At 42.4% G+C, this 71,936-nt stretch overlaps 1 protein-coding gene across 1 annotated transcript; it reads left to right on the plus strand.

Annotated features, from left to right (window-relative positions):
• The first annotated feature begins 15,465 nt into the window (after nt 1–15,465).
• On the plus strand, nt 15,466–55,250 carry FNDC1 (fibronectin type III domain containing 1). Its single transcript, XM_059469204.1, has 19 exons — nt 15,466–15,667; nt 16,056–16,154; nt 17,962–18,076; nt 19,162–19,349; nt 20,000–20,107; nt 22,296–22,484; nt 23,261–25,621; nt 27,371–27,504; nt 29,295–29,406; nt 30,371–30,760; nt 35,385–35,450; nt 37,227–37,388; nt 39,350–39,580; nt 39,965–40,073; nt 47,588–47,667; nt 49,417–49,446; nt 51,130–51,291; nt 51,989–52,111; nt 53,533–55,250. Exons 1-19 carry the CDS (start codon nt 15,466–15,468, stop codon nt 53,646–53,648), a joined length of 4,977 nt encoding a protein of 1,658 aa, XP_059325187.1. The 3' UTR covers nt 53,649–55,250.
• Nucleotides 55,251–71,936: the final 16,686 nt, after the last annotated feature.

Consider the following 71,936-nt stretch of genomic DNA (forward strand, 5'->3'; position numbering starts at 1 on the left):
AGTCTGAGACAGACTTTGAAAGTGACATCTCACCTTTCCTGAACTCCACTGGCCCTGTTTTAAAAATGAGTTGAATGCTTTTTCCATGCTATGCTGTGCTGAAGAACTGCCCAAGCTAAGACCCTACTCCCTTCTACTTGAAATTTTCCAAACAAGAAGTAATGACTGATGTCTTGTGAATTGCCCAGTTGCCCAAAGCTGAATGTATGCAGAAGCAAAATTGTTGTCTGTACAAAGAAACAAAGTCAAAAGAATGAAATTAACCAGAAAAGCTTTTCTGTGATAGCACAGCAACAGTATTGAAAACCTATAAAGTCTAAACCTTAAACAGCAATATTAGCAAGCCAAATTTCCATGCTAGATGTGTACAGTGATGTATTATTTTGTTTGCAATGTGGTGATTGCTCTGCCAGGGCGCTGAGCTCCTTTTCTTCACTCGTAATGACTACTGTAAGTCAAGCCAGTCCTCCAATAGCCTGAGTACATGCTTAAATGGCAGTCAGGGGACTGAATGCTCAGTGAGCATGTACATGTTTTCATGAAAGCCCTTCCCAGTCAGATCAGAGCTGCTGGGTTTCAGCTGCTGAGCACAAATTTATTACCACAAGATGTCTCAGACCATATGTGCTCCTCATCTGCCCTCCCAGCAAGTCAGCCCCCAGTTCAGGATGTGCCGTGCCCCTTGGAAGTGCTGATTGCTGAGGGCCAGACACCTCTGCAAACACACTTTCTTTCCTCTGCAAAAACACCTGTTTAAATTACCCTCAGGGAGGGATGATGAGTGGTATGAGACATTGTGGGATTCTGGTTGTGTTTGGGATCACATGGGGCTGGAAACCTGATGATGTGACGTGAGAATGGGAACAAGTGTGAAACCTTGGAGGGATGGAAACTGATTTCAAACTGCTACTTAAGTGAAATGAAAAGAGAAATGGCTTTGAACTGGCTTAAGTCTTTCCTTGTGGTGGTGACAAGGCAGCTGTCCCGTGTTATGCTAGCACAGGGCAGTCACAGGCAGCATGGTGTGGGCACAGTGGGAGTGTGTCTGGGAGAGGATGGTGTCCACATTCCCACTGGGAGTGGAGGGAAGGAACCATCCATGTCTGTGTCAACAGAGGGAAGGGAGAAGGAAATACAAGAAAAAACAAGTTTGGTTTTTTTTCCCTAACACTAGCAGGGAGAGATGAAGGATTCAGCCCAGTGGAGAGAGCTGAAGTCAGAGCTCAGGTAACTGATGGACCTCAGGGTCTGGTGGCTGTAAGCATCAAAGTATCTGATGAGTTAGTGTGGATGTTTCTGAAAGAAGGTGGTGTGTTTGAAGATGGGAGAGTGATTTTTAGCGTATTCCTACTGTTCAACCTGTTGCTTTCCTTTGGGAGAAGCAAGATTTTTCTTAGGACTGGACACTTACAGAACAAGCTGCTAGTAATTGTAGTGAGAGTGGCAGAAGCAGACCCTATGAATCCAAACATAAGAGCCTCATAAAATTAGACACAGAGTTTGCAAGATTTTTGGCAATATGAAATGAACCATTTGGCTTTTTCAGCAGTTGGACCTTTTGCAAATATATTTTTTCTCTGCTTATGTTGTATAAATATATTTTTAAACCCCCCAAACTTTTATGCTTGCAAGTAGTCCCCATAAAAACCAAGAAGGCAAATAGTGAAACTTCAAAATGCTTGTAGTAATTTGGGGCCTCTTTGTATGGAAGGAAATCACTGTGTTTCAGGAAGCTTTGCAGCTTCAGCAAAATGTTTGTGCTACTGAATGGTAGCAGATGGCCAACCCGCAAAAGGTTAGCAAGTTGCTTAAGTTACTTGTAAAATAGCGCAAATTTCCTTGCCTTGCTCTTAGCAGCCAGCCTTGGTTTGAGGGATCCAAGCTTGGGCCTTGTTTCTGCTGTTGCTGCAGGGCTGCTTCCCCAGCACTGGCCACACAGAACACCCAGGTTCAGGCTGCCCATAACCCTGTTTGATAACCTGTCCTTGCCATGCAGATCTAGTCAAAGCCCTGAGACAGCAGAGATTGCCACTGCCACAGAAGTAAGAATTGGCTTTCATCAGTAGCTCAGGTTTGAAGAGAGAGGGAATTATTGTTCATCACCACATCATTATAGGTCACCAGCATTGGTGATGGGTGGGTCAGAGCTCACAAGCAAAGCAGGCAGTGCTGGGCAGGTGTTTTGGTGTTAGAAAGCTTCATTCCTCTGAGCTGCGCCAGTGCCAGCTTGGTGTCACAGGTCACCTCGCAGCAGTCACAGTGGCCTGATCAATGCACCCTTCCACTGCATCCTTCCTTCCAAGTCTCCTACTTTGGGTGTTCAAACACCAAGCATGAATAGCATAAAATAGGAGTGCGCGTACATTGTACATAGCTCTAACAGCCTGCCAGCTATGGCATGTTAAAGACTCTGGGAGTCCTTCCTGAGACTTGTTCTCCTGATTTTTGCAGAGGCTTTGTTAACAGGAAGGATTGATTTTCTTCTTCCCCAGAGGCTCCACTTGCTGTACATCCCACTGGTCAGGGATATTCTGTGCTTTGTGGGGAGAAGCTGCAAGTCTTGAACCTCAACATTGGAGGCAAAATCAATGTAGATATGTGAATTTTCAGTTCTAAATATCCCTGGGCTAACCCAAGGAAGATGGCATAGATTCTCTTTTACAAACCTGCCGAGCTGTGACTGCATCTTTTTTATATGTTCAGATGCTTTTCAAGGTTATTAATTGGGTAAAATCTTGGCCAGCTGTCTCTCAGTACTTGACAAATCATGATGAGGTGAATCCAAGTGGCTGCTGCCGTGTGTCTCAGTTGTGTCTGCTCAGCTATGATAGAACTGCTTATAACTTGTGAAACAGCCCAGGGCTTTGCATGAAGACATTGCTTTGAATATGACTGCAGAAAGTTGCTCTTTGGAAAAGAAATCAAACAAGGAAGTAATTTATCAGTAACGAAGATCTGTGCCTATCTGAGCCCAACCTAATACAGACCTCCAAAGAATAGCAATCATAGTATTCTGTGCGTTTCCCTGGCATGCACTTTTTCTGGGGTCTATGAGTTTTGCACTTTGGGAGCCTTGGAGGGTGTGCCACTAGCTTCCCTTTTAGGGTAGAAAGCTATATGTGTGCTTTCTGAAAGAACTTCTGCAATAAATAATGTGGAATAAAGTTAGAAGAATCAGAGCAGGTATTACTTCAAGACATGAACCGTGAGCCGTTTTGTATTAGAGATAGATAAATAATATTTTAGTGGGTTTTATTTGCATTTTATATTAAGAGGAAGCAGGAAAGGCTATGTTATTTTAAGATTTATGTTTTCCAGTCTCTGTAAAGAAACTTAATCTCTGACTGCTGCTAATGAAAGAGCAGAGACTAATGTTGAGCCCGAGTTTTATTCTTAGTAAACCTGCACCTTGGTAAACTAACTCTTCTGATTTATAAAAGGCTTTGAAATGTGAAATAAAAATGAAGAGTTTTAAATTTTATTTTCCTTCAATGCATGATGAAGCTTGAATTCCTACTCCCTGACTTTGTGAGTCTGAGGCATTTTTGGCAGTTTCGAATGGAAAATTGAACATGCACTTCAACTAGAGATGGAATGGAAAGACTTTACATAAACATATGAATCTCCAGTAGATTAAAAAATCTGTGCTATTTCACTGGGTAAGGGAACAAATTTATCTATATTTGAAGTGGTTTTGGAGAGAAGTGTAAATCAACTGTCCCAAATGTAAGTAGGATGCTTGAGGATGATTTGGTGACATCTGTGGTATGCATAAAGGAATGAACTAAATGCAGAGCCACAGCATCCAGACTGCCAATGCTTTGGATTCAAACCCAGTCTTCATTTCAGAAGTATCCTACTGATCATCTTTTCTTTTTTTTTTTTTATAAGTGAAAATCAGTTTTCTGAAATTTTCAAAATCCTAGATTTCTGAATAACAATTGAAGCCATGAGGTTTTTTTACTAGTTGAGGCTTGGTTAACACTTGTTGCTGTGTCCACAAATGACAGATGTAATCCATTTGCTGAGTGTTAAAGTAGCCAAAATTAACAGGTTTTTCAGGGGATGTGAAGGTGACTGAGAGTTGTCACTTTCCTCCACAGCCTGTCACAAAACAGTACAGTTTGGTTTGTAGGCTGTAGGCTCCCATTTGTCTCCTGCTTTGAGGATGGGCCATGAAACATCCCAGCAACCAATAGCTGGGAGAAATTTGGAAGGAAATTGGGTGTTTGGATAGAAGTATTTAATTGAAAATAAAATTAACAGATAAAGTGTATAATATGAATGAAGCATGCAAAGCTTTGTGCTTTATGGATGTTGCTAACCACTGTCTGATGAGGTTGGAGTGAAAGTTGGTGCAGAGAGCTGTGCTTCCTCCTGTGACTTCCCCTAAGCCTAGTCCATATCCTCCTCCAGGATAATTACATACAATGTTTTCTTCAGCCTTTAAGTGAGCAGGGCCTCATTCTTCACTTGAGTGCTTCTACAGCATGCCAGTGTTTTTAATGAGATTGCATGGATGTGAAAGGAGAGCAGATTTAGGTTCATAAGAAATGATCCAGGTGCACAGCATAAAGATGCTGCCACAGTTTAGTTAGCCTCCTAATGAGCAGTGCAATTTTAATGGGTGTGTTTTCCTTTCTGGAGATCTGTGGCCATGGCTGTGGGGAGAGAACAGAGCTTGGCTCACAGAAGCGCATGCTCTGGCTCTGACTTGTGTCCCTGCCAACCCACTTCAAAGCTGCCTGCCTCAGGCTGAGGGCACAGGGGAGGGAGCAGTGGTGGAGGGGATGCCTGACAGCCTAGAAACAATGCTCTCTTTTTTTACTACCTCACCTGTGGGCATCCTTTGAGGTCCAGCTAGAGGGAAATAAGCTGTCTCATCTGCAAGCCTATGTGGGGGTGACAGTAAATGTCCTGGGTAAGCTGCAGTGCAGTAACTCACACACCCAGGGCCCATGTCCAGTGTGGGCAGAGCAGCATCGTGCAAGCTCTATGCTGGTGTCAGTGCTGGAGAGAAGGGCGTTTGTGGGCTTGTAATCCTGTCATCCTTCCCATATAGTCATACCTGCGTGGCCATCAGCTGTGGTTGGAGTTTCACCTTCAACTTAAAGAAAGCTCTGCATATATTTCCTCATGTGGCAATGAAACATCTTCTCGGTGGCAGCTTCACAGAATGTGAGAATGCCACTTAGACTAAGTCAGTCTGAGCAAATATTCTGTCTTATTCCAGATTTTCATCAATAAGAGTGTTGCTGCTCATCATGGGTTGTGCAGCCGAAATCCTGCTTGAGTTCCAAGTGGCACTTGAAATATCCCCAAAGGGATATTCTCCTTTGGGATATTCCCAAAGGCTGCCTCTGACAGCCTTTGAAATGTTTGAGGGACAAGCAGTAGACTGGAGTAGTGGTGAGCAAAAGGGAGCCCTGCACTCCAGGAACTTGCATGAAAGAGCCTGTTGAAATCCCTAAGTTCGCCACAGGTATTAGTGACAGATGGATACATGAGTGCCCTTGCAGTGCCCTCAGGAGCCATGGAGCTGCTCAGGGGGATCCTGCTGCCTTGGAATCTCTCAAGGATTTCTTCTCCTATCTTCTCCTGAAGTCCAGGAGAGCAATGTGAGCTGTGCTTAAAACCCACTTCTCCCCACTAAGGAGAGTGTTGTCACTCGTGATACCAATGGGCTTCTCTAACACTGATTAAGCTGTTCCCAGGGCCAGTGCTGTTAAAGGCCCCAGCCTTTGTGGCTGTGAGAAGAGTGTGAGGATGGTACATGAGTGCAGGTGGAAGTCAGGGATGTCCCAGGGAAGATGTGGCTTCCAGGTATTCAGGACCATGTTGTGGGTTTCTCTTCTGTGCTGTCCACTTCTCTTCAATGAACAGTGTGTTTTCAATACCTTCTTCGACAACAAAAATACACATTAAAATGTAGTATGAGTCAAGTGTCCCTAATTTTAAAGAGGAAACTAACCAAAACTGTAGGTCTGTTAGCTTTGTGGCAATGTTTTGTTTGCTCTTAACTTTCCTGACATGGTTTTGATGTATTGTGTGCTTCATCTTAGACTGTTAGAAACAAAGAAGTTACCACAGTAATAGTTTATAGTAAATGAAGAACATGAATATGAAAACAACAACAAAGTGTAGGTGAAAACAATGTGGTGACTACAGTCATGAACATGGTGTGGAAAGACAGACTTTGAAGGGGGGTGTTTTATTGTGACAATGTCTTGCCATGGTATGAGTTGCTTGATGTGGGTTCATGTTCTAATTTTCTCGGGCAGGTTTCCTTCCTGTCACTGAACTTCTGACTAGGGCTAGAGCACAGCCTGTAAAAGGATTATCTGTGGGAAAACAAGCTCTGTTCTAACTTTGTCCTGTGCTGTTGTCATGTTTGTGGTTGCAGTCAGTTTAAATTCAGACTGCACCATTTGAGGCACCCTCAGGCTCTGATTTATCTCAGAAATAGGGCTTAAGATGTTGTAAGTTGATATTTGTGCTATTTCTACAACTGAATGTCCAGTAAAGCCAAGAAATGTGAGTTTCTTGCACACTAGGAAAAATCTGAGTGTCACAGGAGCTGCTAGTGGAGACAGCCAGGAGTCTCGTGAGGCAGTGTGGTGTCAGCACTGGGAAACCTCAGGTGCATTTCAGAGGAGAAGCACTAATATTCCCTTTATCCTGCAGATAAGGAGTTGAAGGGGCGCATATGGAATCATTTGGGGTCAATGGCTTTATCAGATCTATTGACACCTTAAGCTCTTCCTCTTTGTTGATTTAAAATAAATGGGTGAGCTTTGCTATAAATCTCTTTTTCTGTAAAATCACTGAGTCTCCCTTCTTGCAAATCAAATTTCCAGTGACAGGCCCGATGAAGTAGAGGTTTCCACTGAAGCCAGGGAGCTTCAGGTCAAACTGGAGTACCACAGGCATCCAGTCCCTCCTTACAGTGTTCCATTTTTAAGTTTAGAAAAGGTCAGATTTGAAGTCAGTAAACAAAGATTGAAAGGATACCTGTATTAACATTTGAAACTTAATCAAATAGTATAGATCTGATTTTTATTTGTTATCAAAAACTAAAAGGCTGTAAGCCTAAATCTGCTGATGGTACCACCTAATCCTCAGGCTGTTTTCTGGATTCTCAAGGAACAGCTGGAGTCACAATTATGCCTCTGTCCTGCATAGGAAGAAAAGTCCTTATGTTGTCAGTCATTTTGGCAGTACCTCTGGCTGATATGGTTAAGCCGTGTAAAAGGGAACAATCCACCGGAAACAAAATTATTTTCACCAGATGAAGAACTTCAAAGACTTCAAATGTAAGCAAACTAATATTATCAGGACCTTGAAAGATGCATTGGCAAGAATCCAAAAGAAAAATAGATTAATATCAGTGTGAATTGGTATTAGACAGCCAGGTGGAGGAAATGTATCTACACAAAGGGATAGTTTGAGTGATAGGTTTATAAGCCACCTTTCAGTGCTGGTTTTGGAGTAGCTGGTTTCAAAAACTCTTCCAAAATGGGTCTGCCAAATGTTCAACTTCTTCTGTATTTTACTTATTAGGGAATTGGGAATAATTATAGTTTTTATGACATACAAAGTACATTCTTCATAAATGCTGCTCCCATTTCTGTTAGCGATTGAGGATTTTATTTTAGAAGGGTCACACCACTACATACTGTTCTTGATTTACAGAGTATGCTATATCCATCCATATCCATCTCACTGCCTGATGTTTGGAAGCTTTCAGGAGGCCTGCTGCTGGAATAGGTTTCATGTTTTGCACTCCCAGAAGTAGCTGCTGAGTTGAGCAGTGGGCTGTAGTTCTGCAGGAGCTGAAACAGTGGCCTGATGTAAACCATGTGTTTTGGAGCTCAGGCCATGCATATTAGTGTGGGTGGCAACAAGGAGCCCCAGGGCCAGAGCTGTGCAGCCAGGAGAGCTTGAAAACCACCTGTTCAGTTCTTCTGGACTGTCAGGGGTTTCTGTCCTCCCATTGGACCTAAAGGAGCAATGACTTGGTGCCTCTAGCTCTGGAGCAGGGGTGGATTTCAAAATAAGTTGGAGACAAAGTGTGCTACCAAGGCTTCAGCTGGGAACTCGGAAGGTTTAAGCTGTGAGAGTAGTGAAGAGCTTTGAATGCAGTCTTGAATCAAAGAACTCGAATGTGGTGAGGGACATATTTAAGTGCTCATGAGACTGATATCATTCTCCAGGTGACAATTACAAGTGAAAAATGTATGCTGTAGTGGCACAGCTATGTTAAATAAAGCAAGGGGGCTTTTTTTAAGGCATAGCTGTCCACAGCATCTCTTGAGAAGAATGTGGAAAGAGAAAGATGGAAAATGCAAGTTTTAAAATTTTAACAGTGGGGTTCTGAGAGCTGTATGGCTCAGAATGGATGGCTTTTGCTGTTGCAGCTCTGGGTCCAGTTGGAGGACCTGTTTCCATAAGTTTTTGTTGCTTGGTTAGAGCATGCAGCAAAGCACATCTTCCTGAGTCTCAGTTCTTCCTTGCTAAGTGCCATGATTCTACCCCCTTGTCATGCTGGCTGAAGACACTATCCATGCCTTTGTAGCTATCATTTTAGAGGGAACCTCAGGTGGGCCCTAATCCATCCCTGCATTTCTCTGTGGCAAACCCTTGCCCAGCTATATGCTGTGAATGGTTGCACTGATACAAATGATGCTTTTCTGTCACCTGTGATGCCTGTTCAAGCCAACCAGTCACACCTGCAAGGCAGCAGGGTGAGAAGGCAGCTCTGTCCTCCTGGTGACTGGCAAGAGGAGGATGTCTTGCAAAGGAATGTGCACAGCCACATACCTGTTGTCCATACCTCACCTGTGGTTGCAGCGACTGTGCACTTCATCTGTTCTGGTGCTGGAGTTCTCTGTAGTGCCCATACCTGCCTGGTGAGCAACATGGTCACTGATGATGTGCATTGTAAAGGTTTTGGCTGTATAAATATGCTAGCAGATGTAGATGAGCAACATCATGATTAGAGCAAGATACCAAGGGTGCAGTCTCCAGGGAGAGCAGAAAATTATAGCCCAGTAAGTTAATGGAAAGAGACCCCCAGCTCAGTCTGTGAGTGAAGCCAGTAATGGTGAGGGCAACCCATGCCTTTGCCAGCTGGTTTCACCTGTTCTGTCCCCTCAAGGAACCCCCTAAGCTGTTGTCACTCCAGTACTACCTTTCCTCCAACTCAGTGAACAGGCAGGTGTTGGACAACACCCTGAATGGGCACTGCAGACCAGGGCCATGGCTGCAGTGTGCTCTGACAGCCTTTGTGAAGTTCCTGGGAGTCTTTGCACAGTGGTTTGATCACTGGAGAAGCCCAGATCTGAGGCCTCCAAAACCAGTGGGTGTGAGAGGCGGACACAGCCCAGCCTCAGAGGGCTCCCTTCAAAGGTCACTGATGCAGAAGGAAGCCTGTGCATTGATGTCAGTGGGAGAACGTGAAGCCTTTGATAACTCACTGTTGGTTTTTCCTAAGTTCGTAATACACGTGTTAATTGTGTAGAATTACATTCCTGAGTTTGGAAAGTGCCCTGGTCCACTGTGCTCAGCATTCAGAGGGCTCTTCAAAGGGAGCACTGGAAACTTCTGTTGACGCTGTCAATTTAAAGAATGTCCTCCGGATGCCAGGTAACTCCTCTACAGATGTATAATGGATCGCTTTCCTTAAATCAGACATTACCGCTGGATGCTGGTCCTCTGCCCGAAACTCCTGACCGGAGCCCAGTGAATTATGGCACAGATTCCATTGTGCTTTGCAGGAACTGAAGCGTTCCAGTCCCTGCTTTTTGCACCAAGCAGAAGTGTGTGGAAATGTGCTAAATGATTTTTTCTTTTTTTCTGCAAGAAACAAAGGATGTTTATGTCACTCGCCTCTGCTGCTTTAACTGATTAGCTTATTTCCAGGAGGAGATCTGATGCTGAGTGTATAAATTAGTGACATTACAAGAGTTGGTCAGCCCACACAGGGGAAATTTAACAGTGTGTTTTAAAATGTGAGGGGACCCACTGATCCTGTAAGCCTCAGGGTGGATTTGTTTTTCCATTTCAGTCCTACTTTTTCTTAGGTCATATACTTAGGCTTTTACACGTGTTAACTGCTGCAGTACTCTGAAGATCCCCACTAGAGCTTGTGTTCTGCTCTGTGCCAGGGCAGGTCTGAGGGAAATCACTGATCCCAGAGTCTTGTGCATTTAGAGCAATCAGCACATTGCAGTTCGGAGGGCCACATCAGCACTGTTTGAGCTGGCTCACCCACTGCAGGAAATATCTTTGCAGAGTGAACTCTTCTTGGGATGGCCCCAGTCCAGCCCTCATTGAAGCTGGTGAATTGCTGACATTTTCTTAACTGAGCTTGGGTCATCAACTTAAAAAAACCCCATCAACTTAAAAAAAATCCAGTAACACTTAGACAAAGTGGGGCATTAATTTTTTGGTGGAAAACAGCTATCTTCCTGTAATATTGTGTTTGTGCTCTTTCTTATTTTCTTTTCTGCTGATGTGTCTTGGGGGTAGCTGTATGGTGACAGGTAACAGTCAGAGTATGTGAAGGTGAGGAGGAGAGCAGCCACCCCTGTGTGGGTTGCTGGATGAGAAATGTGAGATATTTTCTTTCCCCTTTGCTTTTCAGTTATGGTAAAATGACATTTTTCTTTTCCTGTTAATGAGTAATCAGCAAAGGTTGAAAGCCTTAAGTTGTACAAAGGACTGCAAAGCTTAGATGCCTGGCTTTGCTGGTAAAGCTCTGCTTTCACCTTGTCAAATACACTCTGTTTCATAATCTATTTCAAATCAGGTGAAAAAATAAGATGGTGTATCTAAATTGCTCCAACCCTTAAAGCCAATACAAAAGTGATTTATCTGTTGGAAGATAGGATGTGAGAAACATCCTGTTTGGGGGAAACCTGTTGGGGACATGAAGAAGAAAGAAGTGATCATATTGCAAAGTATTTTTGAAAAAAAAAATTTTCCTGGTGAAGGTCTGGCCATGATACAGCCAGTACATGAACACTGCCACATGGATGTGGGGGTTTGCTCTCTGACTTTCCTCACAAGCAGCCCAAAAAGGGCACCTGTAGAGTTGCCCTAGGATGTGTTTGTCATGTGTGCCCTGATCTTGAGTGTCACAGCTCAAGCTGTTGCATTTAGGAGTGGCCAATACAATAGGTTTTATGAGTATGAATGTTTTACAAAGAGTCTTACCTCACAAACGGAATTAAATTTAGAATTGCCCACTAAGGAATTGAAAGATAGTGTCACTTTTTTTCTTGTTCATTAATTAACTAACATTTTTTGCTACAAATACTGTTGACATCTTCATGAGGTAGGGCTTGGACACTTATGGAAATGCATATTATACAGAGTGTTGTTTCCCACAGAAATGGCTCAGAGATCTGGGAACTGCATCTGGCTGGGGTATTTTGTAGTCCTGATGGTGGTTTTGAGTGGAAAAGTGCAGGGTGTCTGTAAACTGAGTTGCTCAGCTCTGAAATTGGACTGCAGATTGCCAGTGGTACAAGGTTCTTATCTCAAAGGACAGTTAGTTGAGCTTAGGGAGCAGTTAAAGTCTTTTTAAGACAGGAGTCTGCTTTTTGAGAAGGATAAATGAACTGAGCAGTTCTTTTCTTCTGAACTGCTCTTCTGAGCAGTACTTTTTCTTTAATCTTTCATACTGTTTTATCTGGTAAAGCAGCAGTAGTCTCAAGTACAGGGTTCAGAATCAGTAAGTCTCATTTTATGCTTAGAACTTAATTTAAAATAGTAATAAAAACCAAAACACCACATTTCCCCTAAAAAAAGCTGCAAAAATCCTGACAGTTTGCTGTTGCAATGCAAATTCTGATGATTTTTGGTCAAGTTGTCCATTGCAAAATTTCATTTACCAGCTACCATTTTTGGTCTTTTCTGATGACTTGTTATCTCTTAGCAGCTACAATTTCTGCCTCCAAGCTGTTACTTTGGTCATGGCTGGGTCACTGTACTCAGTCTCCCAGGCTTCTGCCTGTAAAAGAGAGATTGATAGTTGCTTATAAATTATATGGATGTTGTCTACTGGCTGTGCCAAATTATATGCCATCTCTGCAGCAGAACACATTTTTATAGGTCCAGTTTTCCAGTCCTGAAGTTATGGTGCACAAAGTGTAGAAAAGTTTTTGTTGACTATGGAAGGCAAAAGGAAAAATCTGTACCTGGACTTGCGGTGGTAAATTGAAGTGCCTGATTTTTTGTGGCCTCAAATTTCAATGACTTTTTGTACCTTAATAGGTTTGAGATGTCTTGTATGTTTTCCCCTGCAGTTATAGATTGATTGCTAGGGGTCAGTACTTCCCTTTTATTCTGGAACTATTTTGTGTTTTCCTTTGCTAGATAATTGATGAGACCCTCTGAAGAATCTGTATGATTTGGCAAATGCAAGCTGCCTCCTTGTGTGGTTGTTCAGAGATGTTTTACCCTCAGCTTAGACCTTGTGCTTTGGGCTTACATAATTTGTAAAATGCTTTCCTACAGTACAGAGACATTTTGGCAATACTAGTGGACGTTTCATCTGTGAGAAGTCAGTCTCAAGGCTTTAATCAGCCCTAAATTTTTAGGGCCAAGATACTGTACAGTTTTAGGGCCAAGATTCCTGCAGTTCTAAGTAATGTTGGATTTCTAGACTGAAGAGAGTGAAAGGGAGTGACTCTTTCTCATTTTCGAGACTATAGGAAAGCATTTTATTTTAATGTAATTGCAGGTAGATCTTTAGATGAGTTCTGAAGATGATTGCCAGTTGATTTAGTTTGACCAGAGTGGAAGTTCAGAAAGCTGTTAAATCAGTTTTGGAACAAAAGAGAAAATGCTTACAGGGGTAAATAATGGGCAGATGAGGAAGACCCAACCTTAAGGTCAGTCAAGTACTTGGTTACTTGGTAGCTAATTATTTTAAGACTGTTTAAGACTATTGTTCCTGGGGAGTTCAGTATCCCCACAGGAAGGGGCATCATTGGGAGATGAATGACTTAAATTAAGCATTGGATTTATTATTTACTCCTCCAATCCCTTCTCTAGTGAGTGTAGCTTGTTTAGGATAGTTCTGATTTTTTGGTGTGATTTTTGTTGGTGGTGGTGGTTCTGAGGGATTTTTTTGAACATGAATAAGCCTGGCTAGGAGGACAAAACTCTGGTCTTTGGGATACAATGAGTTTCTCTTGTTGCACACTGTCTACAGTCCCAGGGTTATCCTCCTTGTGGAAATTCATATTTTTTTCCCCAGAACTAAGATGAGAGCAGGAGACCAGGACAAGGGGATGCTGAGGGGCTGTAACTGCAGAAGACAGTGACTCTCTTGGGGACTTAAGGAGTCTGAAATGTCCTGACTGGGAAGTGCCAACTCTTTGGCATGGCTAAACCTTGCGGGACAGCAACTTTGTAGGTACTTCTGTGGGGAGGTGTGAACCCAGCTTCATCTTCCCCTGTGTGGCTGAGGTCAGGGCCTTCAGCCTTATCCCAGACCAGACTGATGGCTCCTAGGCTGTGATAAGCTCCTGCTGCTGCTCTTCATTTTTAATGAGAAGTCCCTTTCTTATAAAGCCTGGAACAGACTTCACACAAAAGCATTGGTTTTGATGGATCAGCAGTTATCAACAATGCTATTTTAACCATTGCTGATAACTCCATCTTGGGTTTTAACTCCTGCCGGTCAAACTGTGATGAGAAATGATAAATAGAAACTGGAGCTAACTAGTGGAATGGGAACAATGGTAGTAGAGTGTGGTGCTACCATGAGGAAAGTAATTGAATCCTTGGAAAGCCCTGGTTTTAAAATCTCAGCTGATCGCCTGCATTCAGCCTTAGGCTCGGTACAATTCTCTTTGCCTAAAACCACATTTTCAGATTGAATACTTTCCATATGGCTTTCTGGCTGGGCTGGTTCCTTTTGTATCCTTCATCCCTTGCAACTCTCTATTTTAATTGCAGATGAAAGCTGCAGCTTTGACTGGGGAAGCAGTGTTCTTCCCAAAACATACAGGGCTTCTGAGAGAAAACCAGCACAGTGTGTTTCCACTGCAGCCTGGAAAAACTTCAGGCACCTGGGAGAGCATGGCTTGTTGAGGAGAGGTGTTATTTCCCTCAGCCAGGGCTGGGATGCTCAGGAGAAATGTTGGGATCTGGGGATGTGGTGGCTACCAATGGCACATGGGCTCCAGTGAGAGCCTAAGGGAATGGGACTGGCTCAATCTGACAAACAGGAGGATAGGGAAACATCTCTCAGCAGCCAGCTGCTCCTTGATGGGAGGCTGCAAAAAGTCACTTCTTGGTGGGAGCAAGGCACATGAAGCCCTGTAATGCTGGGCAGCAGCTGCAGGTAGCTGTTTGGGAGGTTTGGGTTGGACATGAGGAAAATGTATGTGAAATAGCATGGCAGCAGGACCAGGAAAGGGATCATACCCCTGCACTTGGACTGATGATACTCAACTACTTTGAGTTCTGTGTCTAGTTTTGGGCCCCTCACTACAAGAAAGTCATTGAGGTGCTGGGGGAAGTCCAGAGAATGGCAGCAAGGCTGGGAAAGCTCTGGAGCACAGGTCTTATAAAGAAACATTGTGGGAGCTGGAGTTGTTAAGAATAGGTGAGAAAAGGTCTCAGGGGTGACCTTGTTAATCTTTACAACTGCTTGAAAGGAAGTTTAACATGGTGGGAGTCAATCTCTTCTCCCAAGTTGTAAGTGACAGAACAAGAGGAAATGGTCTCAAGGAGGTTTAGATTGGATACTAGGAAAGTTTTTTTTTCACTAGAAGAGCTGTTAAGCCTTGAACCAGTGTGACTTCTTAAAAGAACGCTGCCAACTTGTCAGCAAATGTTAAAAAATACCCAACTTGCATGAGATACCTTTTACAGTGCTGAAGGGATCATATAATGGGAGTTTGGGAAGTCAGGAATGAAGGCATGTGCAGAACAGATATTTTAGATATGCCTCTGTTGGAGAACAGAACAATTAGAGATGGGTTTACGAGAAAAGAACCTGCTTTTAATAGTAAAACTGTTCTGTGCTTCATTTTACACTGAACTTTAGCTCTTCCCAAAAAAATAAGGTACCGGTGTGCCTGAAGTGGGGAAAGAGGGTTTAAAAAAAGAAAAAGGAAAAGATTTAAACAGGAAAGCTACAAGACATCCCCAGTTTCTGGCAGGAGTCCTTGTATTATGATGTGTTTTCACTTTCAAGGTCTTGCACCAGTCTGTCTGAAGGGCCTGGGAAAAGGCACTGTTAAGTATTGTACATCCCACTTGGAAATCTTCTTGTTATTCCAATTTGGTTTTACAGAAACAATTAAAAGCTGTAAAATTATGCCCTTTGTTCTGATCTTTATAGATGTGCTTCCAACAGACATATGTGGAATGTGATATCATGCGCTCCATAGTAACTCTCACGGGGTTTGTGTGTGTGTTTGCTTATTTTGTGAAGAGAGAGGCATGCCAAGCAGACCTCTGAGAGCGCGAGCCCAGTCTCCAGATGGCAAGTTACCTTTTCGGTGGAGACCCCCTTATGGAGCAGGCTTCAGGGGTCCACACAGCAGATCCCAAGGCTATCCCCGTGGATATGGAGAGAGCAACCGAAGGATGAGCTACACCCCGATGCCGCAAGAGCGACAAAACCAGGAAGCAAGAAAACTGGGTGAGTGAAATTTCCCTGATAGCACCTGGCTTAGCTAGCACGCTTCTGTAGTCCCCTGCAGCTGCCAGGTGAGCACAGATAATGTGCTGTTCTAGGTATCAAAACCCCTTCTTCCTATAAATGAAAACACTTGTTATAATTGTGTCCTGTATCTTAGCAGAGTGAGGGCATTATGTAGAGAATTGTGTAGAAATTATAGGAGAACTTGATGCTATGTTAAAGAGACACCATGTGCAAGTTTGTTGTATTAACACCAGAGGGAAAGGGTGGAGAGAAGAGCCATAGCTCAGATTGTGCTTGCATGTGGTAGGACCACTCTGAAATCCATTCTTTCTTATAAATGAAAAAGGTTACAGGAAACCTTCTGTTTTTTTCCCTGCATGCACAGCCTCTGAATCAGTTCATGTGGTTTCACTACCATCAAGGGGCTCACAAGGAAGGAGCCAACCTGTCTATAGGTCATCTTTAACTAAAAGAAAAGTCACAGGTATGTTTCTTTCACATCTACTGTCAATGAGTGGAGACAATTGGATGCAAAGAGATAGCTTTGTGATTTTTACATGGAAAGTCTTTTGGTGCTAGAGCTACTATGTTTTTCTCTTTGTGGTAAAGACCTGGATGTATGTCTCTAATTCAAGCAGGATTAATAAAATAATATAATTTTGTAACATGGTTGGTTGAGTTTCTGAAGTCCTGTTTATTTTTTTTTCTTTAATCTTCTCCTCTCTGTCTACTGACAAATGTTACGCATTGCAGTAACTGCATGAGAAGACTTGATTAAATCAAAGCCAGGCCCCCCAAAATGATATGCCTTCTTTCTCTCAGATCCATAACCCCTTTTTTGAGGTGTTGATTACCAGAAGCATCAACCCAGCAAAAGTTTTCACTTCTATTGGAAAGAAGTGATTGCATGCTGCATTGCATGCCACGGTTAAAAAGGATGACTGAGATTCTGAACCATCTCCATACCAGTGTGCTTTTTCACCCCCTCACACTGTGATGTGAATGGCATGGGAATGGCAAAGTGTTTAGAAGGTTTTGATGGTGACAAACACCTATGCCAGAACTGAGAATTGTGGTTGAACTGTATTGAAATCCCATCTCACACCTTTTCCTTTCTCATGCTCACTTTCTTTCTTCAGGTGCTCCCATTGCAAAACTTTGTCAACAGGCCCCCTAAGCTACTTGTGGGTAGTAGATGGGTCGTCTTGGCCATTTTGTATGGTAGCTGTTTGGCATTGAAAACCTGGAACTGTATGAAAACCCTGTGCATTAAAAACCTGATGGAAGAGGGGCAACGTGGCTCCCTGCTGCCTGCCATTTGTGCAGGCAGTGCTGGGTTTTGGGCTAATGCCCTTCTCTTGCTGAAGAGAAGGGCAATCTCTCCCTGAATTTCAGTCATATATGAGTAAGATCTCTAGAGACTGAGATCATCCTCCAGAGTTTACTGGCTCCTTTCCTTTCCTGAGACATCGATATTTTTTCCAATGTTACTTGTCTATAAAACTCTGTCTGGAAGGTCGTGCCTTGTACATTCTGTGCCTTTCGGAGCCTTGGAAATAGTTGTCATTACACTGGTAAGGAAAAATATTCAATCTCTCATTAGCCAGTAGATAGACTAGACTAAAACAACTGTGATGGACAGATAGAAAAGGGAACCTCATCAAAATTAAAAATCTCAAAATATCAAATTAGTTTCACCTAATTTTAAAATTTTGTAAATTATTTGTGAAAGGTACTCTGATATGTCAAAACAGCCCACTTGAATTATTTTTAAATTTCTTTTCTTGTACACCATAAATAAATTAAAGCTGAATTCAAACAACCTGTTTGAAGCACTCAAAAACATTAAATAGACACTAATTATCCCTTGTAAAAAAATTTTTGAAGAAGGTGTTATTGCTCTTCAAAATGAAACCCGATTTTAAAATCTCAGAATTTTCTTTAAGACAAAATTTCTGCTCTCCAGGTACCTCTAGCAGTGCATTTGCTGCAGATGGTGAATATCAGTATGTTAGAAAACATTTGCTGTGGGTAACAGTTTGGGGACAAATAGAGTATTGAAGGACTGTAGAATGTATTAGTACTGTAGTCTTGCTGACACACAACTAACAAAAGAAATTATTTTTCCATGAAATACCATCAGTAATCAATGCAATTAGTTTTCTACTCCCACCTGTATTTCTAAATCAACTGTGCTGTGTGAATATTATTGCATCAGTTGAAGACATTTGCTGTTTTTTATGAGAACTCCAGTGTTGTTAATGATATGCTGTTCTGTTTTGCCTTTTCAGAGGAGGAAGAAGTGGAGGTGGCACAAGACATAACTGTTCGAGTTATGTCCTCTCAGTCTGTGCTTGTTACTTGGACTGACCCACTGTATGAAAAGAGGAAGGTTGCAGCAAATAGGTACTTAGTCCTGGGTTTTTAAATGAGTACTGAAGGGGAACTGCTTCCAATGCTCTACTGAATGCTTTTGCATTTATTTAATTGCTGTTGGTTATGAGAAAAATTTAGCTTGCCTCCTAGCGCCCTGCTCATTAGAATTTAGAGACCTGTGTGAGTGTTGTACTACCGGGGTTTACCTCTCTTTTGAAATGTTGCCAGCACCAGCTCTGGTATTTATTTGGCTATTCCAGTGTTGGTACACCACCACAGCCAGCAAATCCCCAAAGATGCATGGGCAAAGAAGGAGTGGGGGACAAGGCACAGCCCGCAGAGGTGAAGTGTTGGATTGATTGTCAAAGCAGACTACAGCTTTGAGATGACCATGCTGTGGGTGGAGTGGGAAAGACACATCACTGCAGTGGGAAAGACACCCATCATTGTACCCTGCATCCTCTGACCCTCCAGGAACCCCATGCAGCTGATGCTGAGCAGGCTGGGGCTCCTGTGAGTGAGAGCTTGGCTTGTGGCAGCATGCTGCAGCAGTTGGAGACCAAAACAAACAAGGAAATGGGCTGGAAACTGCCAAAGATCTGAAAGCACTGGATTGTGTTTCTCGGCCTGGGAACACTGAAGAGCTGTGCAAACTGGGGCTGAAGTGCCCTGAGAGTCACAGCAGGAAAACTAGTAATTTTAGATGTTCTCTGTTTCTTTGTGGAAGCAGTTATGTAGGCAGACAGATGGGAACTGAGCCACTGGTGCTGCTCTGGGAGCAAGGGCCTGCCAGCAATCCAGCCATGCTCATGGCCATGGGGCAGTGAGATAGGGGTGTGGAACCACCCAGCATGCCTGGCTCAGTTTTGAATAAGAATCTTGAAAGAACCATCTTGGAGAATCCATCCTTTGGGGTGAAAGCAATCACACTCCATTAGAGAAAGGAAAAAAACATGCAGGGTTTTGTTGTTGGTACTTTGTTGTTTGCACTTTGGTAGGTTCCTCCCCAAGCTCCAGCAGGCTACTTGAGGGCAAAGCATCCCTGTCCCACTCTGGTTCTGCTATTGCTGGGCTCCCACATGAACACTTTCCTTTTCCTGTGTTTCTGGTGCCAGGCAGTACAATGTTCGCTATCGGGAAAAGGGGGAATCGGCAAGGTGGGATTACAAGCAGGTGCCCAACCGGCGGGCACTGGTGGAGAACCTGCTGCCAGACACTATGTATGAGTTTGCCATCCAGATCCTGGAGGGAGAAAAGGAAGGCAAATGGAGCGTGTCTGTTTACCAGCGGACCCCAGAGGCAGGTATGCATTCAGAGGGTCCTTGGGCAAACACAAGGCATAGGGTTTGAGCTGTGGAACAGGTCTGACTTTAGGGAAAGCCAGCCCCAAGTGATTGCTTGGGGCAGCAGAGGGTTGAGAGTGTGGGAAATGCCTCAGTGCTGCTGCCTGCATCCCTGTGGTAGTGAAGCACACCAGGAGAGTGCACTCAGCTGCTCTTGTGGTGCAAGGAGAACAAGGGGAAGTGGCTTAGGTATTTTTGTGGGATGGTTCATCACCTTGGACCCCTGCAGCTATATGTGCCCCTTCCTTTGAGAAGAGCAACCTGGCTTCCATTCTTCTTTGTGGACAACAAATTAAAATCCTCCCTCCACCATGGAGAAGCTGTCAGGCCCCTTTGTACAGGGAAATGCTCCATAACAAACAAATTACCGTGTCATTCTGGCTAAGCCACCATAGCAGTCTTGTGTAGACTTCCTTTTCTTAAAATTATGGAATAAAATTTTGCTATGGCAGTCTGAGAGAGAGATGTGACAGAGACAAGCATGGACCTGAGCCATGTGTACTCTTCACGTTTATCTTTGAAGTAGCTGCATAGGAATCTCTGCTATGGAGCAAAAGGTGTATGCTGTGCTGATTCTTACTTGCCTCTTCTGTGTATGGCTGTTTCCCAGCTCCTGCCAGCGCACCTGAAAATTTGGATGTTTGGCCATTAAAGGGGAAACCAACCTCTGTAGCAGCATCTTGGGATGCTCTTCCAGAGAGTGAAGGAAAAGTCAAAGGTAAGTCTTCACTGTTGGTTTCTAACTCCCTCAAGGAGCTGTTGTTCTCAAAGGCAGACTGCTGCCCTGCAGTAAGCTGGAACCTTGGCTGTGCCAGGATTCTTTCATTTGATTAAACCTAAGCAAGATTTTCATGTTTCCAGCCCAGTGTCTCCACAGTGCCACTGAGAAGCCACTGTCACTGTCTGCCTGGCATGTCACAGAGGTTCCTGGGGTATCATGCATGCACATTTTATCTCTTCTTCCATTAATAGGCAGGTCAAAATGAGGCTCAAGAAGGAAGTTTCCAGAAGGATTTTAAAGAATTAGTTGTAGAGGAAAAAGTTGGGTAGTTGCCAAGAAAGTGAGTGAGTTTATGTTGTGTTTTATTTCTAGTTTGTCATGGAAGGAAATCCTCAGCTTAAGAAGCAAACACAAATCTGATTTCAGAAGATCTCAGACATAAATCTTGTGTACTATAATGTTATTGGACATAGTCATAAAGATAGTTTGCCAGTTGGCTAAGATTTGCATAGAATTAAAGGAAAAGCTCTTTCTGGGATTTTTCCCTGTTTCCCTCTGAAAATGAGGCTGATTTTTTAGCCTCCTGTTCTTCAGTGGTTAACGAGATTGTGTTCTCAAATTGCACAAGTTGTTGGAGGTCCCTTATCAGCGCTACAGCATTTCAGGATTTGAAAAATCATTGGCCTGGAGGGAGGTACACCATGTCTGCAAGACCTGCTTTATGTGTTCTTCAGGACAGTGGTGGAATTCCTTCCCTTTTTGAAGTCAGTAGAATCTTGCCAATTACTTCAACGGAGCTGCAGTTGTGTCCAAGAATCATTATTTCTGTAAGAAGGGTCATGCAGGGACATTATCTGATATTTCAAGTCTGCTCCTAATTTTGACCAATCTGTAGCCCTTTGTGCAGTTTTGTCTGCATTCTTATTAGATCATTCATCCAAGGCAATAAAGATACCTAATATTTAAGGGCTGAATGCTTATACACATCTAATATATCATTGTTTGAGTATGAAGTGTTACAGGAGATGTCTTATTTTTAAACTAAATAAATGACAAGATATTTTTACTGGCTAAATAAAATTACTGAATTAGCATTTCATGGTCATTTTGATACCATGTGGTAATAAGGAATTTTTTTCTTTTGATCCTTTTGTTTTTCAATCCTGTCCTTTTTTGTATTTATACCACATATTAAAATAATGGGAAACGGTGTTCTCCAGTAGTCATTTAAGAGTTATCAGAAGCTACACCAATGTCTCTGCTATGGAAGCAATGCTTGTGTAAAAAGAAGGAAAAGAAAAAAGATTCAAAGAAAAAGGATTCGTGCCTTCCGATACCTTGATTTGTTTTTCAGTGGAGCATTAAATTTATTTGCATATAAAATATCAATGATTTTTCCCTTGATTTTGATGAACTGTGCATGCCTTATTTCTTAACACAATAAATATGGGGTCACTTTCAGAAAAAAAAAAAAAGATGTTGTTATATTCTAGATTTTTCTCATTGTGGCACTGTGGCTCCTCAGGTATTATTGTGGGTTTTTGTGTAGACAGAGAAAGCTGGCAGCCTGTGAAATTTATTATCAAAACCCTGGTGTTGTCTGATACCTGTGCCTCTTACAGAGGATTTGAAAAGAAAACAGAGCTTGCACATATCTGACATTTCACCTGCACTTCTTGGGAGTATAATGGGAAGATTCCTCTTCATGCCCAGAATTGTTCCTATAGGGGTGAAATTTCTCTCTACACAGAAAGCTAAGACAGAGCACAGGTATCACAGTAATTCAAAACTCGAAGGTGAGAGCAAGGGGAGTTTCAAAGTGGCAACCAGACCTTGCTTTGCTCTCTCTGCCATGGTGTTTTACCCTAGCTCTGGCTAAGCACAGTGTGTCATATTTAGAATTTATTGGACAGATGTGATGTTGCTACCATTTGGCAAATCTGCAGCGCTGATGTTTTCTGGTAGAAGTATCTCTTCTGAATAAGAACAAATATTCAACTTAACCTACATATATACGTGTATCTCTCTCTCATGTCTTTATACTCCAGCTGTTGACTCGGCGTGCATTGCCAGTGTATTAATTTTAGTAATGCACGTTCTAATTCATCCTACCCATACAGTCTGTGCGCTGGAAACAGGACTGTTTTCAGTTTCCTCCTTCCAACCGTCTGCCAAATCATTTCAGAATACATTCTTTCATACGCCCCGGCTCTCAAGCCATTTGGAGCAAAGTCCATCACCTACTCTGGAGCTACAACATCAGCCATAATAGATGGTCTGCAGGCTGGGGAGCGCTATATTTTCAAAATTCGCGCAGCAAACAGGAGGGGACCGGGTCCTCAGTCAAAAGCCTTCAGTGTCGCCATCCCAGCAGGTGAGCACCAAGCCATGAACCAGTGCTGTAATTCACCTACTCTCTTGCCTTGGTCCCAGCTGTGTTAATTCTTACTGACTCAACTCCTCTGCACGCTGTCTGACCTGTGGGATTTGAGTTCCTTGGTATTGTTTTTGCTTGCTCTTTTCATCATTATATTGCCCAAATAAGTCTTTGTCACTCTGCAGCATGCAAAAAGTTATTTTTATGGACATTTTAGCGTCTTAAATAAATGCATGCCATAATCTATGACAACACTATGTGTTCTTGTTATCCAAAAGCCAATGAGTGCAATGCTCTGGGGTTTTGACTACTCTGTTCCTGACAGCTCCCACTCTTAAAAGTCACTTTAGTGTCTTAGATACTACTCCCTGTGTTTGGCTCTTGCCAAAAAGTTACTGTTGTAGGGACAGAATATTTGCTGGGTTAGCTAAAAAGATGGGCCACAGCCTAACATGGGATAATGCAGCACCGTGCCATCCACATGACTAAATTCTGCTGAAGATTTGGTTCCCCTGAAATGGTGTTGCAGTTCCTAATTTTAGATATTTCATTTTAATTGTTCTAAGTTTTACCCAAGCTACAGTAATTCCACATAGGTACCTTCCTACAACCCAAAACTTATCTTGGCTGGACTCCACAGCCTGGTTAATGCAGTAATAATTATTGTCCCATATTCTCATAAGTTTTGTTCTTGCTACCTGGGTGTTTTCTGCTTTTGGTCAGTTTTTATGAATCTTCTATTGTTGCAAATAAACACTTCTTTTTGCCTCTAGCTGCTCATGAGGATTCAGTTGCTCAGCAAAAGACAAATATCCAAGATAATTCAGAGGCTAAAAAGACTGGGAATGCTGGCTCATCTCCTTCTCAAAGTTCTTCTGTTTCTTCAAAAGCCCAGCTGTCACCTTCTTCTAAGCAGCTGCCTGTTCATTCACCTAGTGTTAGTGATAAAAAGAGTCTTCTTTCTGAGTATAAGAACAAAATCTTGACTCGAGGAGTCCTAAGTAAATCTCAGTTACCTTCTAGAAAGACAGGAGAGCTGGAATCTGACCTCCAATCCACTGAGGTGACAGATGATCGTGATTCATCCCAGGAAGCTACAACGTCACCACCAAAAGCCCAGGATCAGAGGAGGAATATTAAACCCTTGTCCCCGAGTCGGCCAATCCACCCTGTCCTTGCCTCAGGAAGGGTGTCTGTCCAAACCCACACATCTGAGGTGTCGAGCCAGAAGAGCACAGAGGAACGTGAGCCACCAGCACTGTTACCATCCTCAGCACGACACTCTTCTGCCTCGTCCGTTCCCAGATACACAGATAATGAAACCAAACAGTTGAGGCAAAGCAACAACAATGTGCCTTCTAAGTCCTCTTCCCAGCCTCTGCCTGCCAAAAGTAATGGTCTTGTGAGTAATGTGGAAGGGAAGCCTGACCCCGTGCTGGTGAAAGCGTCTTCTAAAGCCTCAGAGCCCGGTCGCCAGGCCTCGCCATCGAGTCGGCAGTCTGCTGTCTCTCACGAGGCTGTCTCAGGCCATCGCAGTAGGTCTGGCTCTCTAGGCCGTTCACACCAACCTGCTTCCAAATCAGCAGGCTCCCACGCTCATAATAGCCGTAATGAGTTTGACAGTGAAGAAGCAGAGGACAGAGCAGAACAACCAAGTTCTAGGTCACAGCAAACAAGGCTATCCTCAGGCTCCAGTTCCCGCACATGGAAGGATTCGAAATCAGCTGCGGCGGCAGGCTCATCAAGGTCTGCTGTTCCTGCTTACACTTCACCTCGTTCTCGCTCCTCCACCAGTGCCAAATCCAATGGAAAGGATGTTGATAAGAATTATAGGGAGGACTCAGAAGAGGAAAACCCCTTATTTCCTTCTTTGCCCTCTTCCAGGCAGTCTTCTTCAGCAATCCATTCCAAGAGAAGAAATCCTGGTCCTGATTCTCGCTCCAGAGAGACATATGGTGAAAAATCACCACACTCTGACTCAGAAGAACAACAAAGCCAAACAGCTGCTCCAGAAAAACATTCTCATTTGCAGTCATCTCTTTCCAAATCCAAACCTGAAGAGCAGGGCAATCAAGAGGTAAAAGAAAAGCTTGCTCGATCAAAACCAAGCGAGTCTTTGCCTAGAAAGACACTCTCTTCTCGGCTGCCAGTGGAGAAGACTTCCCACTCAGAGCCTCCACAGAGGGCACAAACCAGTCCTTCCATCCTGCATTCAAGGGGCCGACGCCTCCCATCCCACCGCTCCGTCTCATCCCAAAGTAATGAAGAGTTGCAGGAAGAGGATGATGAGGATGAAACAGAAGGCAGTGACAGAGCAAGCAGGCACTCTGTGTTTCTTAAAGAGGTGTCTTCTTCTAGGGGATTATCTGCTTCTTTCTCTCAGGGAAGCTCAAGTTCATCTCAATCAAAGCAACAGCAGACAGGTTCTCAGGTACCTTCCTACAAGCCAAAACACACTCAGCCAGACTCCAGTTCTGCCAGTGATACAGCAAAAGACAGCCAGTATAATCAAAGGCTGTCACACACTTCAAGACAAACTTCGTTGCCTACTCGCTCAGGGGTTGCTACAAGAACAGCATCCCAAACAGAGAAAAAAAAGGGCTTGTTGCCCTCAAAAATGTCTAACACTGAACTTCCTCAAAAAGTTCCTTCCCTCTCTTCATCTAAATCTCATCAGTCAGTTTCTAATGAAGAGGATGATTATTACAGTGAATATGATCAGAAAGAAATGGAAGAGAAACCCACATCTTTGGCTGCAAAACGGTCCCCTTCTGTTTCTAGAGGTAACAAAAATGTATATGAAGACACTGCTAGCAATAAAAGAAAATCTATGGACACTCTTCTACCTCACAAACTAAGTTCTGAAGAAGAAGAGATGGAAAAACCTTCAATATTAAAAATGTTTCCTCCTGAATCACCAAGAAGCTCTGCCACAGCATCACAGACTACTCAGTCCTCTAAAAAACATACCCCATCTAAACCAAGCTTTGTCTGGCCACGTTCTTCTGCATCTACCACCACACACACCATTTCTCCAGCAGTTTCTTCCACTTCATCTCCTCGTCAGCGACTACTGAACTCCAGGCTAGGGAGCCCTTCCCAGCGCCAATTTGTTAGACCTCCTTATAGACCAGGTATCCTGCCTTTGTTGTACTAATGTCACTAATTGTGTTTTTCCTAGAGTCAGCAGTTAGATGAAAAGTCCTCCAGCAGGATACAGGTTCAATTATTTAGTATAATGCGTTGCTTTTTATTTTGGTGGTAGCTGGGAAGCCCAGTTCTTGGGGATATTGCCTATTTGGTGTAAAGTGGTGCCCCAGACCCTTTCTCCTGTGGTCTGATCTGCACAGGATCCCATGATCCGCAAAGAGGGTGACAGAGTTAGGTGCTAAATTGGAAAAGTTCCTTATTGAGCAATGACTTCACCAAATGCTCATTGAAAGCTCATTTGTACTCAGAATATGCCAGCCTCTCAGGTACATAGCTCTTCATCATGGATTGCTAAAAGCCCTTTGTAGGTTCCATAGTACCACCTTGCCCATGCCTAGACAGTGAAGTGTTTCCTCATGATGCCCTGGCATTCCATGTTTTCTTTGATGATTTTTTAAGTCACTTTCCTCTTTTTTCTAACCAGCAGCTCAGGATTGCCCATATCTGTTGCCTATACCTGTTGCCCATCACAGCTAGACCATCTAGTACCGTTATGGCTGTGATTTCCCCAAAAGTTAGAGGCTTGTTTCTGACAGAATATCTGCAGACCTAGTAGAATAGAGGGTCCACTACAGATCAAGGTATTTATTCTTCATGTCACCTGTGGAAAATCCCTGACAGCCTCAGTGACCTTGCTAGGTAGAAATACCTTTTCTCCCTCCAATGCATGGACATCCAAAATAGTATTTAGTGACTGGAATGTTTTAGTAAATACCTTCTGTGTTTTCTGTAGGTAGTAATGTTTGGTTTGAAGTGGCCTTCCTGTTCCACAATGAGGACTGTATATCTGGGCTGTTGCATCTGATATGCTTTAGTCAGACTCAGTGTTGTGTAGAGATTCACCAGCTTAAAGATCTTTAAGGTGGGAGTAGACCTTGAATAATACCATGGGGGATGAGATGTATGACTGAAAAAAATAACAGATTTCTCTATGGAGGTTATTTAAGGTTACTACCAGCAATGCAATTGTGAAGTTATAGCCAGCAAGTGTTCAGTTAATTTTTTTTCCCGGTCTATATTTTTTTCCCACTATATTTTTCTGGAAGCAAGTCTCTGAGATAAGATGTGAAAGTTGCTACCCTTTCAGAGCTGGGGCGCCTACAGCTCAGTGCTACTGCTTCTCCACTTCTGACATGACTGTACTTCTGTTTAGCAGTAGTTTTTTAGCTAGAGAAGGAGATTCCTTCATTTTCCAAGTTAAAAATATAGGAGTAGAGATAATTCCTATGCCTTCTCATTTCAGTTTGTCACTACAACTTTGTATAAGGATGACTGAACAAGTGGTTGTGTTTAATAATGGTTTCTTCCTTCATCTCATGTCTGAAAGATCATTTACAAAGATCACAAACATTTTAATGACTGTAGTGCCATGAAGAAATGTTGCCCTGCTTTCTTAAGAAAAAAAAATAGACCAAATTAACAAGATAGAGATGAACAATGAGTGTTTAACCTCTTCAGAAGAACAATTTCAGATTCTTGTGTCAGTTGCAAAAATCTGACAGTGTCACAACAGTTGCTCCAAGAAGAAACGGAGTGCCTGGTTTGTGGAGTGTGGTGAGGCCTCTTTCTGTTCTTGTTTATACTCAGATCAGCCAGAAAATGCATTTACTTGCAATTTAAAATATGGCTTGCACAGCTTTCTTCAGAATAGTATGTTTTCTTCCCTGTTTCAGGTTATAATGGCAGACCAAATCTTACAATGAAAAATGGAAATGGAAACGGAAATGGAAATGGTAAAGTAATTCCTGGTAATAATGGAAAACCAAGCGGACAGAAAGTAATCAATGGCCCTCAAGGAGCAAAGTGGGTAGGGTGACCTTCTCTCTAAATTCAAGATGTTTTGACCTTTTATTGTACTTGTATTTTCATTAAGAAAACGCAGGCAAGCAGTGCCCTCAGTCAATGCAGCTTTAAAGTGAAGCTATTCTTAGTGGTTTAGTTTCCACTGTTCCACTGAAATCTAAAGACAAATTCTGGGTTTTGTTATTTTAACATTTTAAATTTAAATTTAAATTTAAATTCAGTCTGATGGGTTAAATTTTAAACCATAACATTGCTCCTGTTAAATTTAGAGAAACATTTTTTCATCAAAGTCAATGAGATTTGTGCTCCCCAGTGGCTTGGGGACTCTTGACACTGTGGGCTCTTTGCTGTGCACTGTGAGTGGAGATTGCCTGGAATAGCTGCTGTGAAAGATGTGCTCAGCAATGCTTCTCCCAGACTCTCACTCCAGGTAGAAGCTCCTGAGCAAGACTTCTGAAATAAAAAGTGCCTCCATAACTGTCACAATGCTTTAAATGCACTTATGTAGATTTTTGTTTCCTCATGTTTCCCAAGGTATATGCAGAAGAGCTCTGATACCATTGATAGGAAAGCCTCACAAGCTGTGTACATGCCCATACATTGTCTTTTAACATCCTTTACAATGAGTTTTTAACCAAGGAAAGCAAGGGAAGGAGCTGTTGCTTCCTGCATGTTTTCACAAGAGCTGAGCAGTAGGATTTTGTGATCAGCCTCCCTGGCATCAGCAGAGCTGCTTGCACCTGGCATGACACATAAACACATTTATTTTATGGCCACTTCAGTCTTACCCTTTTCATTAGAGGAACATTAAAAAGTGCATCAGGTGTGTCACATTCAAGGGAGGCATTTTGACAGGGATACCCAAAGTCCTTCAAATGGATTCCGGGAAGTGGGCTAGTGAGGTCCTTGGAATGCCATGAGGCATCTCTGCCTCTTGAGGGGAAGGCATTGCTGCTAGCAGGATGAACACCTTGCAAAGCAAGAGGATCTATGCCAAATCTGGTGCCTGGAGGGCTTCAGAGACTGATCTCATAATCTGCTGTCCTTCCTGCTGCAGTCTTTTTCTCAGCACCAGATGTAAGTCTGTCTTGCCAAACTGGAATTGCTGTTTCTGTCTCCTTCCCAGTTTCCTCACAGTACTTAACACCTTTTGCATTTTTGTGTTCTGTGGCTGTGTCTGTTACCTCAGGTTAAAACAGCATAAAGTTCAGCTATTTTGGGTTGAAATAGCAAAAAGGACTGAATTTTAACTTCAGTTAGCTCTGGAATTCAGTCCAAGCTCTCAGACATATTTGCTTTACGAGACAGAGGCTTTTCTTCAGTCTCCTACCCCAATTAAAATCTTAGCTACTTTGTTTTTACTACTGTTTCAAAATAAAGTAACTAGTCTAACATTTAATTTTTTTTTTAGTTAGACATAATTCTAAATCCCATCTTCAAAATGACTCAGCGTCATACTGAAATCAGTATTACAGGAATTCACCTTAGGAGTGGTGCAGCCCAAGAAAATCAAAGGATTTGCTCATTTGCACACGAGAGCTACAGTAGGTGATATGAATATGACTGTGCAGCTCTGGACCCCAGTTCCTGGGAATCTGCTTTCTTCAGCAATTGTACTTCAGTGATTACTATACACTAAGTTTTAAAAGTTCCAGTGTGCTGTAGCTATTCCTAAGCATCACACTTAGAGTCTGAATTTCCCCAGGATTTCTGTTTCTGCAAATTGAAATTCCGTTGAATTTATTTTCACCTCCTCTTGCATTAGCTAAACTTGAGTCCATCTATTGCTTTTAGATTGTAGATCTTGACCGAGGGCTGGTGTTAAATGCTGAAGGAAAGTACCTCCAAGACTCCCAAGGCAACCCTCTCCGAGTGAAATTAGGAGGGGATGGACGTACAATTGTTGGTAAGTTACAACTTCCTTCTTACAGAGAAAAGCTCTGTAGTTGTTGTACATATGGTACAAATATTTGAGCTGTTGAATGCTTCAGGCATCCCCAGGTCCCCTGCAAGCCATTTGGAGTGGCTTGTACCTCAAGTCAGCACATTGCAGGACCTGGGGAGGCTTTGAGTCACCCGGTGAGACTCCAAGAATCACTCAAGTTCATCTCACTTGTATAGCATTAGAAAGGACTGCAGAACTGAGCCAGAGCTGAGCCAGACTGATGAGTAGAATAAGGGTTGATGATTGTTTATATCTTTGTTTACATAGGAGTAATTATTTCCCACTGCTAGCACTGTACCAGCCATATGGATGTGTTAGTTTCATTTTTTTCTTCTAAAGCTGACCACAAATAGTAAGAAACCCTGTTTGTGTTCTCTGAAGACTGCTGTTTGCATGTCAGTCCATCTGTACAGATCTCTTGAATACAAATTCAGTGCCCATTGTTAACCTGGCCACCATGAATATTTACAGTACCAGAATTTGGCACACAAGCTTATCTGCAGTGATAGCATCTTGCCAGCTCATCCCAGATTTTCCTTGCATGTGTTTGACATTAAGGAACAGAATATGGATTCATCATACATTTCATCAACAGTTAGTTGATGAGAGTGACTTAGATGAAATGCCATTATTGTCTGCACATTGTGATTCTGAAATGAATCCTCCCTGGAGTGTTTATCAAGCAGTTGAAAAATGTGAACACCACTGCGGTTTTTTTGAGGTTCTTCTGAACCATTTTCCAGCTTCCTTAGCCATGGCTCTTTCCTAAGTAACACTCTTCTTCTCTGTTAGTTTACTTACAGAAGGCTCTATTCACTCTATTCAGTGCTTTTGTGGCATCTACTGTGATAAAACACAGTAATGCTTAATCCTATAAACCTGAAGTGGATTAACGGTGAGATTTTTTGGTTTTGTTCTTTCTTAGATGAAAAGGGTGCTCCAATGGTGAGTCCTGATGGATTACCTTTGTTTGGACATAGCAGATTTAGTAAACCTGTAGCGAGTGCACAAGATAAACCAATAATAAGCCTTGGAGGAAAGCCTCTCATTGGTCTTGAGATGGTTAAGAAAACAACCACTCCCTCAACTACTACTACAACAGTACCTACAACAACTACCACGACCACCACCACAACCACTACAACAACTGTTGCTACAACCACCACCAGCACCACGACCACTCCAGAGCCGACCACCACTGAGCAACCCACCGAGAAACCCGCACCCACCTGTCCTCCAGGCACCTACGGGGAGTATGATGATGAAGGCAACTTGCTCCTGGGCTTGGATGGCCTGCCAGAGTGCAATGCAGAAGGTAATTTCCTTTTGTGCTGTTTGAATTCCCGTGGCTGTGCTGTTTGTCTCAGCACAGTTACACAGATGTGGAATGGTGAAGAATCTGCCTCTGAAGATTTTGGTCCATTTGATAAGGTAGGAGCTGAGATTACAGCATATGAAGAAGTGTTTGGGTGATAAATGGATTTTCACTGGCAAATGCCAACTTTCACCAAAGCTGAGGTTTTTTGTGAAATTGTGTTGTTTTCAGCAAATTTCTTACATTGTGTTGGATCCACTTTTATATGTTCACTCACAGGGGTACAAGTCTAACCAGTAGCTTTGTGGTCAAAGCAATTACATATAAGTTTTTCTCATTCCATTTCAGGCCAGGGAAGGAGCTGGAGGAGCTATACATTTTGTCTATGTTGTGTTCGCTTATCACAATGAATTCTGAAAAGTCTCTCTCTTGAGCCATGGTGGAAACAGCATTTGCAAAGTGAGATTCTTGCTCTCTTGCCAGCCCTTGGAGATAGATTGTCTAGCAGGAATGCAGCACAGCACAGATGAAGCTGGTGAAAGGCAACCCAGGCTCTGCACAGATAAGGCAGAGAGTTGTACACTAATTTCTTTAATATCTGAAGATATGAACCAGTGTCAGTGCATGTCATTTTTTGCTGTTGCTGTTATAAAAGCTTAGGTTGTGGTGCCAAACTGAAATCCAAAGTAAACACATATAAATGCACTAGAGTCCTTTGGTGTTGAGCCTGTTCCCTGTGGTGTTTTATGCTTTCAGCACCTGGATTGCAAGTGAGTTAGCTGCTTATTTTAATCCTCAACTCATTCTACCAATGGGCAATAGCAGCACAGCCATAACTTTACCAGCTGGTTGGCAGTCAGACATCTGACAACTGCAGCAGCCAGTTTTAATGTCTAGTGAAGCCCCTTTACCTTTCTCCTATACACCTGTGTCTCTTAAGTCAAAGTAGATTTACAAGTAGGCCATGAAACCATGGCCTAGGAAGCTGAACTATCACTTTGAAAAGGGCAGTGATATAGAAAGGTGCGGCTCCAGCAACTCACAGTGAGTCTAAGGATGGAAAGACCTGGGAGAAGATCTCAGAAGCAGAAAACAAAATTCCCTTACCCGTGGCCCATGACAGTTAATGAGTGAGAGATGTCAGCTCCTTGTGCAGGTAAAATTACAATGAGTTATAGTGTTAGTATTTATTAAAATTAGCCACCTCTGACACTGTGCAGTTATAGAAGCATGCTTGCATGTGTAGATATGCACGGATGTCAACAGACACACACACACATGTAAAAATCATATCATCATTAAATATTAATATGAAGAGTTTTGCTTTTCCCTATAGAAAGTTCATAGTTCTTAATTGTACTTACAAAAGTGTTACAAATATTGTTATATATGGTCACTCTCATACTTTCAAAGTTGCCTAAAGGGAGCCATGATTTTTGGTAGTTAGAATCCCTCCCACACCCCGCAGCTCCTTTTGCTTATCTTAGATGTTGATTACATCCTGTAACGTTTCCTCTTTTTTGGCCTGTGCTATTTGGTACCTGGAGGACCTCTTCTGAGAATTCACATTGTAAGAACAGTAGAAGTTCATGACATACATCTGGGGTTAAATCTGAAGGTAGCCTCCAGAAGATGAGCAACAAAATCCTTTGCAGTGTTAGGTTTAGCAGAGTTGTGGGCTGGGGAATTTTCATGTGATTTTCTGAACACATAAAAAATTCTGCTTTTTGCCTTCTACCAGATGGGCTTGTTGAATCTTTGAACTTGATAGAGGCACGAATGAAAATTAAGTTTTTAGTCAGGCTGTGTGTTCAATGAGAATGGCCTTGAAGTAACTCATAAAGTGCCTGGCATTTTGACAGTGTGTCTGCCAGTGCCTCACAGTGGAAGGCTGAAACGATGGTGCTGGGTTTCTGCTTCTTACCTGGTTCTTAAGGCTAATTATCTTATAGCTTCGACAATACTAGTCCCTACCTGGGAATTTGGAAAGCTTCTCTGAAGAGACTTTTTCAATTTTTTCAAATCTTAGTGACCTGCTTCAGGATTAGATAAACACAGGAAAACAGTCTGCCTGTTCCACAAAGAACTTGCTAGAAAAGTAAAGATCTTTGTGGTATTTATTTAATGATGGCTGTTACTGTTTAACAATGGAAGTGTATATTTCAAGAGAGCTAAACTACTACTCAGTTATCAAAACAATGCAATTTTCACTTGACCATTTCCAAATTACTTTAAATTATAGTTTTATCTTGTCTTTCCCTTTAATCTGAGTCTAGAAATTACTCCACATTGTTTAGTGAAATACTTTTTCTGCCAAAGCTTGATATTTGTTGCTAAGGGCTTTATTCACAAACAGGGTCTGCAAGTGCCAAAACCCAGCTCCAAATGTTCTACTTAAGCTTTGGCAAATTCTTTTATCTCTGTCAGGATTTCTTCTTGATCCAGCAGAATTTATTACCAGCTTTTCACTATATTCATCAATCTTTAACTCTCAAGGAGGAGTTTGGCCACACAAGCATGATTTGTCAGTGAAATCAACTCAATTTTGTTCATGAGCTCACAAAGCAAAAAAACAGGTGGAGACTTAACCACGCGTTACTTGTGATAAAATCAAGTGATGGAATAAGACAGCTAGACTATCCTTACAGATGCCAAAAGTCTGTGGCAAGTGGTCATAGGAAGATTTGGCCCCATTTATTACAGGCAGGGTTTACTCAAGAGATTCAGCAAAGGGTGATGGTGCAAAGTGAAGAACTGCAGCTGGAGTGTGTACAGAAAATAATAAAATGAGAGGTCTGTTGGAGAGTACTCTTATTGTCACCATGACACAGCTAATGCTAAACAAGCACAGTAACTGAAATTGAGTACAAAAATAGAAAATTAAATTTGGCTTTGCTGGGCTGTACATAGGCCAAGGACTTACTAGCTAATACTCATGGATGAGTTGAAATCTGCTCATGGAAGATTTCAAATTTCTGCATATCTGATCCTCTTTATTCCTTGGATATAGGCAGTCAAAGGTAAGTGCATACGTTATAGATGTTGGTTGATGTTGGCCAGTTGTGGGTAGATGTGCAGAATTCAGCAAAGAATCTACTTTGGGACTGACTGCCCTCAGAGAAGACAAGTGACTTCCAAGGGGATCATCTCCTGAAGAGTGCTGCAGAAGTCTACCATGAGGAAATATCAGATTCTCATATATGAAAGTCTGACAAGAATGAACCCATTTCCTATGTTTTAAAGCATATTTTGGCATTAAAATCACGCAGTGTATTTAAAATAAAATTATTTTAGGAGAAAAAAAGCAGTTATACAGTAATTGTTGGTTCCAAAAAAAAAAATCAGCAAAATTAAAATGTATCGTTCAGATTATATTTGTGAGGTTTTTAACATTGGCAGTTGAAACTTTGCACTATTTGCAGTTCTGGTTTAGTTGAAAATAACACTATTGCTTCCATACTGAGTGTTACAGGAGTGTGACCAACGTGTGTGAAGTGTCTGGAGGTCAAAGCTGTCTTTCTCTTGTCTTTGTTCCAATGCTGGCCACTCCCCAGCCCCAGCATTGCGTGGGAGACTTCTGATGGTGCCTGCAGTGGGTTACAGCACAGTGCTTTTGTTTTGTTTGCGTGGCTTTTTATGACTGTGCTGAGCTTTGGGTACCCTTTGGCTTCCCTAAATAATGTGGAGAAACACTTTCCTCAGAGTGTGCAGGAAAACCTTTGGGATTCAACAGATGAGGTACTTGATGGTTGATGTATCTGGTGCTGGATTCATGTCCTGCAGAGATAATGAGATAATATCACGGAATAGTCAGCTGGGAAATCTATTGGTGCATCTGCATTGGGTTTTGGGGTGCATCAGTAGAGAGTTTTTGATGTGCACCTCATAATCATCTGTCCTTGCTGTGCTTTCATTTGCATCCTGGAGCAATCTCACTCTGATTTCCTGAACTGAATTCATGCTGGGTGAAACTAATGCAGAGCAGTGCTTCAGGATTACACCTATGTGGCCCAACCTGTAATGGGCAGCCATTCCATAGGATCAGAGTAGAGCTAGTGCAGAGTAAAACCCCAGAAAATCCAGCACTAATTACTTCATTCTACAAATCCTTTCCTTTTGGGCTGCATTTCTTGCAAGACCATTGACATGGGCTATAAATGTCATGGCTCTGTGGGCTGTTTGTTTTTATACCTCCATAAAAATATTTGGGTAGAAATATTTAATTCCTTGGTTGGTTTTTTTGGCATATAATGTTTTCACATTTGCTGCTTCTGAGACTATAAAATATTGTCAAATCCAGATGTGATCTTTATATAGTTGCTGGCAGCCTACCTTTGCTCCAGAGCAGCTGGGGCCTGGGGCAGAGCTTCTGGAAGGTGGTTACTCTTAGTTTTATGTAGTAGCCCTGAGCCCATTTTTCCCCAGCAAAACTCCTGACTACTGCACGCAGCTTCTCATCTGTTATTCTCAATGTACAGGGCAGACTGTCACTGCATTATTTGGAACCCAGGAAGTTATCTTTTTCTTTACAATTACACTGGCTAAATATTTTTATATTAAACTTTATTCCAGAATTATTTTATTGAATTCTTACAGCATTTTTTTTTTCTTTCTCTGTCAATAGATACATTCTCAGGACTGGATTCAGATGTGACAGCAACTCCAGAAGCTTATGTGATATATGATGATGGTATGGGTTAACTGTAGGAGTCTATTGCAAGTGACATATTGCCTTTTTCTCTGTCTTCTTTCTTTGGAACTGGGTTCAAGGAGGCAGATTGGTAAATGGGAGCTTAAGCAAGTGATGCTGAGCTGGAAAATGGTTCTGCATTACATGTGAAGAGAAAGGATCTAAAACCATCTGTTTCTGGACATAAAAGTCCCTTTCTATCAGTCCTGCAATCTAACAGGAACCTATTGAGGAAATAAATTACTTTTCAGAGCTGTGTCATACAGACACTGCTTCAATCCTAGATTTACTTTCTCTGGTACAACTTCTAACTCCAGCCCCGTCAAAGTCAATTGCCTCCTCTAAAATACAAAATCCAGATAACATTCAAACCCTGAACAATCAAAATACTTTGGTGAGTTGTTTCTTTAATGTGTAGTCTGCATTTGGACAATTAAGCATGCTCATACTGAATAAGATCACCTACATATAAAGTAAATAATCTGCTTAATTCATGTGGAATTTATATCAAAGAGATTTAAAATCAGATTAAAGGAAAAGAGGGAAATAATTTTTTAGAGTTAGATTCATGCCATCTTGATATTGTAATCAAGGGCATAACAACCTTAGCTAAAGAGGAAGTGTCAAGTCACAGCATTTAATTGTAAGTTTGCACAGGGAATGCAAATTCTCAGTTATTGGAACTGAAATTCACTTTCTGCTATCCGTGACATCGGATGTTCTATCCCTCTTAGTCCTCAAATTCCTGCTCCTGCCCCCAGATATGGAAGTGGATTAGTACAAACCTCAGTTACACAAAAAGTTTTTTAGTAGAATTTATGGTTCTAGAACAATGAAAGTTTTTTTTAATTTGTGGTTGTAGTGCTGGATCTTTAGTCTAATCAACAACAGAAAAACATTTAGAAAGAGAGTGCAGCAGCTGAGTGGAAGATATTATAGACATTTGTACTTTTAATGCTGATCACTTCATACTCAGTGCACAGGTCGTTTCCCAGGCCTCCCCTTAGGTGCAGGTCACCTGCAGAAAACACACGCTTTAGCAGTTTAAGCACAAAACACTCAAGGACATGAGCTGAGTTTCCCAGCCTACATGAGGTCATGGCAGAGTTGCCAAATGCTACTTTCCCTTCGTTTTGTGTGCCAGTCAGGTAGCACAGCAGCTTTTCAAAGAACACTGAGTTAAATAGGACTGAACGTAATGAGGCTCATGTGGGACAGTTTGCCTTCCTTCATGGCCACAATTGGAAAGTTCCGGACTCCGCACCTCCCGTCACAGGAGGGTTTGAGAGCAGTATTGAACCACCTCTAGGGCTTTAGAATTGCAACACTGAGTTTTCTTAGAAAGTAATTTTTTTCTCTCCCTTCTCTACTTCCTTTGACATCTGAGGGCTTAGGCCAGGATTCAGTTACTGCGCCATCTTCTCTTGGGGTTTGTGAGAAGAGGTGGCAGATACACATTCAGGATATTGCTTTACAAATACATTTGTTAGTTTTTGTCCTGTTTAACTGTGTGAGTGAGGTCTAAATCAGCAGTGACATGAGTATTCTGGGGCAAAGACTCTTCTCTCTGTCCATGACTTTGGTAGAAACTATTGCAAGGCTGAACTTTGACCAACCTCTACAAAGAGTTCTGTAAGGAGCGTGCAGTAGCCCCACTGGGCGGGGTGTGTAGCACTTCTTTGGGACTGTGGCCATGACAGAATTATTTCCCTTCTCATAGTTAAGCCAAAATTAGATGAAGCATGCTAACACTTTCATCTTGTATTTTCTCTGAAGACTACGAGTTTTTTGAGAGCACTTTGCCACCAACCACCACCACTGCCACCACTACCACTGCTTCTACCACGACAGAATTGGAGGTTGTCTATCCAGAGACCGGTGTTGGTGGCACTGGCCCTGTGTCAGAATATGACATTGCTGGGAAGAAACGCTTCACTGGTAAGGATGCTCTTTGCCTTATCTAGCTTGCTACTTGTGCTGCAAAGGATTCTTGTTCCAGCTAGGCCAGCCCTTCAGCTGAGACCATTGCACAAACACATCCAGTAGACGTGTGTGTGGTCCTTTTAAGGATTGCCACCTTGGAAACCCAAACAGCAGTAGTTATTTCCTTGCTTCAATGCTTGCATGTTTATGCGTGGGCCTGCAATGATTTTGTTGAAGCGGTAAAAACCTCTTTGTACTCTTTCAGTGTAAGTGTTCTATTCTGTGTTCTGCATTGTGTTTGGTCTAGCTGAAGTGAGTAAGAGAGCAAGAGTGTCTACACCAGTTCAGCTTAACTGCATCTGACTTCACACCAGCAGTTCCAGCAGGGCAAGTCTCCATGTAGGTGTGAGTCTTCCTCTGGGGGACCTGATTCTTTTCCACTGCTCTGTTCAACCTCGGTGATTTCACCCACCTTACACAAGCATGTGTGCTTCAAAAGGTGCTCCAAAGTCAAGGAATGAATGGCCCTTTGGATACGAACTTTCAAAAAAATAAATCCATTAGAGATAAATATGATTTTGGTATTTGAACATTTTCTCAGTAGAAGGCATTTGGTGCAGGAACCCCCATTACATGAGCCATGTCTCCTGTGTACATGAGCCATTCAAGTGTGTACGTTGGTGTTGCAGCACTGACTTCAGAGCTGCTCTGCTTCTTTGTCAGCTGGGGGCCAGAGGAGAGGGATTTGGAGATTGTAGGGAACATTCCAGCTTCCATCCCAGGCTGGTGACACCCCCTGCAGCCCTTTACATATTTCTGGCACTTGAACTGAGGTCAAGTCAGCTGCTGACTCACCTGGCATTTCAGAAAAGAGTTCAGGGGATGGAGAATCATCTTTGACATATCTTGGCTTCTCTTCCAATATCCACAAGCTTCATGTGGCTTAGAGTGAAACTCTGCTGCTGGAGAAAAAGATTTGTTTTTATATATGCCAAAACTTTTTCCAGTGCATCTTCAGTTTCCCTGTCCAAACAATTTCATGATGTTTCTATTCAGCTCTCTCACTGACAGTGCTTCTTGATTCATTTAGCTGGAGAGGCTAAAATTAACTTCATTGCAAGATCTGGAAAAAATTCCTTTAGGGCATGAAATCCAATAAGATAAACCAAGAAACGTTGGTTTATGAACATTTCAAGGCACTAGGGAAATAATATTACCATTTCAATGAATTGTATTATTGCAACTGAATAAACATTTCCAAAGCAAGTTTTATAGTCCTTCCTTTGAATGTTACGGTGACTTTTAAGGCAATAAAAAGATGGTTTAATCTTTTCCTGAACTGAAGTGCAATTCCAGTCAGTATAAAGCTTTTAAAAATAGAAGTTACAGGTTGGGAGCACATGCCTGGAAGGTAGGCACTCATAGCTCCTGGTCCCTTAGTACCCAGGGGACCACAACAATCCCTTTAAACTGGTTGGACTGCACCTTGGAATTACTCTTCATGTTTCTTTTGTTGTTTTGCTCCAGCTTCAGGATGTTTGTGTAAGAACCAACCACTTAGACCTGTAAAGTCTTAGATGATTGAAGGCTGTGTCAGGGATCTGTTCCCATGTTGGAAAGGCAGAATTTGGGTGACATTTTCATCCCACCTTCCAGAGGAGCTGGAGGTAGCGAGCAGAGGGTGCTGCAGTCTTCTGCCTCTTGTAGCAAAGACAGTCCTTCCATCTTTGCATAATTTGGTAATAAAGTTGTGGGTGTGGGGTAGGTAAACCTGCATGTTGATATCCCATTCCCCCTGCTCATCAATCAATTTGGCTGTAAGCCATGCTTTGTTGGCAGCGGTCTCTGGCCTGCAAGGTGAGGAATTTTAAAATGCACCACAAAACGTGACTCTCTTAAGGAAATTGCCAGCCTGTGTGCTACTCTGGGATCCCTCAAACTCCTTACTAAATGCTGCCCTTCCCTGTCTTTTCTAGCTCCTTATGTGACCTATCTCAATAAGGATCCAGCAGCTCCCTGCTCCTTGACAGAGGCCCTGGAACATTTCCAAGTGGAGAGCCTTGATGAAATCATTCCCAATGACTTCAGAGAGAAAGATCAGCGTCCCCTGAAAGCCCCTCACAACATCACAGTTGTGGCAGTCGAAGGCTGTCACTCCTTTGTCATTGTGGACTGGGCCAAACCTGCTCAAGGAGACATGGTAACAGGTACTCTCCTGAGGGTTCCTCTCCTGATGGGAGAGAGGAGAAGGGGAAGGTTTTCCTAAATGACCACTTGTACTGGTGTCTGCACAATCAATGTGTCACTTAAAACAGTGAATGCATTACCTCTCATCTTTTTGCCTTTACTGTTTTTAAAATCAGAATTTACTACTGGGTGCTGTCCTCTGATGTAATGCTCCATCATTATTAACTAATGATAAGAAATTCTTACAGGCCAGGATTTTCCAGGAGAGTTAGGCATGGAATCACTTTCATATTCAAAGATGTTTCAATTCCTTTTATCCTTAAAATGTACTGTGACACCTAGGGATATAATTTATTTAAAATTTAATTAGAATCCTCACAACTATTTCTCTTTCCTGTTTACAGGCTATCTGGTTTACAGTGCATCCTATGATGACTTTTTAAAGAATAAGTGGTCAACCAGGACTGCAGGGTCTACTCATTTGCCCATTGAGAACCTGAAGCCCAACACACGGTAAGGATTTGATCCACTCCTTTTCAGTTCTGTTAAGGAAATAAAACAAATTTTGAGAGTTGTCAGTTGTTTTTCTTGGTCTTAGTATAAATGTTTATATCTGGTTTAGATTTTACTCATGCTGTTGGACAGCAAATTGTTCTATAAACTGCACAACAGCCTGATATCTTTACGGTATTAACCCTGGAGCAGATAGTAGTGTGTACAAACGTTTGTGTGTATGAAAACACATATCAGTAACAAGGGAAATATTGTTTTAAAATGCATTTTCTAATCTTTTAGATAATCAAATGTTGGGGAGAAAGTATACTAAAATATACTAAAATATGCTAAAATAGACCCGTGGTTTGACTTGATGTGATGTGGGCCATTCCAACATATGTGTGGCCAAGATTTGATGCCTAAAGGCTGCTGGGGAAGTGCTGCCCACTCATCTGTTTTTACTTTCTGTTCACATAAATGTGCTGGAAGAGAAGACTTGGTGGTATAAGGTGAGCTTCTGGCAATTGCTCAGAAGTCAATTTAGCAGGAGTTTTAGGTCTTTATCTTACAAAACATCTGACAGAAATGGTGGAACACGAATGCATGCTTCACATGATTTGTGAAGATTTGTGGAATAATTTGTGGTGACTGGGGGCAAAGTAAACAGCTACAGAGGGACTGCATTCAGATTACTCCTTCAGAGAGATGTGCAGTGTCTCAAATACTTGTCTCTCAAATTCTGAGCCTGAAATTCTTTTGGTGCTCCCTTGGGCTCAGCCCTTCACACACTGCTGTCTGCAGTCTCTCAGGCACTGGTGGAAGGTGTTGCTCACACAGTGGAAAGATGCACTGGGATTGTGGGCTGGAATTAGTATGCCTTACTTGGTGGTGATCTGAAGATCTGAGCATTGACTTCTTGGACAGGCACATAGGGTTTGTGCTAGGACAGCACAGAAGAAAGAAATGGTGTCAGCCAAAGTATCTTTTCTTTCCAAGACAATTTGTAGGCAAAGGGAAGGTTCTGAGCATTAAAAGTAGTTGATTGAGAACCTCAACCTAGAAAACAGAATTTTTTGAGCATGGTCTTAATCTAAAACCTTAATAGACAAAATGATAAAATAAGATAAATAAATTATGAAAAGCCAGAGCTGTGTAGCCAATTGGGAGGCATATGATGAGGCATATTTTTCTGACCGCATCATGACAGTTCTCCAGACTCCAGCATAGTCTCACACAGGTTTGCCCCTGCAGCTGCTCTTGCTATCTGGGAAACATTCAAGCACCAAGAAATCACAGAATGTTTAAAGAAGTCTTCTCCACAGAGACTTCCCTCCAGCCAAAGAGTTCTGAGGACATGATATCTCCTTGGGAGGGCTAGAACCTGAGCAACTTCTGCAGCAGCTCCTTATGCAGCTACACAAGGGCCATGTTCAGCAGAGGACACCTGCAGTGTCAAAGACCTGGAAAATTAGCAGGGGAATTCTAATTATGGAGAAGCAGGACAAGCACCTTCAGAGCACCTACAGAGTTAAAAGCAGATAGATAAGATGTTACAGGAAAACATGGTCCATCTTATCCCCTCCTGTTCTGTCTACCGTATTGTCAATCACATGCTTCGTGAGGCATTTTCTTACATATCCAAGAGCTATAAAAAGGCCACTTATTCAGAAGATTGGTAATCTAGACCTTAATGACAATCTTTGAGTCTGGTTCCTGGTGTGTTAAAACAAAATTACTTCACAGTGGAGAGCTTCAGTGGTGTACTCTGTGTCTGATAGTGCTCTCCTTACAAAACATTGTTGTTCCAAATGTACACAGAGTGGTATGTGGCACAGCTCTCTGAGGGTTTCATCTGTTACAGCAAGATGGAAGAGGTTTGAGATCTCCTGTTCCTAGATAGTGATGGAAGCACTATGGGATGCAGACCCTTCTGCCTTTGTACATCTACATTCTTATGACTTGAGGACTCCCTTTCCCTAAACAACTCTCCTCTTGCTGCTAGAACCTTTTCCTGCCTCCACATCCCAGATTCCTCTGTATGCCCAGCCCTTTTCCCCTTCACCAGTATTCATTCCTCCACTCTTACTTTGTCTCCCATGCAGGCCAGGGAGGCATTGTCTTTACACCCCTGCTTCTCCTGGCTGCAGCCCTGCATTTCTTGCTTCCAGCTGAAGCTCCTCACCTCTTCAGTCTTTCAGTCACATCTCCCTCTCTCTCCTGATGCCCAAAGGACAGTGTTGAAGGCCAGGGATAACTCTCTGCTTCTCATACCAGCACCTAAAGGGCTCCAGAGCACCAGAAGGAGTGGTTGTAGTGAAAGCTCACAGGAGTTCTGCAGCTGCTGTCCATGCTATGCTCAGTGCAGGGGAATTGGTGGGAGTAAAGCTGCCAGCATGCCTGAGATGGACATTAACTCCAGGCTTCAGGTCACAATTTGTCTGTATTTGAATGGAGTTTTATAGGAACAGCAAGGTTATGGATTCATGCACCTCCATGAGCCTAGTGACTGTCTTGCTGAATTAAGGTTTCATGATAGGGAGGCTCAAGCAGGTGCTACTCATTTAAGCAGATTGTTTCTCCAGCATCTTCCTGAAGATTATATAATCCATTGGCCCCTATTGTATGCTCTGTGAAGGCAATGAAGGCTTCATGTGGGGACTGTGGTGGAGAACGAAGGATCTTTATAACAGAAATTTTATGTATCATTTACATTCTCCAAACCCACAGACTGAATTGATTGCATACTTTTTGTCTTAAAAATAACTCCCTAACCACTAGGAGAAGATACCATGCCTAAGAAAATATGGGATAAAAGTTTAAGTTAATCTAAAGATTTTGTGTCTGCATTGTTAATGAATTTTGTGAGAAAAGTCTGATTAGGTAATTTACTGTAAGCAGATGCTGTTGGCTACTGGGCATCCCACAAGGGGCTATGGGTGGTGCAATTTTGCAACATGCACAGATATGAGAAGCAGGTTGGCATCCTGGCTGAAGTCAGCACCAGAGAAGATTTCAAGCTGTCAACATATCCTGGAAAACATCTGCCTGTTATTTAGGTTTTACAAACAAAACAGAAATCTATGTTTAATCCATGTCATAAATTTTCTCCTGAGGCCTGGTCTGACCTCCATTTGAGAAGTGGAAGTTTTTCCATTAGTGAAACTCTGGTCAGCTTCAGTGGGTACAGGAGCTGCTTCCTTGTGATTTGTGATGGTAAACACTAAGATGACTTTATTAAATCTTTAAACCAGTAGTTTTGACAAGGTCCCTTCCCTAACTTTAATTCTTAGCTGTAACAGAAGATGATGCAAAGGGCTGGACAGCATCTGCTCAACCACTAAATCAGTCTTATGCAGTCAGAAACATTATAATCCTTGCCATAAACATTCAGTCCCTGTCCTGAGCATGGTTAGACTTTTTCCTGCCTTTTTCAGGAATGCTGTGTCAGTGCCTGATGGGAGTAGCTAGGTAGTCTCATTATTTAAAACACTGTTCTTCACCCCCATATCTCCATGTCTTCTGAAATCTTTCTTTCTGTTCACTTGGGTTTTGTTCCATCTGGGAATATTTTGATCCCACAGTGCCTGCTACCAATCCAGTGTTTTACAGAGTACTTCATAGGAGGTTCTTAAACATTTACTCAGGGCTTACAACTGCAAATGGAGCCTGGATCTTCTGTTTCAGGGGGCCAGATGCACCAAAAATTCTATTTCCTTTCTATAGCTCCATTGAAACAAAGCCACGGTATGTCCAACAAGCAGCATCAACCACAGATGGCTGCTTTGTGCCACCAGGGCCACACAAAAGAGATAAGATGTCCATGAAACCATTGCCCTGTGCAGGTGGTAGACCTATGTGGCACATACCTACCTCATACCAGCTCTGCAGGAAGCTCCTCTGCCAGCTTGGCTCTGATGTCTTATAATAAAATTAGTTGTAAATATTGATGAGGGATGTAGTGGTGGGCCATTTCAGATGGAGAGAGACACTTTGCATTAGCCTGTGAACCTGCAGGCCCTCATTTACCCTTTTTTCTTATGGAGGAATGGTGTAGTTGTAGGCAGAGGACTTTAGCCTTGGCTGTGGGGGCGTATCCTGCCATCTCAGCCTGCCACTGAGCAGAGTGCAGGGTGAGGATCCATGCAGACATGCCTTTGGCACATCTGGAAGAAGGAATTTGCAGCTAACCAATTTTTTTTTAAGAAGCTGCTTCCCTAATTATCATGCTGAATGATTATCTCACTTTGTGCTGTGAGTGCCAGCTATTTAATTCCAACACCTTGAATTAAGTCAAAGAATAATTTTGCTCTAAATGACAGGTGTGTTGAATGATTAGTCATGTAGCCTGAATGACAAAACATGCTATATATTCAATGCCCTGTTACAGTCCACTATGTCCTTTCTTGATGTGTCACTAGAATTGGTATATAAAATCTCAAAGGAAGTTTATTCGTAGGAGGAAAAGTCTTTTTGTTGCCTGTATTGAAAATGAACAACAAATGGTACTGCATCTGTTGGGATTCTTCTGTGCCTAATGGTAGCAATTCATACAGTTCTGGCTAAGCAAAGTGTAAATCAAATTATATGTTGCAAATTTTGTTCATGTTTCTATGTGATGAAAACCAGTCAAGTTATACTGATTTGAGATTTCCTGGCAAATTCATCAGCTGAAGGATTCTGACTAATGAAAATGTCAGATTCCTGGACGTAGAATGGCTTTGGCAATTTGTTTTTTTATTTGTCATGTCTGAGAAAGAAATATATCCCAACTGCATTATTTTATTGACCTTCTTAATACAGCAGTCATAGCATTGTCTATGTTTAAATCACAGGTCAGCAAATCATGAGATCTGGCTCTCTGTCTGGTACAGCTAGAGCTTTCTTCTGTGTATAAAGGCTTAGGAATAAATTTTGCAATTTAGTGACTTCATCACTCTTTTTTTTAATCACATAATTTTATTTTTTTTTAGACAGTCAGGCAGGCAACATGAACCATCTTATGTCCTAGGTGGGCTTCTAGGTGGGTAAGAGACAGCTGAATGCAGTGTTGTCCTGACTGCATAGGTAATCTGTTCCTGCATCATGCATTGGCAACAAATCTGTGTGGTTTTCCCCACTTAAAGAGGTGCACAAGGTTCTTGGGCTGCTCTCTCTCTGTTCTGAGGGGGATTATGGCACTCATATGTCTGATGGGAATGCTTTGAGGCTACCATTAATGCACATGTATTAAGTGTATTTAAAGATACCCAGACAGTGCCACTGTGTTGAAAGGTGGTATCTGATTATACTTCTTTAGAAACAGTGGGAAATCAAGCATCCATACTTTCCACTGTGCTTTGAAGGGTTATGGGAAAGGTGTGGGCTGGAAGACATTTTTTCTCCTGCTTTTCTGAAGCAGTTACAGCAAACACTGAGCTAAGTCAGGTAAGCTTGGTGCTGTGTTGCAGCTCTTTTGAGAACCACAGTGAGGAATTGCTGCCTTGTGTCCCATCCCTATGGACAGGCTTGTGCTGATCACCCCTGTCCCAATCCAGGTGACAAGAGTGCTAGTGAAGGAGGTGTGGAGGAATGCAGGTGCCCCACGAGAGCACTGGCAACTTGGGATTAAAGCAGAGCTCAGGCTGCCATGCTCTGCTTGGGTGGCCAGAAGTGGAGAAGCACATGGGAGGTTTTTTGCCTTCCCTCCTCTCTTTCCCCAGACATGCTAAACACTCTTTTATACAAAAAATCTAGTTCAGCAGTTAAAAACAGGGGCAATTTTTTCTGCCAGCAAAAGGATTGTGCTGGGCATGAACAAAAAGCACAACCTTGCTGAATTCTGCTATTTATCATGTTTTCTTTTTGCCACAGCATATGTGTCTTTAAAAAAATAACTCCTGAGTTGTTTGTGAGCATCATATACTCATTAATTGAAGGCAGAACTGGCTGCAGAGAGCAATAGAGGAGTGGTTTTCTGGTTTCAGCTGCAGGACATGGCAGGGACAGGGGACATGTCCCTCATGCAGATATGGGAACGTGTCCCACAAAGGGTCTGACCATGCACGTGCTCCAGGTCCAATGAAGATACAAGGTAAAGCTGTTGCCATAGGTGAAGTCCAGAATATTTCAATTCTGGTAGCTTCCACGTTGATTTCACCTAGATAACGTACCTGCAATATTTAAGGAATAAACGAGATGCCCTGACCCATAGCCTGGAGATAACCACCTTGCTTCTTGGCAAAACCCACTGTTTGCGTGACTACCACCCTTTGGCCAAAGAAGGAGGATTTGCAGATAACTCCTACCTTTTCATAAAGATCAGTTTGATTTTAAGGCAAAGCAGTTCGCCTTACTTGACAAAAGACATTCCTTTTAATGTAAAAATTAATCCATTTTGCCAAAGGGCTGGTTCGACCATGTCCCCTCTGGTTTGTCACTGTGAATGGTTTCAAATGTGCTGAGCTGTGCTTGGGTCAGAGAGGGGCCTTTCAGGAGGGACCTCCAGGCCCTGCTATGTGTTTAAGTCTGAGAGAGATTCACCAGGAAGAGCAGCCTGATGTTTTTGATGGAGCAGATTCCCTTTCACCAGCTGTGATACATCAGGCCTGCCATTCACGTGGGACACTGTCATGTGAGGTAATCCAGTGCTTGGTGGCAGCCATCCATGAAGGTAACTACTTGCCCTGTTATATGTGTAGAGCTTTTGGACATGTCTGCTTTTGGATGAGAGGCTAAATCAAGATCCAAATGCTATGTGGATATTACAGAGGCACAGTAATTTTAATTTTTTTTAATAATTTCTTTACAAGAAATTGAGCAAGCATGCAAGAAAGGAAAACCTAAACTCAGGAATTTAAAAAATGCTGTGCTGGAAAATTTTAACTAATCTTCCATTCTAGTTAGTTTCTGTTGAACTGATACAAATATAAAAGGAAAAGAAGAAAACATGAATCTGGGGGAAAATGTCGGGGTAGGCATCAACTAAAAGTCATTGTATAAAAATGTACTTAAACATATTCTTCTCTAAAGCTGAGGATAAATTTGCTTCTATTGAGCAAAGAATGGAGTTCTACTGGTGATTCATGTGCTTTGAGTTAAGCATGTGATTTGAATACTTTGGAGGAATCAATAATACATCATGTGATGCTTTCTTCTTTTGCTCAAGTATTGTGATCTTAATGCTGCTGGAGTTTTTACAGAAAGGTCAAAAGGTTAGCTTCTGATCTCATGTAAGTCTGATGCTGTTTCTTTTTCTTTTAGTCTTTTGCTGTTAGTTGTTTCATAGAAAGTGGATGTCGTTGTGTGTGGTTTTTGGAAGAGAGATGATACATAAATAAGTGTTCCAAAAATATGCATGGGAGCAATTGCAAAAAGGAGACATTTGTCTGTAACAGCCAGCTCATACTCTGGCTCAGTATCTAACTCCATTTAATGCAAAGGATACTCAGTGGAATTCTTCTGGTTTGATTCTTACCCTGTTTTAGTATTATTTATAATTTAGCAATTGCAATGGAATCTGTTTCAATATTATCTCCCCTCTCTTCTTGTTTCAGGTATTATTTTAAAGTCCAAGCAAAGAATCCCTTTGGTTATGGACCTGTTAGTTCTTCAGTCTCATTTATCACAGAATCTGGTATGGTTTGCTTTTTATTTTCATCTCAAAACTTATAATAACAGATGTGGCAGGACAATGACTGAAACCAACATGCCAATAACAGTGATTATTCTGGACTTGCTGCTTTCATATTATTTTTGGGGTTTTAAAACTTTAATTATTTGCTTTCAGTTAAGCTGGGAAAATAATACTCACTTCTAATGCCACTATGAAAATGTAAGTGATGTTAAAGTCAGCTCCAGGGGAACAGGAAGTTGAATTTCAAAGGCAAAGGGTTACTGTTCAGCAATACAGAAACAATGGGAAGTTTAAGGTCTTTGATAGATTGTCCAGACATTTAGTAAATTAGTTTCCTAATTGTGAACAGCTAAACAGTTGGAAGCAGTTGTCTCTGGAAGAAATGCAGAAAGCAATAGTTCCATCAGACAAGCAAAGTTCTCTGGTTTTTTGTTTTGTTGTTTTTTTTTTTTTTTTTTTTTACAAGGAATGCTGCTCTTTAACAGGGTTAATAGTACATTCAAGAGCAACACCCCCTTCTAAAAATAGTAGGCTAAATGAGCTAGTTTTTGCCTGTTTCTTCTTCTACTTCCATTGAGACAGAGGCCAGTGACTCCACTGAATAATAAAGAGCAAATTTTTCAGTCTTTACTTGAGTGAAAGGTCTTGTTGTTTCTTGCAAATTTTGCCCTTTTGGTGGCATACGGTTTACACAATCTCTGCCCTGCTCATTTGACTTCCCTCTGTAGTACTCACTTCAGAAGCTCCACTAAGAACTGTGGAAGTAAATTATCACAGAAAGGAGACAGAAATGTGAGATAATTCAATGGTCCTGGATAACATATTCAGATTTTCATTAAATGAATAAGAGGCTCAAGTATTAATCCAAGGAAAATATTTAACATTGTCCCAGATGGCCAGGAAGGTCAATGGCATCCTGGCCTGTATCAGCAATAGTGTGGCCAGCAGGACCAGGACAGTGATTGTGCCCTGCACTTGAGGTGAGGTCCCACCTCATGTCCTGTGTTCAGTTTTGGGCCCCTCACTACAAGGAAGACTTTGAGGTGCTGGAACACATCCATAGAAGGACTGCCAAGCTTTGGAACAGGCTGCCCAGGGAAGTGGTGGAGTCACCATCCCTGAAGGTATTTATAAAATGTGTAGATGTGGCACTGAGGGACATGGTTTAGTGGAGGAGTTGGCAATGCTGGGCTGGCAGTGGACTCACTGATTTTTTTCCAACCTGAACAATTTCATGATTCTGTGCTGTATCTTGCAGATAATTTTTCAGCTGCCAGCACAGGGGCTTGAATGCCTAGTTTTCCCATCCAAAATCAGCTCCCTTGTGAGCTTTATTTAACACATTACATACACCAAATGTAAAGTTTTGCTTGCAGCACTGATCTTTCATTTGTCATGGCCAAAGGTGGCTTTGCAGCTGGCACAAGTACAAAAACCAGTTTCTAAATGCGAGGCCACGTGGTATAGTTACAGTGATGGAATATGTCATAAGAGAAAGAAATTGCTAATTCAGATTAGAAAGAAGAGAAGAAATTGCTAATTCAGAATTGCAATTCAGAGATTGCTAATTCAGTGCTCTTCTAATGCAAGTGTAAGGCTTAAGCTGATGAGAATATTCAATAAAGACTGCCATCACAGGATGAAGCACCTTATTGAAAATGTTCAATCAGTGACTCCGTATGTTTCATGTTATAAAACAAGGTTTGGAACAAAATACTAATTTTTTTATGTTTTTTTTTTTTCTTCTAGACAATCCTCTCCTCATTGTTAGGCCACCTGGTAAGTCTTACTCTGTTGTTTCATTCATGAAGTGCATAAATCCTGTGCAAAACAGTCCTAATATAGGAATTAGAAACATTTAAACATGCAGTTTTAGGTACAGTTTTAAGTGGGAACAAGTAGTAACAAATGGGACTAATTCATAAAACATTTTTTGTCTTAGAATCTCTTACTCTATTTTCTGAAGAGAAACCTTGTAAAGATGTGTTCAAGGAAGCACTTGATTTTTGCCCATCTTTTTCCCTGGTACAACAGCTTTAATTGCTTGTTAAATAGCAGCAAACTGTGTTGCTTCAGTATCTGTGTCCTTCAGTTGCCTAAGCATAGCTTGAGTAGCAGGATCAGGTTTCTCTCTCTCTGCTTCTGGTGCTCATCTGTACAAATCATCATGCCCTTATAAGTGCTAAAAAATTCAAGGATTTATTACTGACCTGAATAATATGCCACAAAGCAGTTTAGATTGCTTTGTATTTCCAAACTTGCAATAAGCTAGTTCAGCCCATAAACAGAAGATCTAATTTCCTGGTGCTGGGGCTAACCTTGCTGACATGAACATTGGCAGTGTAACCCCAGCCAGTACGTGCCCTTAGAAGAGATGCAGGGAAAAAGACCTCATGGTTACTATGCTCTGTTAGCTTTCCTAAGGAGCTAAAATGGTTGGTTCTGGATTTTTTGCCACACTTTTCATGAAAACAGAGTTCAGTATATCCCTTCCTTCTCTGTTTTATTGTGCTTGCTAGCCTGGTTTCTCTGTGTCCTTGGAAGTCTCTTAGGATTGCTGATCAGTGATTGCTCCTCACATGCAAAGGTTTGCAGGATTTGGTCCATGTGCCCAGGGAGAGGAAGACAGACTAACAGAAGAAACTTCCAATCTCATTTGTAAACCACCTAGAAACAGCAGAGTGAAAACAGAGCTTCGGGCTGTAGCTAGAGAGAAAAATACCAGTTATCACATTGGAAGCTTTTTGTACCATTCTGTATACATTAATACAACAGCAATTTCAAAATAAATTATATTGTCTTGGCAGTACAAAGCAAATATTTAGGTAAGCCAGTAGGAATATTTATTCTTTTGCAATACAATTAAGCAGTCTTACCTTATGCAGCAATGCTCTGAGTTCCACAGGGAAGGTCTCCCTTGTCTATTATTGGAAACTAACCTGTTTTGATGTAGTCTGCAAAAAAAATTCAGAAAAGTATATTTTTGTATGATCTTTTAAACAAAATAGCAAGAAGAGACTTCACAGGCTATTGCTCACCACAGAGTTCTTAACATCTGTTCTTCTGTAAAAGGGTTGTGTTTTATAATCTTAAAAGGCAAGTCACTGTCAGACCTAAGATCAGGCTGTGTTAAGAAGAGAAACTGTGGATACTAGGTAGAGAAGAAGTCTTACTGAAACAATTAAGACTGTTTACTTAAAGCTGTGGTTCAGTACATGAAATCAGATTTTAATAATTTTAACAGTTATTTTTGTCTACTGCCTAGGAGGGATTTAATAAAGTCTCTAACTTTATTTTTAATAATATTTTTTTCTTGAAGTACTATTTCTGAATATAAAAAAGTCACGCGGTAATCTGTTGCAGCATGTCTTCTGAAACATATTATTAGACGTTAAACTCTGCAAAACTTGGACTGAAGTGTTAAAGTCTGTCCCTAATGTGGAATTTATTTTTTTCTCTGAGGGGGTGAGCCTATCTGGATCCCATTCACTTTTAAATATGACCCCACCTACTCAGACTGCACTGGCAAGCAGTATGTGAAACGAACTTGGTACCGCAAGTTTGTAGGAGTGGTTCTTTGCAACTCCTTAAGGTACAAAATTTACCTCAGTGATGACCTGAAAGGTAGGCACCAAGATTGATTTCCTACTACACGATTAATTGTCTCTTAATCTTCTGGTTTTATTCATTTCATAAGTGTCAGAATTGTGTGACCACTATGTGAGAGTCCTTCTTGCAAGAAGAATTAGCAGTAGCTCTTATACAGGTGAATTGCCTGAGATAATGAAAAAAACTTTCCATTTTATTGAGCTGGGGTAATGGGATCATCTCAATCATCTTACAGGCTGTGCTCATGACTATTGTAGTGCCTTGGTATAGTTTCAATACAGTGTTTGAATAATAAGAGATAAAGGGTCCTGTCTGTTTGAGAAAGAGAGCTCCATAGTTTTAAATTTTCATTTGAGACTGAAGTCAAACTAATGGCATTGACATATTGATAGTTTTTTACTTTCACATGATATATTTCAACTAATCCAGTTGAAATTTTCTCCACCTGTCACCTGTAGTGCACTGCCCATGGACTTACAAAATGGGGACTACTCCTTACTGAGCTGTAACCCATTTATTTTCCATAATTTCTGCTTCCATACTGTGAAGGTAGCATGCTCCCTCTTTCTGGTCACTGTTTGTTCATTGGTAATACTGTATGTGTCGCTGCAACATTCTTCCTGCTTTCTTTCACACCTACTTTCCTGGTGGTAATGAGTATCCCAGATATAAGTATTGCTGAGTTAACTAATCTGCTTGTATCTCTCTTCAGATACCTTCTACAGCATTGGGGATAGCTGGGGAAGGGGTGAGGACCACTGCCAGTTTGTGGATTCACACCTGGATGGAAGAACGGGACCTCAGTCGTACATTGAAGCCCTGCCCACGATCCGAGGTACAGCAGTGGGGGAGTGGGATGCTGGCCAGGAGCCTGGTAGCCCATCTGTAGGATTAGGGGGTAAGGAGCAGAGCAGGGAGTGGAGCTCTGTCCACAGCTGCTGCCAGCTCTCTAAAGAGTCCAGCTGAGAACAGATTTTGCAAGTCCCAGAGGACATGTGGGTGCAGAGAGAGAGAGAGACAGAGACAGAAAGAAAGGAGCATATGATGCAAATACTATGCAGCAATAAAATGCAAAAACGAAACAAAAAATAATTGTATAGATCTGTGAAACCTCTCTCTTATTAATTAGACCTGCTTCACTGAATCAAGATGCAAAACCTCTTCCATGTGCCTAAAGGGACCAGCTACATCTTTGCAGATACAGCCTTTGTGAATGATTTCTATTAGTTCATTCAATGCAAAACATAAAGGAGTATGTCTAGTGACTTAAGGTCAGTACTTATTCTGGCCTGGTAGACTCCTGTCTCAGAAGGAAAATTCTTACCTTGAAGGAGTTCCTCTGAGCAAATTGCTCACCTCACATCAACAGGTAGAAGACAAGTTGCTTCCCAAAATGAAACCAATCATAGAAGTCAGCCAGTCTTTTCAGTAACCCTGTTGGTTTAAATTATTCAGTTAGCTTTAGTGGTTTCCATGTTAAATTATGTGTTGATATTCTTTGCATGGTGCTGTTACCAGGAAGAAACTGAAATAGTCATTGATATTTATATATCGTGGTGAAGTACTGCACTTCTTAGTTCAGAAGACAGATGACTAATCCAGATGTGTATATACTAGGTCTAAGAGATAGAGAGCACACAGAAGTTTTATTATTGGCACAAGCCAGGGGTGTTTCAGATGTTCCAACGCACGAGCTATGCGGACAAGAATGCTGCACCTCTTCTAATGCTTTAAGCAGTCACATTCTTTCTGCAGATGAATTAAAAGGGGAAGGGAGGGCTTAACTCAGTGTTTACTGCATGAAATGATACGTTTTTGTTTTGTAAAAAGCAGACTTTTGCTGATAGTCTCTTAAGTCCTGTGAGATAATGTGATTTGATGGTATTTTTTGCCTCAGAGTCCTTCAAATATTTAAACTGACTTAGAAACTTCATAAACACCGCTGAAATATGCCCACCTTTTGGAGTGAAATGCAGAAGCTCTTTGGCAGACCATAGCATTACACAATAGTTAAAGAGATTTTGAGCAGTAAAACCAATCAAAGCTACAAGAAATATGAAGGACCAGAGTTAGATCATTCAAGAAAGATCTTGGCTTAATACCAGGGCTAGCCAATACCCTTTTGATGCAACTCCCTGCCAGACAGTTTATAAATTTTCGTTTTCACTGTGGGATTGAGTCTCACTGCATCTGCTACTTTTGTTGAATTGCTGTGCCTGTGTCCCGGAATACAGACGGGTGCTTTTCTCCCGACAGGGTATTACCGGCAGTACCGCCAGGAGCCTGTGTCCTTTGGCCGCATTGGATACACAACCCCCTACTACTACGTGGGCTGGTATGAGTGTGGTGTGCCCATCCCAGGGAAATGGTAGCTTGCCCATCTTAGGCAGACCATGCTTTTCAAATGAATTCTACCAGAGGACTGTGAGCAACTGATTTGGAAAAGGAAAAATAAAAAGATGAATGGGGCAAACCAGTGAAGACCAGCTGCTCAAGAAACCACCGTGAAGACAAACATGGACACCCTTTACCAGCCTAAATCTGTGGTGCTACTTGATTTCTGCTTGGAAGCAGGGATAGGATATAAGTTTCCTTCTTTCCTTCCTCTTCTGTGTCTTTAAGGCACAAAGAGAAGGTTGCAATGTGTGCAACCTGTGAAAATTAGAACTGTATTAGCCATGAAAATTTGGAAGTTTATTATATCTTACAGGAATGACCTAAGCATGCTGTGCTTGCTTAATGGGATGCTAAACTGTCTTTTGCTGCCCGATGGGGCTCCCCTATGCAATCATGCCATGTAACTGGCCACCCACCAAAGGCAGTATATTCTCCTGAAGACTTACCCTGTGGGTTCATCCACTGCTGGACTAATCACCAGGTCACAGTGTAAATTCACTTTGAGATATATCTGTATCTATATCTATATAAATACAGTACTGTACATCTGCAGAAATACTTCTTAGAGATGCTGAGATCTTCTTGTTCACTAAAAAAATATATTTGGAATTTTTATGTAAAAGGTGCTGTTAATTCTTTGAAATATTGCTATGCACAATATATTAACTGAGGAAAGAGCTGTATTCTTCTTGTGAGTACTGTTAATGTCACATTTGAATTATTGATCAAGACCTGTGTCCCACTTCCTTGGCAGCCTTTGGACTGGATATTCAATGGGTTTCTACTCCTCTATCCGTGTTAGAGTGGCACTGTATAGTCCAGTAAAAACACATACACAGCAGTTCATCAGCATCCGTTACACTTTCTATACTTTACTATTTAAAAGTTTTAGTGCAACTTTCCTTCAATCCATTCTCATCTTATTTTGTATGTTATTTATTCCTTGTCAGTATCTTTCATGTTACTGCACAGAGGCATAGGACGAGTAACTTGGAAATTAGAAACTGCTTTTAACTTATTTGCTCTCCAAAAAGAAGCCCAAGCCACCTATACAGGAGTCACCTAGCTGGAATCTCATTTGACCATGGGGACAAATTGGGATACACTTCTTTTTAAATACTACCAACATCTCTTCCTAGCAGAGCAGAAAGCAGAAAGTGACATGAATGAAAGGTGTAATTATTATATTTTGGAAGGCATTTGGAAGCTTGCAATAATGTTTCATGGTAACATCTCAAGAACCTTTGCTCATGTTAGTAAGACTCACCTGTTCTGGCATCCTGGGGGAGTAGCAGTAACCTGGGGGACAGATCCAATCTCTGGTCCATCTTTCACTCTTGTTCCAGCTTATATGTAGTGTAGGTCTAACACCTCTTGAGTTGCTTCCGGTAGTTATTTTAAATTGTATGGGGGCAAAAAAGGGAATTAAAGTGGTTAAAAGAGCATTTTATTTTTCATGGTAATTTGGGTTTTAACATTTTACTTTTGCTCACATATTTTTGCTTCAGTACAGTGCCAAATATATGGTCTTGAAGTATAACTTTTTTCCCTAATAAACCTATGATACATGGGTTCAATTTCTATTTCATCCTTTCTGGTCATCTGTGTCAAGTAATCTACGTGACAAATTGCTAGCTTTCAAAAAGTCTCCTTGGGACAGGACTAAGTGTCAACTTTGTGTAAGGGACTGTGAGCATGTGAATGTGTTGTTCTCTTTAGAAGATGGTTAGCAGCTAGTGTGGAGTTACCAAGGGCAAATCATGCCTGACTGATTATTGTCTTCATTGAAATGACTGCTGCCATGCACAGGGGAAAAAGGGGAATGTCGTTGGCTCCCAGAAAACACTTGGCATAGTCTCCCACTCTCTGCTTGTAGAGAAACTGGTGGAATATGGCTTGGAGAGTTGGTCTTTAAGGTGGATATGAAGTTAACTATTATCTGAGGCTCAAAAGGTTGTGCTCAAAAATAGCACAAAGTCCAAATGACAGCTGGTTGCAAGCACCACCCCCAGGGGCCAGTACTGGGTCCAGTACGGTCTAATGACCTGAACCATGGGATGGAGTGCATGGATGCAGTGCACCACCAGCAAGTTTGCCACTGATACTAAACTGGAGCTGGAGAGTTGTTTATGTGCACAGAGCTACTCAAAAGAGGAACTTCTATGGGCTGGAGAAATGAGATGTCAGGAAACTCCTGAAGTTCAGCAAAGGGAAGTGAAAAGTCCCTCATGTTGGTCCTTGTAGCAATACAGGCTGGGATGACTGTCCAGAGAGCAGTTTTGCAGAGGAGCTGCATTATACCTTCAGAGAACACAGGTAAATTCTGATTTGTTCATCTGAAGAGACACAGTTCCTTCATTCCCTGCTGGAATGAAGGGTTGGGACAGTCCCGTTCAGAGATGTCACTAGGGGTGAAGATCTGAGACCGTGTTTTTTTCTGCAGCCTCAGCTGAGGAGAAACTGGCCGATGCTGGGGTTGGCACTCTTCTCCTCCTATATAGATCTTCTCTGAGGCTAAACCAGCCAGGGCAGAGTCAGTAGTAGGGCACAGCAGGGAAATACATGAAGCACAATGGTACACCATCTGCTGCCTTCACTTTGAGGTCTGGATAAGTCCTCTGTGCTGTACAAGGTGATCTGATTGACACATTTGCATCCTTTGCCCTGTGTGTAGGGTAAACATAAACAGGTAGTTTCTTGAAGAGATTATACTGATCCTGCTGTTTGCCCATCTCAGAGGTGGGGGGATTACAGAGGTGACTAAAAGCTGTGGGTCAGGAAAGCCATGTCCCAATCCAGATCCTCTCTCCAAGGCCCTGTCAGTGTCCTGAACAATGGGCAACCCTCCCCTTTCCTTCCCTACTTCCCTGCTGTCCCCATGGTGCGCTGGCCTGCCATGCCAGCACAGAAGAAGCAGCACACCCCCTTGGGAGGCAAACTGCCTCTCAATTGATGCAGCTGTACAGCTTTGTGGCTGCCCTGCATATCAGGGAGTGCCAAACAACTTTGGGTACTGCTAATGGGACAGAAATGTGTCCTTTCCTCTCTCAGCTCTCCTCCCATGCCCCTCTTACTGGCAACACCACATCTGCATCTGGTTTTCGAGCTCTTGGCGCCAGCTCAGAGAATGCCATGTCCCTTCAGAGGCTCTGAGGGGTGTTGCACCACCCCTCTTTCTTGTCTAAGTGACCTTGAGGGAACAGGATGGAGGAGGAGGATCCCCGCAGAGAGAAAATTCACACAGCTTGGGCCTGCGTTGCCTCCGGTCCAAGTCTCTCAGGGGTGGAGGGATGCCAGGGCCCTGCCTAGTGGGGAATTGTACAGAGCTGAAGAAGAAAGGGATAAAAACACAACAGAGGAAGGGGTGGAGAGGAAAAGACAAGCAAGCTGCTCAAAGTATTGTCTGCCCTGGTCAGTTCCAGATGCAAATCTCTGATCACTGTACCATATTTTTGTGAGAATTGGGATTTCTGCCTCAAAGGCAGCAGAAACAATTGCCAACATGTGACAAACGCCAGGGGTTCTCAGGGGCAGCCAAAGCCCTGCATGTGGACCCAGCATGTGAACAGAGAACCTCCTTGGTGATGAAGAAAGCCCTGAGTGTCACTTGGAAAGATAATAGAAGGCCTTTGTGGGAGGTAACCCAACCCTCTAAAGCAATGTGAAGTGATCCTTCCAGTTCCTCTCTACAAGGAACTATACAGTTTTCTGTCTGCAGAACCCATGTCCTCTTTTCTTACCAGGCAGATAGATGCTATTCAAGTGAAGAGCTGTCTTCCTCTGGCAGAAGAGAAAGAGGAAAATGCAGAAGGGAGTGAGGTCAGTGTGGCAGTAACCCAGCTCTGCTTCCTAAGGCAAAACTGGCATCCATGGATGTTTAAAGTCCCACCCAAAGAGCCCTGCCAGCCTGCCTGAGGGCCCTTAGCTGCTAACATTTGAAAACAAAGCCTTGCCTTGTACTGCTGCTCTCTTTCTCATCATGCTTGTGTGACCCATAAAGCAGGGAGCACTCCCACAGGACTCCTGCCCCATCACTCTGCCAACTGCATCGCAGCAGTCAGTGAAATGCAGAAGCCTGGTGAGAATGAGCACTCAGAGAGAATAACACCGGAATTGTAGCTGAATGTGAAAATCCTGATGTCAACACCGGAGAGTCAAGTGTCAAAGGCAACAGCCTGAGGGCCAGGTCCTCAGGTACCATCATAACTCCTCAGGGCCAGTTGTGTCACAGTGGCAGTGTCACCCAGCTCCAAACATGGCCTGGCCAGCAGAAAAGCTGGAGAACCACCATGTGTCCCATGCTAAGGAAGCACATAGTTGTGTTAGTTAAGATGAGCCACAGACCGAGCTGCATGAGCAAGGACACAGCCAGAGGGCTCAGAGATGTACTTCTCTCTTCAGCAGAGGAGAGCCTGCACATGGAGTACCTTCTGCCCTCCTGAACAAGGCCAGCTGGAGGACATCAATGAGAGGATGACCGTGATGGTTAGGGCACATACAGGGACATACAGGGAAAGGCTGAGCACTGGGTTTGTTCAGACTTGGGAAGAAAATGCTTGGCTGACAGTGATTTGATATCTCAAATGGCCTAATGGAATATTAAAGAAGATGGACCCACAAATTTGTGAGTCATGCACACCCTGAAAGGCTGAAGGGCAATGGAAACAGACTGCAACATGAGAAATCTAAGAAATATTAAGAAAATGTGTGTATCATCAAACATATCAAGTACAGGGACAGCAGCCCAGAGAGGTAGGGAAAACTACATCCCTGAAGGTGCTCATGACTGGCCTGGATAGCACCATGAGTCACCTGATCTAACTTTGATGCTGACCTTGCTTTGAGGTTCAAGTGTGTTGGATCTGATCTTCAAAGCTTCCTCCAACCTGGAGAATACAAGTCTATGAGTGATACCATAACTGCTCTATTATGCAGCCAGACAAAACAAGAACAAAAATTTCACAAAAAACTAAGTTCAATCTCCACACATTTTCCACAGTGGATTTATTTATTAGACAAAAATAATCATAAATTCACAGAATGGCCGAGGTGGGAAGGGACCATTGAGTCCGGTCCTGCTGAAAGCCAGATTAGCTATAGCAAGACCATGTCCTCTTGCATTTTAAAGATCTCTGATGATGTGGAGATCTCTGATCTCCACAGTTTCTCTACAGCCCGGGTCAGTGTTTAACCACCATCCCACAATAAAAAGCAATTTTCTTTTGTTTAAATGGATTTTCCTATATTTGAGTTTGTTGCCCACTGATTTTTGTCTGTGACTGGATGCCACAGAGAAGAACCTGGCTCCATCCCATCAGGGATATGATTCCACTGTGCTTTCTCTTCTCCAGACTGAAAAGTCACAGGTCTCCCAGCCTTTATCAGAAGTGCTCCTGCTCCTAAATGGAAGTTGCAAGATTATTTTGTGAGGAAGTGAGGGGAGCCCTGAGGGCAAAAGCAGGGAAGGGGTGTGGTCTCCCAGACTCCCATGAAGAATTTCTGACCTTGGTTTCTTTTTGTAAGTAGTTCCTGCACATGCATTCCAGATATGACTTGTGGAAGCTCTCAACTGAGCCTGAGGATCAGGTCACCCATGGCTGACTGTGGGCAATACCTTCACGGTTTGCAGAAGGCCTCTGGATGGCAGGAGATGCTGTTTGGCCAGGACTTATAGCAGGTCCGTGCTGTGGGGAATGAGTGGAGGGGCAGAGGAGTGGAGGTTTAGTTTGGATATCAGGGAAAATATTTTTTCACCCAGAGGGTGGTTGGGCAGTGGAACAGGCTCCCCAGGGCAGTGGTCACAGCACCAGCCTGACAGAGTTCAGCAAGTGTTTGGACAATGCTGTCAGGCATGTACTGTGACTCTTAGGAGTGTCCTGTGCAGGGCCAGGAGTTGGATTCAATGATCCTCATGGTTCCCTTTCAACTCAGCATATTCTGTGATTCTATTCTGTGTTCATTCATAATTTCACACACATTGTGAGAAAATTCTTTCAATGAAGGCACAGTTTTGGTTCAGGGGCAGTGAAGTCTATTCTCAGGTCTTAGAGAGAATCTTCAGGAAGAAGTCCATCCCTCACAAGACAAAACTTGCAGCCGGCTCTGTTGGAAGCTTTGGAAGGTTCTAAGTTGAAAGAAATACAAAAACACTGTGATCCTGCTGGGCCTTCACTGGTGATAATTTTCCCAAGGTTGTTGCATGCAGCGTGATTTTCTCAGGAGTACTGTGGGCAACAAGAACCAGTTTATCTTGCAGGAGGAATGAAAGCATTACTGACTAATTCCAGGAGGCTTTCAAAGTCTTCTTGAATGTAATAGCAATAGTGTTTCTGCCCACCTAATTGCTTTCCACGCTTCCATCCTTCTGAAAGTCTTTGTTATGTGAAGGTCTTCATAATAATAAAAAATATGGGCTGAGTTTGTTTAAACTGCTGATAAAATCCCAGAAGCTTTTGTTGATTCTCCAACATTTCCCTCTATTTTTCTCCTTCCTTTAATTTCTTCCTTTGGTAATTGGAGATTCTTTCTTGGAGCTGAGTGTCTTTCTTGAAGCACTGTATCTTGCAAGTATGATCTAAGCTATATCCAAAAATATTTCACAATTTCACTCAGAGGTTATTGTTCCGCCCTGGCACCCCTGGGCATGATCTGTATTGTCCCACTCAGTGCCTGCTAGCAGATGTTTAACCTGCCTTGCCCACACATTTCTCTCCTGCATAAACACAGCAGATGTTAATGCCATGAACTCCAAAACAAATGTAGCAGTATTTCCCCCTTCCCTCTGGTCAGTAGTATCATGAGGGAATAAATCAGAGGCAATAAAATGTGGAGAGCCTGGTTCAAGCATGGCTTAAAGAAAGAGGCCATGAAGGTATACAGCTGATGGGAAAGTAAAAGGTAGCTGTAAAGCAGCAGTTCCCAGGCTTGATTTTGTAAATAACTAGGTTCTCAGGCACCTTTTCTATACACAGCAGGATTCTCAGACAGTCTTCTCATCATAACAGTCCTTGGCTGCTCTGGGAACAGATATGAAGGTTTTGAGAACAGATATGAAGGTTTTGAGAACTTTTCATATCACAGTGAGAACACTAATTTTGGTTTCAATAAACAACCACGGGTATTGTAAACAAAAGGAGGGGTTAGAGTTTTCTCTGTAACCTATCGTGAGCTCGGATTTTGCAATATGCATGAAGTTAATTAACACTATTATAAAAGATGACTGATTTGATCAATAAATCGGAGTCGATGCTGATCAACAAAGATGGGTCGTCTCCCTTCTCTTTCAAAAATAAAACACAGGAGAGGGCCTGTGGTCAGATCTTCTCTGCTCCTCCACCTCGACAGTCAGAGAAAGGCAGAGCCCATCTGCACAGCTGCATCTGGCAGCCCCACAGACATCTGTGGGCAGATACTGGGAGTCCCTTCCCCCAGGGCAGGGCAGGGTGAGAGCCCAAACCTGTGCCATGGTGACCCATAAAGACAGAACTGCTTAAAGGCAGAGCATACACAGGAGGGGCTGCCCAGAGCAGATATACTCTGTATTTTTTTGTTCTCTACTGAATCAGCAGAGTATGTAAATACAAGTCAGCTGAGGTCTATTTAGTTTATGCTGCTAATCAGCAGTGAATAAACAAGAGAAAATTGTTCCAAGCTCTGAGTATATTACAATTTCCTCTCCCTAAATGTGAGAAAAAACAAAACCTACAAAATTAATAGTATTGTCAACAACAGCTTTAGGCGGTGCAACCTAAACAAAACAGAGAAGTAACAAACCAGAATGAGGATTTGTCCACTCATTTCAAGCAGCATTATGACTTACTGTTACATCTACGCTTTGTTTTTTGGTACTCTCCTGCTCTGAAACATTACCTTGCAAAACTGCACATTGACGGTCTTGTCCAGTGTGCTGCACCAGCCTGGCTCCTGCACAGATCATCCGTGGTGATGCTGCAGCCCCTTTGCTCCCCTACCAGGTACTCTGCTGGTCCTCTGCCTGCAGAGGCTCAAAACTGATCCTGCCAACAAACATGGAATGACTTTCAAGATGACAGGGAATCTTCCTCTGAGGGGAAGACTGGTGATTCTTAGTTTTACTGCTTACTTTTTGCACAGAAATGGTCTAGGTTAGGTCAGGGCTGACCATTTCCCAGTTACCTTCACTGCTGCTGCAATTCTTATTTTACATTTTATGGTTGTATTATTTTTCTGGATTTTCAGCTTCCCTACTAGAAATATGCTTTAAGATCTTTTATTACAAAGAAATCTCTGCTTTGGTTTCTTCCTTTTGAAATTTTCTTCTGAAAATTATTCTGAAATTGTGTGCTGAGAAATCTGCTTGGACTGTTTTTCCTTAAAACACCAAAGGTTCAGAAACCAGAAAATCCCTGTGTTGCTTAGAGTAACTGACACGCCATTTTTTCATACAGTTAGGGAATTGTTATATTTATTATGTAGTATATTATAATATTTTATACATCAATCAATATATCACAAGACATTTGAGTAATCTGTACTGAAAACAGAATTGCTTCAGAGACAGCATATAAGATATAGGGATAAAATGTTTTATGAGAGTTGAGTTGCATCTGAAGAGAAAAATGTATGACACTGAAGGATATAAAATGGCAACACATGGTATATAGCAAATTCTTAGTGAGTTCTAGTGATATGCTAATATTTCTAATAAGTGGATTAAGTGGATATTAGAAAAATTATGATGCTTACATCTTGGAAAATTCTGAAGACATTTGGAAGTCTTCCACTGTTTTACCTTTTACAGCACTCTCAGGAGACTGAATGTCCCTTGGTACTGCCAGTTACTCCAAACAGCTTGAGGTTAATTAAGCTGAGTGATCAAAATGTGATGCATTTCTTGTGATCCCTCAAACTTCTGAGATTCCCAGGCCTTGGCTTCCTTTGCAGAAAGAGACAGACCACAGTCTGCCAGCGGAAATGTTCTTGGCTCAGGAATCTTTGCTGTGTAGCTTAAAGCAAGCTGCTGAAGATAGGTGTCTAGTTTTACTGTGCTGGGGGATGTTCCTGTCATCTTGGTATATAACTGCAGATTTCCTTTCTCATCATTCAAATTTTCATTTTTACAAATCATTGTGTTCACCTGAGAGTTCACAGCTCCAAAGAAGAGCTTCAGACTTGTGAAATTTTTTTCTTGAAATAATCCTGTAATGTGTCACTTGGCAGATAAAAATGTTGTGGTGTGGGTAAATATCCGCACCACATAGAATGTTGAGATTTTTATAGCTGGTAAAACAAGTGAGATTGCCTAATTTGCCTCTCTCCCTTCAAGGCTTTGGTTGTTGGCTCCATTATTGTGGAGATGAGCATGCTTCTACATGTGGGCATTCACTTTTCTATAGCTGTTCTCTTCCACCAGCCACACCAAAACCAACACATTTGTTTTCCAAACAGAAAAAGAGGCAAGAATTAGTACAATGATTCTTGGGCCTGGTGCCCTCTGGGGCTTTGCTGACTTTGCCAAGTCTCCCCTGTTCATCCCTTGCATGCAACTGAGCCTGAGGTCTCCTTATGTTAAACACTTTGCATTTCATTCAGTAGCAGTGCACCAAACCAATGCTGATTTGATCCTCTTGGTTCTCACTCTGCCAAAGAACAACAGGAAAGAAGATTGCAAGAATGTCAATGGAACAATGTCTGAGGGTTTTCCTCAACAAGAAAACCCCCTGATAAATATTATCCTTGTCTTAACGTTGCTTCATGCAATTACAGAAGAATAAAAGGGACTCTTTGGAATCCTCGCTGACTCCTGATGCTTCACAGGACTGTACCTCAGATATCTTGGGGATCTCTCAGCATGGAACAACATCTGGTCATGGATTTCTGAGTTTCACTGCTCTGTAGAGACTTGTGCATGGTTTAGGGAGTCCAGTTATAGGAAAAGACCCTCAGTATGGGGTCTTGTTTTCAATCTTGCATCTTTTCTGCAAGCTTTTGTTTCTGTTGTTGTCACTGAGCCTGAAAAAACTTTGTAAAAAGGCACTTTGGTACAGACTCCACACATTTCACACACACGGGTCTGTAGTCCTTTCCAAGGTCTCAACTAACAGCTGGAATTGCAACTTCCTCCTTCATTTGGGCCATCAGGGTGTGGGTTAGCCAGCTGCCAACAGCTGCAAGGAGACAGTCTGGAGCTGGAGGCTTCAGACCAGATGATTAATCCCCTTCCTATAAACCCCCTAAACCTCCTTTTCACTTCTTGAAAATGCAAAATCTGCCTTCTGCCTTCTGAAAAGCTGAGGTTTCCTATTCAAAAAGGATCATTAATTAGTAGTTCATGGACTTATTACTGGACTGGGGACAAATTATACTTACATTTCAGTTGTCAGCCTCCACAAAAGAACATTTAGAGATCTTGAATTTAAAATGGTATATAAAATTGGACAACTAACTTTTTACAATAAATTGAATACTTTTGTTCAGTCTCACGTTGTAGTTTCTGCCCCCATGTGCTGGCAGGAGAGCAGGGCAGCTCGGACCACAAACTCATGCTGTGGGTCAGCAGAGATGCCTCTGTTGAGCTTCACCTGAGAGGGTCATTACTTTGAGGCCAGAAAGTGACTGAAGAGAAATTAATATTTGAAAAAGAATGTATAGTGTCACATAAGGGTCTGTTTGCCATTTCCCCCCTTCCTGACTGATTCTAGGCATCTGTTTTAGTCACACAGCTAATATGGCTTTCTCTTCATGCATACTATTGCTGTTTCCCTATTTTATGACAAATGTTTATTTGGCTACTGTTATGTTGTTTTGTGTTTTGTGATGTTGAACTGGGAAGTGATTCTTCTCCAATATCTGAATAGATCTAATGGGAAATAATGCACGCCAGAATATACAGGCATGGTTTGACAGAAACAGTCAACGCTCAGATAAATTACAGTTCTTGCACTTAGGTAGGAAATGGACCCACAGAGAAGCCCACAGAGCAATGCCAGAGTTACATTTGGCTTCCCTTTGATGTGTGGATGGTCTAGTTGATGTCCATGTTGACATGTGTGACGGTGGTCACAGGGGTCTTAGGATGAGGGAAGAGACGTAGATCTGACTCCATGTTACAGAAGGCTTGATTTATTATTGTATTATATATATTACATTAAAACTATACTAAAGAGAATAGAAGGGAAAGTTTCATCTCAGAAGGTTAGCTAAGCTAAGAATATCATAGAAAAGAATGCTAACAAAGGTAGCTGCCTCAGACTCACTGTCTGAGCCAGCTCTGCTGTGATTGGCCATTAATTACAAACAAGCAGATGAGGCCAATCACAGATGGACCTGTTGCATTCCACAGCAGCAGATAACCATTGTTTACATTTTGTTCCTGAAGCCTCTCAACTTCTCAGGAGGAAAAAATCTTAAGGAAAGGATTTTCATAAAAAGATGTCTGCAACAGACATGGACAGCTTAAACCACTCTTGAATTCCAGGAAGAGCCCAAGGAATGGTACATCCACATCTGAATGTGTCCTACTTGCTTAGACTTGTATTCCAGAGCTGTCAGCTTTTTGTACAAAGCTTGAGTAGCCACATTCAGACACATGAATTTGCTTATCCAGTTTGTCCCTATGAAGCCAGCAGAAGCTAGGCAGCTGTCGAGGGGCTGGGAGCCAGCTACAGAACAGACTCTACTGTTCCTGAGAACAGCCAGTCAATCAATCACATGCTTTATTCAATGCTCTATGATGAATACTTCATAGGAACCAGCTACAGGGGAAACTCCATATAATAAATGTTGGCACCACTACCAACATTTGATATTTTCCACTTGCAAATGGTCTTTGAAACAAACTGCACTGTGCTTCCAGAGTTTCTGAGCAAACATGCTCAGACAGTAAGTAACTATAATCTAGAGCTGCAGGAAAAGGAAATGGAGGGTAAAAATGCTTTCTCATCCTCCAGAAAATAAAAGGGGTACAAGACAAATTAGGAACGTGAATATGGGTGTTAAGAGAGACCTTTTGGAGGTCTGCCATTAACAGAGAAGGAGAGATGTGAGCTAGGGCAGTGCTGGGATTGTGCGTCAGGGAGATGTGGGAGTTACCTGAGACCAATGGACTTTGTTTTACTGTAACCTCTCCATGTGCCTGACACAAGACAGAAGAGCTGCCAAATGCCAAGACCTTCACTAGAACTCTTCTTCCAGTGGCCAGAGAGTTTCTCTCTGAGGTGGTAGCACAGATGGTAGTAAGCAAGAGGAAGATACTTAGGTATGGTTAAGACATATTCCCACAGGAGGAACAGTTGAAAGCAAGGAGATTTGAGTGTTCTTCAATGGCCAATAAAATTGGGACAGGCCCATAGCAGACTGCAGCTGTCCCAGGAAAGATTTGGAGATGAGAAGACAGTCCAAGGATGGGATGGTTTAAAATCCATTGTCTTTCCCTTGAGGTTGGTGCGAAAAAGAAGTAGCAGAAAACTTGGCATCCAGTGTGTGGAAAGCCAGCTTCTATAAAAGTGGGAGGAAGAAGAGTTAATTGCTGAGGGAGGGAGGCAGAACTTCACACTGGGAGGTTTTACTTATTTTATGGAGCTTTTTCTGGACTGTAGAACTTTTATGGGTCTCTGAGGCAACATCTGAGCTAGCTAAAAGTCCTGCTGAGCTGGAAAGAGCTCAAATGTGCAGGGAGCTAGAGATAAGAAAAAATATTTAACCCAATTCATATTTCCCCTTTTTGTAATCCACACATTATTCACATGCCGATAATTGCTCTTTCCACTCCATCCCCCACCAATAAACCTTTCAAAACACTAAACCATCAGATTTTTTTCCCTAAAGGACATTGTAAAGGTCCTTAATATCTTACACTGAAAAATAATTTTGCATTCCTAAGCCTTGCCATTTCCAAGATGTTTAGGACAGGGATAAAAATCCATCAAGAAATGAAAAGTCTTCAGCATGGTTTGGGGTTTCAGTGGTTTCACTGTTTAGCCTGTGCTGAGGAGGCATTCCAAAGTACACAGCTCCTGCTAATGCCACTGCCAGAACACTACTCCTTCATCCATGTTTTAAATAGACCTTCCAAGTAAATGAAGTAGGAGAAAGGGCCAAGAGTGGAAAGTGCAAAGCCCTAACAGAGCCAGAACATTCTGAGGTGGGTATCTATGTTACAGCCAGACCATGGCTGGCCAGGATGGGTTCGTGTCTGCCCTGTACTGCCAGTACAGCACACAGTGGTGGTATGGAGCAGCTCTAATGCTGTGCTTTTCAAGCCAGATCACTTTCCTCTGTGATTGAGACATCCTATTCCAGGTCCAGGCCTCCCTTGCCTCCTGCAAGTCACAGGTAAGTTTGCTGTAGTAAGTAGTTTCTACGACTGTAGTTCATTTTCCATTTTATAAATACAATGCTGAAACTAGAAGGCTATTGAAATTCAGACCCACATTAAACACCCTGTTTGGCACTTTGAGGTACTATAACAAGCCCTTTAGAAATCTATGGAGTGCAGCAATCACCAAAAGAGCCCCAGCACCCCCATCTCTATTAAGTCTCACTATGAATCCAGTGTTTACAAAGACTTGTTCTGAATTTAGCACCTTCTGTCAAGGAAATGCTGAGTTATATGAACACTTTTGAAATGTGATGTTTTCTTCAGAGCAGGGGTGAGGAACATGTTCCTTGCTGAGAGCCAAGTAGGCCCAAGCACTCTGGCAGGCCAGGTTCCTTGATGATGTCCAGTAATGGAATGGCATGAGCACGGAGGGAAGTCAGATGGCTGGGGACTGTAAGACTGATGTCACAGACCACAGCTGTCTCCTGGACAACCTGGTCACCCATACCTTCCTTCACAAATTAGACCAGAAGGTGTGGGGGGCTGCTCTCAGGTCTCACTGAAACTCTCTTCTGCAAGCTGAGCAAATCCAGCTCCCTCACTTCTACTCACAAGAAAAGTGCTCTAGTCCTGACCATTCTAGTGGCCTTCCACTGAAATTTCTTCAGCTTATTGATGTGTTCCTGGTATTGGAAGCTTCAGAACTCCATGTGGTATTCTGCACATGGTCTGTTCAATGCTGAGTGGAAAAAGCAGACTCTTCTTTGAATGAGGGCTGTGCTTCTGCTCACACAGCCCAGGTAGCTACTGGCCTTCTCTGCTGCCCTTGGACAGAAAGGACAAGAGAACAGTCCTGCTCATGCTTTGTGGAGGGACGGAATGTAAGAAAACAAAGATAATTCATAGGTAGTCTCACCCCTGAGGAGTTGCAGCTGTACTAATCACCAAAGATTAGGAACAGGCCTGCCCTTAATAGGCCACAGCTGTGTCCAATAAGAAGATGAGTTCTACAAAAAAAGTGGGTTAGCTGGGTGAGGAGAGATGATGGAATTTGTTGGTTGTGTTGTGAAGTAGAAGGAGTTAGTGATGTGAGGAGCTGTCTGTGAGAAATCACCAAGAAGGTATGGGACTTTTGCAATAAGATGACAACAGTGCTTAAATTAGTCACTAATTTTATCCTGACAGGCCTGAGAGCAAAATTTGGATCAGAGTAAACAGCTTTCAGCCTCAGTACTTGAGTTCTGTCTCCCTTCATGAGCTAAGGAGAAGAGCAACAGGGGGATGCAAAAACCAAATTAAAAAAATAATTAAAATACTTGAACCAAAACCTGATGAATCTGTAAACTGCTAACCACTAAAACTTCAAGGGATGAATGTAGAGGAAACTTCTGTTTATCTGATTCATGCAGCTAAACTCACCTCCCAGCCCTACACCAAGACCTTTCTGGGCAGGGGCCTCCTCCCTGTGGAGGTGCAAGACCTGTGGAGGTCCATGGTGCTGTCAGCCTGAATCTTCAACTGCTCATCCATTTTCCTACACATCCATGTGATTGGTGCACAAAACACTAGCCATGGGTTTTCTGGGACTTAATGGACCTGCACTCTACGTTTCCCTCAAAGCTCTGTCTTCTGAGGTCCCCATGCTCCCTTGTAAGTGTGTCCATATACTGAGCTGCACGACGGTACAGAGTCCCTGCTTACAGTGGAGCTGTATCCAGCATTGTAAGACACAAAAGAGATACAGACGTTCAGAGAGGTGGTGAAATGTTGGCTTTAAGAAGTCAGTGAGAGCCAAAGGAAAATGTTTTTATTCCTTCATCAAGCTGAGCTGACTGTTTACATCTGTGATTCCTTCTTCACATACTTATGGTCATGATGCTGCTTGGGAAACACTTGCATGGGCTTGAAGTGAGCTGCCTACAGGATCCTGAAGGCCTTGGGGGACTGTTGCCACCAGCCAGCAGGACAATGGCATTACTCTGATGAGAAGCCTTGGAGCAGTGTCGTGCTGCATTTCAGGAAACAAGAAGACTGAAGTTACGAATCTGCTGAAGGGCTGACTGCAATGAACCTGGAAAGGTTGGCCATTTCTGGTACTGTATCATATTCTTTCCATCTGCAACTACAGATTGCATTCTCAGCAAAGTTTGGTTAATTTAATTTCCAGTGGTTTTTTTCTTCTTCGTGATGCTCTTTGCTCTTCAGGGGTGTGACTAATAGCAGAAATGTTACAATTCTTTCCACTTACTTACTGCTTGTATTTGCATCCAAGCATTGTCCATCCACAAGGTTTATGTAAGTATAACCAGCATTTTGCTGGCCATTGCCAAAAATATCCTTATAGCTAAACCATCTGAAACACTTTCACACAAGAGCAATTTCCACAGGTGATTTCTGTGTGGTCCTGGGAATCTGCAGAGGTTCTGGCTGACTGGAACTGGTGAACACTGTCTCAGTTTTCAAGAAGGGAAAGGAGGAGTGGCTGAGGTCACTTGGTTTGTTCAGCTTGGAGAAGAGGAGACTGAGGAGAGACCTCATTGTGGTCTTCAGCATCCTCACGAGGGGAAGCAGAAGGGCAGGTACCGATCTCTTCACTCTCGTGGCCAGTGAGAGGACTTGAGGAAACAGCGTGAAGCTGAGTCAGAGGAGGGTTAGGACAGGTATCAGGAAAAAGTTTTTCACCCAGAGGGTGGTTGGGCACTGGAACAGGCTCCCCAGGGAAGTGGTGACAGCACCAGCCTGACAGAGTTCAAGAAGCATTTGGACACTGCTCTCAGGCACAGGGTGTGACTCTTGGGGTGTCATGCACAGGGCCAGGAGTTGGACTCGGTGATCCTGATGGCTTCCTTCCAACTCAGCATATCCCATGTTTGTATGATTTATTGACTTATGGGCATTTGCAGGATCAGTACATGAATTTATTTAAGAAATTTCCAACTTAAATGGAGGAGCTATGTCTCTATGGATCCTGGAAAATATTTCAGGTCATTCAAGATAAAGATTCTGAACTCTTTTCAGGAGTGAGAATCTATTCCTGGACATAGAGACTGCAAGCACAAATGAAGTACTGACTTAATTTAGAAGAGAGATTGGAAAGAGAGAAGAGCTTAGATAGCCCTTAGCCTTAGAGTGTGCTATTTAAATATTGCAACTCACACAAAATCACCAAGAGTTAGTCTATTTCTCACTCCAAAGATAGTTGTGTAAATTAAACATTTTTTTAAACAACAAATTCACACTTCTCCTCATTTACATTCTTGAATTGGAGCATTTTGCTCTCACAATGTTTCCCATAAGATTGCAACAGCTGAGCTCAAGAAATTGAATGCCTCTGATACACTTCTGCTACTTTGATTTCAGAAGTTAGAGGGCAAGCAGAACACCAAGCACTGCAAGAATTGCCCTCAAAGATGGCAAACGTGTCCCTAAGAGCTGACAGTGCTTCATTTGGGTAACACTTGCATGACAGCTCCATCTTCCACTGAACTAACTGCATCTGTCATCCCTGTAGGGGTAGAGATGGCTCAGTGATCACAGGGAGGACAGAGCTGCAGTGTCTTCCCTCTTTGGTGCCTGCTCCTCCAGGCAGGAATAGTTGTATAAATTACAATTAAAATGAGCCTGAACTACTGACTCCCTTCCAGCTCAGTCCAGAGATTAGGTGATTTATGCTTTTACAGGCTGGATGAACTGCAAGCATCCTGGCAGGTATTACTCACATTCCAGCAGGTAGCTCTCAGCACCTGAGTGCAAGCTGAGCTGTTGCCTTTTTAGCTAGGCTTGTTAGCACTGATTTGGGAGAGGTTGCTGGAAAGGAGCTTTCTCCCTCTCCCTTTCTTAACAATGACAGCTTAATGTTTAACTAACTGTTAATCACTTCCTACACACTAGTTTCTGTACTCGCAGATATTTTGGATGGGTTAGATCAGCATGGTTTGCTGTGGCTTGTGGAAAAAATTCAGCTTGTGGAGCTGAATATAGTCAATGTCCTAAAGGCAGCCACATCCAGCCCTGCAGGCTCATTTCACTTCTGGTGCCACTGACACATCCTGGGCAGCGTGGCTGTGCCTAGGAGCACTGTGGTTCTGCCTGCTGTAATGGGGCCAAAGAGGGAAGTTACTCTGCTGTCCCTGCATTACAGAAACCTGGGGCTGTGCTGACACCAGCATTCAGCTGCAGCAGGAGTGTGGTTTTGAGGTGTGTTTTTGTGCCTTCCCTGTGCACAACCTGCAAATATTTGTACTGCAGACTGGCCTCAGGGAACTCAGACTGGCAGGTGAAATGAGTCTGAGAAGGGTCCCTGGGAGTCCTTGGAGCATGTGCCACATCTCCATGGGCATCTGAACCAGGCTGGAGGAGAGCTGAGTGCTGTGAGGTGGGTCCTCAGCACTGACCCAGTCCCAGATCTATTCCAAGTGTGCTGCACTGCATGTTGGTGCAGACAAAGTCATGGCCTCCTCAAAAATCCACCTTGCTTATCAAGAACAGAGTTTTGAAAATAGCTGAGCATTCCTTGGAACAATTACATACAGCAACAGGAAAGCTAGGAAATAATAACTAAAAACTAATCCTGCACACAGAGAGTGAATCTGGGAAATCTGGTTTGGATAAAGGCAGCCCAGCCCCGACCTTTCACCGAGTTTCAAGCTGCAGTCTCATGCAGTTCAGAGAAATATGTTCACCTTGCCCTGCTCTGACCTCCTCCAGAACCACTTCTACTCCTAAGAGCCTTCTGCTGCTTTTTACTGCTTTAAAATCACCTTGGAGCATCCCTGTGCAAGCACAGGATCTTTGTGGGTACTTCTGCCCCACTTTAAGATCTCAGAGAAACTTGTCTGAATTTATGCTGTGATGCCTGATCTAGTCCAGCTAACAATCATATGCTGGAGAACTAGAATCTATGGAAATAGTTTGAACACAAAAATTAGGGGTAAAATCTTGCCCTTACTGATGTTCATAGGAGACT

The sequence above is a fragment of the Ammospiza nelsoni genome, chromosome 3 (assembly GCF_027579445.1).
Source record: "Ammospiza nelsoni isolate bAmmNel1 chromosome 3, bAmmNel1.pri, whole genome shotgun sequence".
NCBI lineage: Eukaryota > Metazoa > Chordata > Aves > Passeriformes > Passerellidae > Ammospiza > Ammospiza nelsoni.

Bases quoted from the DNA above. Each gene is read 5' to 3' on its own strand.
- FNDC1 (XM_059469204.1), top strand. From the start codon at position 15,466: ATGCCAAGCAGACCTCTGAGAGCGCGAGCCCAGTCTCCAGATGGCAAG. The intron at 37,389-39,349 runs GTAAGGATGCTC...TGTCTTTTCTAG, and splicing joins TGGGAAGAAACGCTTCACTG to CTCCTTATGTGACCTATCTC. The intron at 52,112-53,532 runs GTACAGCAGTGG...TTCTCCCGACAG, and splicing joins AGCCCTGCCCACGATCCGAG to GGTATTACCGGCAGTACCGC.